The sequence below is a fragment of the Hibiscus syriacus genome, unplaced genomic scaffold (assembly GCF_006381635.1).
Source record: "Hibiscus syriacus cultivar Baekdansim isolate YM2019G1 unplaced genomic scaffold, ASM638163v2 tig00111398_pilon, whole genome shotgun sequence".
NCBI lineage: Eukaryota > Viridiplantae > Streptophyta > Magnoliopsida > Malvales > Malvaceae > Hibiscus > Hibiscus syriacus.
In genome coordinates, this window is record NW_024063081.1 from 146,676 (window position 1) to 218,764 (window position 72,089).

The 72,089-nt window shown below is 34.4% G+C and overlaps 5 protein-coding genes and 2 pseudogenes across 7 annotated transcripts; 3 read left to right on the top strand and 4 right to left on the bottom strand.

Annotated features, from left to right (window-relative positions):
• Positions 1 to 8,598: 8,598 nt before the first annotated feature.
• LOC120161359 (probable helicase CHR10) lies at positions 8,599 to 19,250 on the bottom strand. 3 transcript variants are annotated; one of them, XM_039171635.1, is made up of 17 exons: positions 19,002 to 19,250; positions 18,890 to 18,897; positions 18,707 to 18,785; positions 18,445 to 18,602; positions 18,179 to 18,310; positions 17,899 to 18,079; positions 17,445 to 17,577; positions 17,247 to 17,364; positions 12,992 to 13,081; positions 11,628 to 11,735; positions 11,369 to 11,551; positions 10,920 to 11,045; positions 10,195 to 10,847; positions 9,506 to 9,651; positions 9,265 to 9,417; positions 8,798 to 8,912; positions 8,599 to 8,722 (listed from the first exon to the last, which is right to left on the bottom strand). In XM_039171635.1, the coding sequence occupies exons 1-17, from the start codon at positions 19,180 to 19,182 to the stop codon at positions 8,704 to 8,706; spliced, it is 2,583 nt and encodes an 860-aa protein (XP_039027566.1). In that variant the 5' UTR covers positions 19,183 to 19,250; the 3' UTR covers positions 8,599 to 8,703. The 3 variants fall into 3 exon arrangements, with proteins under 3 accessions (XP_039027566.1, XP_039027567.1, XP_039027568.1); XM_039171636.1 differs by lacking the exon at positions 18,890 to 18,897 and having other exon boundaries at positions 19,002 to 19,175; XM_039171637.1 differs by lacking the exons at positions 8,599 to 8,722; positions 8,798 to 8,912; positions 9,265 to 9,417; positions 9,506 to 9,651 and adding an exon at positions 9,802 to 9,946.
• An 876-nt stretch (positions 19,251 to 20,126) lies between these two features.
• On the top strand, positions 20,127 to 21,862 carry LOC120161360 (malate dehydrogenase, cytoplasmic-like). Its single transcript, XM_039171638.1, has 7 exons — positions 20,127 to 20,300; positions 20,455 to 20,613; positions 20,698 to 20,873; positions 20,956 to 21,233; positions 21,303 to 21,438; positions 21,511 to 21,622; positions 21,699 to 21,862. Exons 1-7 carry the CDS (start codon positions 20,150 to 20,152, stop codon positions 21,791 to 21,793), a joined length of 1,107 nt encoding a protein of 368 aa, XP_039027569.1. The 5' UTR covers positions 20,127 to 20,149; the 3' UTR covers positions 21,794 to 21,862.
• Positions 21,863 to 25,586: 3,724 nt separating this feature from the next.
• On the bottom strand, positions 25,587 to 47,398 carry LOC120161361. The gene is made up of 4 exons (XM_039171639.1): positions 47,395 to 47,398; positions 38,852 to 38,858; positions 26,238 to 26,344; positions 25,587 to 25,932 (listed from the first exon to the last, which is right to left on the bottom strand). Exons 3-4 carry the CDS (start codon positions 26,333 to 26,335, stop codon positions 25,671 to 25,673), a joined length of 360 nt encoding a protein of 119 aa, XP_039027570.1. The 5' UTR covers positions 26,336 to 26,344; positions 38,852 to 38,858; positions 47,395 to 47,398; the 3' UTR covers positions 25,587 to 25,670.
• On the top strand, positions 36,996 to 37,517 carry LOC120161058. Its single transcript, XM_039171357.1, has 2 exons — positions 36,996 to 37,294; positions 37,337 to 37,517. Exons 1-2 carry the CDS (start codon positions 36,996 to 36,998, stop codon positions 37,515 to 37,517), a joined length of 480 nt encoding a protein of 159 aa, XP_039027288.1.
• Positions 47,399 to 48,457: 1,059 nt separating the features above from the next.
• On the bottom strand, positions 48,458 to 51,587 carry LOC120161048 (protein PAM68, chloroplastic-like). The gene is made up of 4 exons (XM_039171352.1): positions 51,508 to 51,587; positions 50,780 to 50,840; positions 50,057 to 50,609; positions 48,458 to 48,991 (listed from the first exon to the last, which is right to left on the bottom strand). The coding sequence occupies exons 2-4, from the start codon at positions 50,819 to 50,821 to the stop codon at positions 48,738 to 48,740; spliced, it is 849 nt and encodes a 282-aa protein (XP_039027283.1). The 5' UTR covers positions 50,822 to 50,840; positions 51,508 to 51,587; the 3' UTR covers positions 48,458 to 48,737.
• Positions 51,588 to 51,905: 318 nt separating this feature from the next.
• On the bottom strand, positions 51,906 to 54,392 carry LOC120161198 (annotated as a pseudogene).
• A 13,761-nt stretch (positions 54,393 to 68,153) lies between these two features.
• Positions 68,154 to 69,483, top strand: LOC120161141 (annotated as a pseudogene).
• Positions 69,484 to 72,089: the final 2,606 nt, after the last annotated feature.

Here is a 72,089-nt window from a genome sequence, read left to right on the forward strand (position 1 = left end):
TGGGCTGGGTGTATGGTTCTGGGGAACCTACACATTCTGTTGTGATGGGCTCGGGGTAGTGTTCATATTTTTTTTACGACATGATTGCATAAACCGACTTTACTGGAATATTTTATCAGTATGTTTTATATACACTGTATGGAACACACTGGGCTTTTTAGCTCATTCTGTAGTTTTTACCATTTTTCAGATAACAGCAGACCATAAGCTAGCAGATTTGGCATCAGGAGAAATCAACTATTTTATTTTGTACGAACATATATTTCTATATGTTTTTCGGTTATGTTTGGTGACATGTATTTTATTATCGTTTTGGACATATCTGTATTATTAATATTATGTTCTATATTATTAACGTACTATAAGTGGAAAAAAAAAACCTGAATGGGATATGTGACCACTTAGGTTTGGGTCTAACTCACAGACCGGGTCTAGGGGGTTACATTTGGTGGTATCAGAGCTTTCGGTTTTAAACACTCGGACTGTATATGGGTCCTAAACTTTGAATTTTTAAGAAATAAAAAAATGTCACCTTATGTTATGATTTAAAGTTTTATCGAGATCCCTGATGCTAATCTGACATATGTTTCAAATTCTTCTGTAGAGCCTTATAGATCCAACGATGAATACTGCTAGAGGTCGTAGGACAGGACGTGGTAGAGGGCGAGTCACTCGACCTTCTGTTACGATAGACGATCCGATGTCAGCACGTGATCCTCCTGTTCCGCAAGTAGATCCGACTCTTTCTCATGATGATCAGTTTACTCCTATGAGAGACCCTCCCGTCACTGAAGATGAGGATTCTGAGATGAATGAAGACGCCATTAAATAGAGCTATCTTCCGCATGTTTCAGAGAGCTGCTAGAGCCCCTAGTAACATGACTGCAGTGGAGATTTCAAATTCTCTGGTTGCTGCTGGTGTAGTACCATTCGAGGGTATTACTGGTGGACCTCCGACAGACGCTGAGTATTGGCTGGAGGACACAGAAAGGATTATGGATGAGATGGACCTCAGACCTGAGCAAAAGTTAAAGGGGGCCCTAACTATGTTGAAAAAAGAAAGCTTCAGATGGTGGCAATCCATTTCTGGTAGTATTTCGAGGAACCAATTAACATGGGATCTTTTCAAGACGCGCTTCCGAAGTCGCTACATCGGAGAGAGATATCTGCAGGAGCGCGACGCCAGGAGTTTCAGAATCTGGAGCAGGGTAATATGTATGTTATGGATTATGAGGTTGAATTCATCCGATTGAGCCGATATGCTCCTGGACTTGTGGATACTGAGATAAATCGATGCTTGAGGTTCGAGAATGGACTCAGGTATGAAATCAGGAGTCGAGTCGCTACTCACCGAGAGAGGAATTTTGATGCTTTGGTTGAGATAGCCAAGACTGCTGAGGAAATAGAGCGACTGGGTATGGAGCATCGGAGAGATAGTGATCGAGCTCAAACCCGATTCAGGAGGCCTTCTGGTTCTGTTAATTCTTCTGCACATCCTAGCAAGAGGGGCAGGGGTGAATCTTTTCAGAGAGGTAGTGCAAGTGCCAGGCCTGTAGCATCCAGTTCTTCAGCTATTCAATCTTATAGACCTGTTGATTCTGGTTCGCAGCCATGTAATTATTGTGGAAAACCTCATCCTGGGGAATGCAGGAGAAAATTTGGTACCTGTTTTAAATGTGGTTCTGGTGACCATTTTATAAGGGATTGTCCATTATCAGTTACTACAGTTCAGACGCCAGCTCGTACTCTCGCTCGTACTCAGAGTACTGTTCAGACTCCTGTAGGTGGTCGTACTCAGGAGAGAGCACCTGGATCGGCTAATAGAGGCCGAGCATCTCAGAGTAGGGGTCCAATCAGATCTGAAGCCAGACAACCTGCATTGGTTTACACTGCTAGACTTCGACAAGATCGAGATGGGCCTAATGTGACTGCAGGTACTGTTACTATTCATTCAGTTCCATACTTTGCATTGTTTGATAGTGGCTCTACAAATTCCTATGTATCACATTCCGTTTCTGAGGGTCTAAATATTCCTGTTGAGAATACTGAGCGTTCAGTGATAGTTCAAAGTCCCTTAGGTCAATCTATCGTGTTGGATCGTATTTTTAGAGAGTGCCCTATAGAGATCAATGGGGAGATTTTTCTGGCTGACCTGATGGAGTTACCCTTTGAAGAGTTCGATTTGATTCTTGGCGTAGATTGGTTGGACAAACATCGAGTAAATATTGATTTTGAGACTAAGAGAGCTGTTCTGAAGACCCCAGATAATCGAAAGATTGTAATGATTGGGGAACGACGTGGATTTCTGACGAATGTTGTGTCTGCCTTGGTAGCGGAGAAGATGATCAGGAAGGGTTCCGAGGCGTTTCTTGCTTATATTTTGGACACTAGGAGATCGCAATCCGATATTGAAAGCATCCGAATTGTCAAGGAATTTTCCGATGTTTTTCCCGAGGAGTTGCCTGGATTACCTCCTGATAGAGAAGTTGAGTTTGTGATTGAAGTCTATTCTGGTTCCACCCCGGTTTCAATGGCTCCTTATCGTATGGCCCCAAAGGAGCTTAAAGAACTGAAAATCCAACTCCAGGAGTTGTAGGACAGGGGATTTATCCTACCCAGCGTATCACCGTGGGGAGCTCCAGTTCTCTTTGTCAAGAAGAAAGATGGGACATTGAGACTATGTATTGATTATAGAAAACTACACAAGCTCACTGTTAAAAATAAATATCCTCTGCCTAGAATCGACGATCTATTTGATCAATTTCGAGGGGCTTCTATCTTTTCAAAGATAGACTTAAGATCTGGTTATTATCAACTTAAAGTGAAAGATTCGGATATTCCGAAGACTGCTTTCCGTACTCGATATGGGCATTATGAGTTTTTAGTGATGTCATTCGGGTTAACTAATGCCCCTGCTTTTTGGATCTGATGCATAGAGTGTTTCGACCTTATTTGGACCAGTTTGTAGTGGTATTCATTGATGATATACTGGTGTATTCTAGAAGTGAAGTAGAACATGAGGAGCATTTAAGAATTGTTCTTCAGACTCTAAGGGAGAATAAGCTATACGCTAAGTTGAGCAAGTGTGAGTTCTGGCTCAGCGAAGTGACTTTTCTTGGACATATCGTCTCCGCTGATGGCATTCAGGTGGATCCAAGCAAAGTGGAGGCTATTCTGAACTGGAAGCAACCCAGAAACGTCTCTGAGATCCGTAGTTTCTTGGGCTTAGCTGGTTACTATCGTCGTTTCGTTGAGGGGTTCTCCCTTATTGCAGCTCTTCTGACGAAACTATTAAGGAAAGATGTTCCATTTGTCTGGTCTGAGGACCAACAAGCTAGCTTTGAGAAATTGAATACTGTTCTAACTCAAGCCCCAGTGTTGATTCAGCCTGAATCTGGGAAGGATTTTTCTGTCTACAGTGATGCTTCTCATTCTGGATTAGGATGTGTTTTGATGCAAGATAGGAAAGTTGTCGCTTATGCGTCACGTCAGTTAAGGCCGCATGAGCGTAACTATCCTACTCACGATCTGGAATTAGCTGCTGTGGTTTTTGCTTTAAAGATCTGGAGACACTACCTCTACGGAGAAAAGTGTTATATCTATACTGATCATAAGAGTCTGAAGTATCTGCTTACTCAGAAAGAATTAAATTTGAGACAGCGTCGCTGGTTGGAGCTTTTAAAGGACTATGATTTTGAGATAGAATATCATCCAGGGAAGGCTAATGTAGTGGCAGACGCCTTGAGCCGTAAGGCGATATCAGACCTCAGAGCCTTATTTGCCAACTTGAGCTTATTTGATGATAATAGTTTGTTAGCAGAGTTACAGGTTAAACCTACTTTGGCCGAGGAGATTAAGGCTAAACAACTCCTTGATAACTCGTTGCTTCCCATTATTGAACAAGTTAAGCAAGGATCGAGTTCGGAGTATACTGTGGATCAGGATGGTATTTTGTGTTTTCACGGTCGTTACTGCGTCCCTAAAGATGATGAGTTGAGACGGGTTATTCTTCAGGAAGCTCATAGTAGTCCTTATGCTATGCATCCTGGCGGGGACAAAATGTACAATAATCTCAAAGAGCGCTACTTTTGGACTGGTATGAAGAAAAGTATTTCAGATTTTGTGGCGAGGTGTTTGACTTGTCAGCAGGTTAAGGCAGAGCACCAACATCCATCTGGATTATTACAGTCAATTAAGATTCCTGAGTGGAAATGGGAGCGTATTACGATGGACTTCGTTACTGGTCTTCCTCTAACTCCTTCCAAAAAGGATTCTATCTGGGTGATTGTTGATCGACTCACCAAGTCAGTGCACTTTATCCCTATTCGAGTTAATTATTCTCTGGATAAACTGGCTAAATTGTACATTTCTGAGATCGTTAGACTTCATGGTGTTCCGTTGTCTATCATATCTGATCGAGATCCGAGATTCACTTACAGGTTCTGGAAAGCTTTGCATGAGGCTATGGGTACTCGTTTGAATTTCAGTACAGCTTTTCATCCTCAAACTGATGGACAGTCTGAGCGAGTGATTCAGGTGTTGGAGGATATGTTACGGGGCTGTGTGATTGATTTCCGTGGTAGTTGGGAAGATTTCTTGCCATTAGCTGAGTTTGCTTACAATAATGGTTATCAGGCGAGTATTCGCATGGCACCGTACGAGGCTCTGTATGGACGTAGATGTCGTACTCCTATATGTTGGACAGAGTTACATGATAGAAAAACTTTGGGTCCAGATTTGGTTCGAGAAACTGAAGATACTGTCAGACTGATCCGTGATCGCTTAAGAGAGGCATTTGATAGGCAGAAGTCATACGCAGATAAGCGACGTAAGGATATCGAGTTTGAGGTTGAAGATCAGGTTTTTCTCAAGGTATCTCCATGGAAGAAGGTATTGAGATTTGGACGTAAAGGTAAACTGAGTCCGCGATTTATTGGGCCGTATCGTATTCTGAAGAAAGTGGACCTGTTGCTTATCAGCTTGAGTTGCCTTCCCAGCTCAGTCGTATTCATGATGTTTTTCATGTTTCTATGTTGAGGCGATACCGTCCAGATCCAGATCACATCATTCAGGTTGATGAGGTAGAGCTGAGACCTGATTTGTCATATGAGGAGGAGCCTGTTCAGGTTTAGAGAGGGATGAGCGAGTTCTTCGGAATAGGCGTATTCCAATGGTCAAAGTGCAGTGGAGTAATCGTAGACCCTCAGAAGCTACTTGGGAGACGTTGGAGTCAATGGAGCTTCAATTTCCGCATCTATTTTCATAAGTTAAATTTCGAGGACGAAATTTCTTGTAGAGGGGGAGAATTGTAACAACCCGGAAAATGGAAAAAAATATATAATTGTAATTTGAGGTTTTAATTAAGTTAATTGGTGAAATTTGAGGATTTAATTGGAAGTTTTAAAACTTGTAGCCTATTTTAAAAAAAGTGGAGGAAATTCAATGACCAATCACTTAATATTTCCAAGGAGTGTCGGCAGATTTTTTTCTTCTTATATGCGTGCAAATTGATTCTGGTTTCATAACAGAACAATTTGTTAAGTTTTTACCCCACGCACCTCAACTTCCGACGACGATTCTGACACCGTCCGAATTCCGATCGTCGTTTTGAAAGTACCATCGTGTTCGTTATCGAGTCAGGAACAATCCCCTCAATTTAATTGAAGCGAAACGCTGCCAAACGTCGTGAATTTCAAGTCAAAGCATCGACGTTTTTTTAAGCTCAATCGCCTAGAAAATCCTAAATTCATCGCCGATCGTTGCTCCTTTTACGACACCTCCCGCACCATCGTGTTCCTTGTGTCGTTCTGAGTCCGCCGGTGTCATCCTCGATCTCCGTTGACGGCGGCGCGTGGGGAGGTGGATCAGTCAAAGATTCGGCCGAGTCGAAATCGAGCTCTCCGCCGTTCAAAAATTTGAACCGATCTTTGTAAGTATCTCGAAATCGCTCAAAATAATTTTTAGAAATTTTTCCGTGATTTTTAGAGCCCCGGAGGATGTCGCACGCGCCCACACGCGCCGCTGCAGGCGAGTGAACGCTGGAAACCGGTTTTGACCGGTTTAACCGGTTTTGAACCGGTTTTGACCGGTTTGACCGGTCACGACCCGTTTACCCGTTTACCCGACCCGTTGACCCAACCCGACCCGTTGACCCGACCGGTGCTATTCTGGGAATTAATTCAGTTTTGGTGCTATTCTGGGAATTAATTCGAAATGGGTGCTATTTTGGTAATTTTTTAAAAAGGGTGCTATTTGTGTAAAATGTTTGACAGTTTGTTGACCTCCTTTGACCAGAACTTTGACCGGCTTTGACCAGCTATTAGACGACCTTTGTTTTCGACCAAGAATACCTATCCTGATAGTTTTCGACGTTCCGAATCCGTTTTTGGGGTCCGTTTTGCTAAATTCAAACCCGAAAGTCTCCAAATCGTCAGTCAACCCCGTTGACTTTAATTTTGACCAAGAATTCGAAAATTCGAAAGGTTATACTTTATATTTTTCGACGTCCTGAATTTGATTCCGAAGTCCGTTTTGCCAAATTCTGACACGAAATTCCCGAATCGAGCTTGTAAACCCAAAAGGCTTAATATTTTAATATTTTGATTATTTAAATGAGATTTGGTCAATGATTTATTCAATAAAATATTTTATGAAGGTACTCGTGTTTCACCTGAACAAGGATCAATTAGGTCCGGTATTATCCGTTCGTTAGATCAGCCTGAACCGCGTACTACGAGAATTACCCGTAGGTTTCTGTATATTATTTAAATAATATTTAGATTATTTATATTAGGATTCCAATATGGATTTTTTCAATTCGTAGGATCTAGCGCTGCAGCAGAACGTGATCGACAGACCCAGTAATAGGCTTCCCTATCTGATTTCTCAGACTGTTACAGGTGTGTTTCCCGACAGTGTTAATTATTTCTGTTTTAAAATATACATCTGAACATTATGTATATGACATCTGATTTGCCACATATTTCTGATATGAATTCTGGTTACGGTATTTTATACCGATCTTCTGAATATTGAATATTCGATATCTGAAATTCTGTATACTACTGACTTGTCTTCTGATTTCCGTATTTCTGTATATTATTGTTAAGCATGAACACTTTTATGTTTTAAAAATTTAATCATTGTTTTCATTCAAATACATTCATGAACATCTCCATCATTGGGGGGTATCGTTGAAGGAAGTATATCTGTAGGTTCCTCGGCTTTGTGCTCAGGGCCTTATTTGTTGTGTGGGCTGGGTGTATGGTTCTGGGGAACCTACACATTCTGTTGTGATGGGCTGGGGGTAGTGTTCATATTTTTTTTACGACATGATTGCATAAACCGACTTTACTGGAATATTTTTATCAGTATGTTTTTATATACACTGTATGGAACACACTGGGCTTTTTAGCTCATTCTGTAGTTTTTACCATTTTTCAGATAACAGCAGACCATAAGCTAGCAGATTTGGCATCAGGAGAAATCAACTATTTTATTTTGTACGAACATATATTTCTATATGTTTTTCGGTTATGTTTGGTGACATGTATTTTATTATCGTTTTGGACATATCTGTATTATTAATATTATGTTCTATATTATATTTAACGTACTATAAGTGGAAAAAAAAAACCTGAATGGGATATGTGACCACTTAGGTTTGGGTCTAACTCACAGACCGGGTCTAGGGGGTTACATGTTCAACTAAATCTTCATACCTACGTAATTAACGAGACAAAATCTCAACAATACTCGTATAAATCTTGTAGACCTTATTACATGTCAATTGTATCTGAAAATTGACAAAGTACCCAATAACATATCATAATTATGCTTAAGCTCATAATTCTCAATACTCGTATACATGGCCTCATAAGCTCGGTTTAATTCTAGAATAACTCTCAAACATCTTCATAATTAGAGCACTCACTTAGCTTTCTTAAGCTGACCTTTATTTTTCAATATCATTTGCAAAAATTTAACATTTGGAGGATTGGTGAGAAGTAAATACGAATGATCTTTAACAAGACATTTATCCAATTATATAATAAAATGGACTTTTGGACTTATTTAAAAGGTAGCGTAGGACTGATCGAGATTAGGTTTGATGTGTTTCATTTTGGACTTGTTTTCTATGAACTTTGATCTCTTTAATAAAGTTTTGTTATGATTTGGTGTGCTTGAGATGCATGAGATGTTTGATTTGTTTGCCAACATGAAGGTATTCTTTTTTATGTCGAGGTTCAAGCATTGAAATATAACACCCAAAAATTTCTGATTGACATGATTATAGTAAAGAAATATCAAAATTAAGGCAATGACTATTTGAAGAGATCTTAAAGTATTGAGGGGCAAAGTAGATACTTTTGCCAAATTTGGTTTACAATAGAATTTCCCCAAATTAAGCTTATGTGGTTATTGGGTATGATTCTCATAAATTTTCTAAAGTGCTAACAAGTTTTAAGGACTAAATTGTAAGGAAAAAAGATTAGGATCTCAAGTATACAATTTCAAAAAAGTCAATTTTTGGAATATGGAAATTTAGTTTGTTTCAAATTATAATTTATAAGTTCAAGAAATGCACTTTATACTACACATTCAGTCTTCCCCTAACGTCATGGAAGGAGATAAGTACACATCTTGTAACTTAAATTATGGCACACACGACTATGAAGGTCACAGTAATACTCATTCAGCAAGTTACCGACGGTAGTAATACCTGCAGAAGGTAAATGAAATTAGTTTACCATATGTCTGCAAAGGGGGAAATACATAGCAAGAGGGGGATGCATACACATATATCTTAACACCGTAAATGGAAGCATATTTTCTCATAAGTCGTTCCACGGTATACCACTGAGAACGATCCGATCTATCTTGATATCCGATACGTGGAATGTGTATAGATGCTGTTAAAAAGAAGGGAGAATACATTTAGATGGCTCCAAATGGTTGAAGCAAAAAAAAAACGTGGGTACTTCATAGCTGTAAATGAAAATCAAAATGATGCTTCGTCCCATAAGGTATTGGTTTGTTTTCAGACATTTCGGGCAGATGAAAGAAGTCATAGGTGCATGAAGGCAAAAGACTAGACAACTTAATCGCATCGTACAGGTAGTTTTACATGATGCAATAATCAAGTATATAAGACCAATAGAACAAAAGAGAGAAGAACATAATCTAACTTGAATTCTTTTAAGATGTAATATCAATCAATGATGACGAGGGGGATGTAAGATACATTAACTAAAAAGTCTCTACCAGAATTTTCAGCTGCTGAGAATGATGCCTTCGATAAACAGCGTTCCAAATCAGGCATTGAGATGTCACTACGGGGAACTTTATGTCTTGGATTATAAGATTGTACAACAGCCAAACCAACCCACAGTGGAGCATTATTTTCCTTGACATCCTCTGCATGGAAGAAAATGGATGAAGATTGAGAAAATCATAAACATGTACAATAACCAAAAAGGAGAATTCCCCAAGTTAGTTAGCTGACCATTGATTCTTATAAGATGGAGATCACCGAGATGAAGATCCTGAAACTCAGAAGCTTGTTCATATGCAACAGGAATACTAGCAGAAAGCTTTGCTAGAGCATCAAACATTCCACCACAACCCCAATTTCCAGAATTATCAATACAACTGTCGAATAGCATTAAACCAAAGATAAAAAGAACGATTTTAACTTCCTAGGCATTTAAATGGAAAAATATTGACAAGAGGCAGAAATTTAACTTTCTACGGACCTGCGCAAAAAAGAAATCCATAATTTGAAATATTAACATTAATATAATATGAGCACACTTCTAAGCTACCATGGTACATAAAAAAGGAGGGGGTGCACAATCACTTAAAATATTAAGGGAACAAGCTCACTTTCAAATGCTATGTAAAGTATTGAAGGTGCTCAAAAGAAAGAAGATGCAGATGATTTATTCTGCATTCAATGTTCAGAAATGCTTCAAAAAGGGTATTTGTAAATGAATTCCAACCATCACATATCGTGGCCATTTTAGCAACCAACAGTGCAGTGGTGGCTCACAATCTAACAGTATGTTTGATCATGGAGGAAATTACCCACCATCATTAGTCCTATAATGAGTATAATAATGAGAAGGCTAAGATGGATGACTAGTTGCCTACAAGAAACTAGCCTGAATTTTATAAAAAAAAAAAGAAACTAACCTGAATATTATAGCAGGCTCAGATGGACAAACTTTTGAGGGATCAGTACAATCACCATAGACAAAAAGAACAGAACCAGAATCTGACAGCATATCACCGTCCATTGGGCAAGGATCTTGGACAGAAAGTGAATGGTATCCATGAGCTTCCCACTTAGCCTTCTTCTTTTCCTCTTCCTTCTTCTTTGCAGCCTCCACTTTTAGATGCCTGTCGTCACCTTTCCTTCTACTTTCCAGCTCCATGATTTGATTATCACCTGACTGTGAGGCTACCTTGAATTTTTCAACCCAAGAGAGATATGAAGCCTCATCAAGAACAGGATCAGTACTGGAGGAACTCTCTCTCATAATAACATCATGGCCGTCCATCAAATCCCCTGCATTAATCTCAAACTTGCTATCATTCTTGCCTAATGTTTTTTCATAACGCATTGCAAGTACTTTCTCAGCCATAGCACTTAGCTCTGACGTCTTTAACTCATATGCTTCTTCATTATTGACCTCAGTCGGATCAAACATATGCAACCCAAATATGATGGATCGCAGATCACCCATTTCAGCTCCTGCCATTTCTTTCCCCTCCAGGTTCATGATATGATCTCCTACAACATTATGACTAAGCTGCAGCTTTCTTTCTGCTCTTCGCATAATGACCTGCATTTAGGCAGCCAAGTGCCAGAGGTTAGTATGCGGCCTTTACTTTAACTGGTATATATAAGATCTCACCTGTTCCACACTATGTTCTGTAACAAGGTTTATGGATAACACATGATTCATTTGGCCTATTCTATGTGCTCGCTGCAGAGCTTGCTTGTCTACCTGAGGATTCCAATCTTGCTCGTAGAATATAACCTGTGCTATCAATTGAAATTAGTTGTGTCAAGAACGTATGAATATAGCATTGGAAAAATAATGGTAAAATCTAGGATGTGCTTTAGAACAGCTTTAAGAGAATTTTAGATCCAGTTCCTCATCATTAATAGTTCCTTAATTGAAACACCAGTTTATACAATCAAATCTCCCATTATGGTTGCAAACACCCACATCACTTTACATAGTCAAATATGGCTTCAGAAATGAATTGAAGAAATATCCTAGCTCAAAATAATTGTAACAATTCCATACCACGAAAGTTGAGAAAGAATTCATCCAGGAATGGAAATGAGAAAACTCACAGTATCAGCAGTTACAAGATTCAAGCCAACACCCCCAGCTCTTGTAGAGATCAAGAAAAGAAAAGCAGCATTTTGGTCGGATTCTGATCGTTTGCTGAAATTTCTTATAGCAGCAAAGCGCTCTTCAGCTCGAATGGATCCATCAAGCCGCTCGTAGGAATATTTTCGCAACTCTAAAAAATCCTACATTGCAATTTAAATATACTATTCACAAAACACTAGCAATCAAGCAGAAGCATTACTGTTATGGATGACAAACCTGTAAAATGTCGAGCGTATGGGTCATCTGAGCAAAGAGAAGGACACGGTGCCCAGAATCATATAGTTTCTGAAGTAGTTGATCTAAAATCATAAGCTTCCCACTGGCCTGATCAGGAAATTTTAAGAGAGTAATGGGTGTACTCTAAACTGTAAGTCAACTCTTTCACCCATAGCAATAGGAGTTGTGAAGGTAAAAGAAGAATTTTTTCACATATTCTGTTTTATATTATTTTTTTCTCTTACAAGTATTATAGTCTTGACCAATGTTATTAAAACCGGACCGGACCGGCCGGTTCGACTGGTTGAACCGTGAACCGGTGGACTGTCCGGTCCGGTTAACTCTCAAAACCGGATTAGCACAGAACCGGTAAAGAACCGGCTGAAAACCGGGAAAACCGGGGTGAACCGGCTGAAAACCGGCAAAACCGGTTTGAACCACAGGTTCACTTTTTTTCTTTAAAAAAAATTAAACCAAACAACGTCGTTTGTTCAACGAGCCGAGTCAAATTCGAGTATTGCTGAGCTCGACTCGAACTCGAAAACTTTAAAAGTAAGCTCAACTCGACTCAAAAACTCACGAGCTAAAAATTATCAACTCGAAATATAATATTAAAACTTGAAATCGAAAAGGCTCGAACTCAAAAAAAAATTTAGAAATTCGATTGAAGCCTAAAATTTGAGCTCAATTGAAGCCTAAAATTTGAGCTCAATTGAAGCGAAAGAATAGTTCGCTTTGTGCTCACCAAAAGGCTCCATGATTTTGAATGTCAAATTACCTCTATTATTTATAGAAGTAAGTTGGGATGCTCTTCTATGTTTCTTAGCCATGTGAGATTGTTTTATTCTCATATTTTTACTCTTTAAACTTTTGGGATACTCTTCTATGTTTCTTAGCCATGTGGGATTGTTTTTTTTAAAACAATTAAACCAAATGACATCATTTGTTATGATTTTTTTAAACCCTAATTTTATTTTTTTGATTATAGTTATATAATTATATTTATTATTTAATATGTTTTACCTTAAATATTATGTTGTAGTTGATTTGAATCATTTTGTTTCACTTGATTTTATGGTTTTTCATTTATACATGTTATGACTTGTGATATTTTTATACCTTTTAATATTGTAAACTTAAAAAAAGTGTTACATATATATTAATATTGCTTTGAATATTATGTAAAATTAAAAAAATATATTATTTTATATAAAATCCGGTTCAACCGCGGTTGAACCCGGTTGAACCAGTGAACCAATACCCTCACCGATTCAATGTCCGGTCCGATTTTGAAAACATTGGTCTTGACACAAAAAAAAAACTTATTTAAACTCTTTGCAAAGCTATATGCAACAATGCAATACCTGAACTAGGTGTTCACCCTCTTCATATGGCTCAGGCTCAATGCCAGGGAAGAGGTACGGGTGGCTACATGCTTTTCTTAGCTGAATTACCTATCCAATAAAAGTGTAAACATTATAAAATAGAGCAGAAGAAAAACAAAAATCGTCGGAAAGCATTTAGGATGCAAAATAACTTTTGATGAGCGATAATGAACAAGACATCTGAGCATCAAATTAATCAACTACTTTTTTAAAGATGAAAGTGTAGAAAACATACAAGTCTGTTATTTTTATTCTTGTGTACATTCAATAGAACATATTACATATTTATATACAAATTATGCCTTTAAACTAGGAAACTCTAAGAAAGGAAACTAATCCTAGGAGATGTAATCCCTTGAAATAAGGGATTGAAAAACAAAAAATAATTACAGAATCTCTTAACTTAAGGGATTGACAACTCATTTCTATAATTCCTACACTCCCCCTCAAACTGGTGTATATATATATTTGAATGACATCTCATCAAAAGTCACTCGTGGAAGGGTTTTGGTGAAGATATCTGCCAGTTGTTTCTTCGTCGGAATGTACTGCAGTTTTGCAACTCCATTGTTGACCTTCTCGTAAATAAAATGTCTGTCTATCTCAATGTGTTTCGTTCTATCATGCTGCACTGGGTTTTTTGCTATACTCATAGTTGATTGGCTGTCACTAAAAATCTCAAAATTCTTCTTGTCATCTAAGTCCAGTTCTGTGAGCAGTCTTTTAATCCACATTCCTTCACATATTCCGAGAGCCATTGCTCTAAACTCTGACTCAGCACTACTTCGAGAGACAACAATTTTGTTTCTTACTTCTCCAAGTCACCAAATTACCCCAAACGTAGGTACAGTAGCCACTAACTGACCTTCTATCAGTTAATTCACCTCCCCAGCTTGCATCCGTATAAACCTTCACTATTCTGTCTTGATTTTTTCTAAATATAAGTCCAGCTCCTGGGGTAAATTTCAAGAACCTTAAAATTCTGTTTAACAACTTCCAAATGTTCTTCTCGAGGATCACTCATATGTTGGCTGACAATGCTCACTGAGTATGCAATATCAGGCCTGGTCAGTGAAAGGTAGATTAACTTCCCAACTAACCTTTGGTAGGTTTCCTTGTTTACTGGATTTCCAGTCATTTCCTTGCAAAATTTCAAGCCTGACTCCATTGGAGTTTCAACTGGTTTGAAGTCGAGCATCCCAGTTTCTGTAAGAAGATCCAAAACATACTTACGCTGGTTTATGACCAGCCCTTCCTCAGACCTTGCAACTTCCATACCCAGGAAATACCTCATACTCCCTAAATCCTTGGTTTCAAACTCCTTTGCAAGATTCATCTTTAGCTTTTCTATTTCTTCTATATCACTACCAGTTATAATCATATCATCTACATAGACAATTAGGAGGGTTATCTTACCACTCGGTGTAATTTTTCTGAATAATGTGTGATCCGCTTGGCTTTGTTTGAAACCATTATGTGTCATAGCCTTAGCAAATCGATCAAACCAAACCCTGGGAGACTGTTTTAAGCCATATAAGGATTTATTGAGCTTGCACACAGTTTTCTTAGTGACCTTTCCTTCTAATCCGGGGGGACCTCCATGTATACCTCTTCTTCAAGGTTCCCATTCAGAAAAGCATTTTTTATGTCCAGCTGATGCAATTTCCAGTCCATGTTAACAGCTACTGATAACAATATTCTGATGGTATTCAATTTTGCAACCGGTGCAAAAGTCTCCTGGTAGTCGATGCCATAGGACTGAGAAAAACCTTTAGCAACCAGCCTTGCCTTGTATCTTTCCACACTCCCATCCGAATGATATTTGACTGTGAATATCCACCTGCATCCAACAACTCTCTTCCCTTTTGGCAAATCTGTCAAACTCCATGTCTTATTCTTTTGCAACGCTTTTATCTCTTCTTCCATAGCCTTTTTCCACTCAGGAGATTAAAATGCTTCTGTCACATTTCTTGGGATTTTTACAGTGTTAATGCTGGCAATGAAGACCCTAAAATTAGACTGTAATTTCTTATATGCAACATACTTATTTATGGGATGAGCAATGCATTTTCTTACCCCCTTCCTAATAGCAATAGGAAAGTCATCAAGATCAACAGTAGTAGCCTCTTGGTAACCATCATTACCTTCTGTTTCAGTTGCAACAGGATCCGAATCTGGTTCTTGGCAAATGCTAGGCTGACTGATTTCTTCAGCATCTTTCCTTCTTCTTGAGTAAACACTGAGTTGTTTTGGTTGGGGAGTTATGGTTTCAGGGTCATTGTTAGGTGCATTTTTTGTAGTGGTGGAAGGTGTTTTGCACGGACTAGAGTGCTGAGATAAGGAGGAAGGTAATTCATCAGAGTTATTTAGGTTATTCCCATCACCCTCCCTAAGAACTGGGACAGTGCTAGCCGGCTTCAGTAATAGGTAAGAAAATGATAGGCTGTAAAGAAATATCGGTTTGAACAGGCTGAAATTCCTTGTAACTCTCTCCCTGAATTTCCGTTCCTGAAAAATAAGGTTGGTTTTCAAAAAATGTAACATCAAAGGAGACATAGGTCTTTTTTGTGGAAGGTGAGTAACACTTGTAACCCTTCTGACTCGAAGAATAGCCCAAGAACACACACTTTATGGACCTAGGATCTAATTTCCCTCTGTTGTGGATATGAACAAAGGCTGTACACCCAAACACCCGAGGAGAAAGACTTGAGTTTAAATGTTTAAAATAGGGATACAGCTGAAACAGAACCTTAGTAGGAATTTTGAAATCTAAGGTCTTACTTGGCATTCTATTGATGAGGTAAGTGGCTGTAAGAAAAACTTCCCCCCAAAGATACTTAGGAGCATTAGCAGCAAACATAAGAGACCTAGTAACCTCTAGAAGATGTCTATTTTTCCTTTCTGCAACCCCGTTTTGTTGAGGTGTGTTGACACAAGAAGTAAGGAACAAGCTGTTGTCTCTCGAAGCAGTGTTGAGTCACATTTGTAGGCTTGGTTGTCATACTGCTCAAAATCTGCTGCAGTTCTTCTATCTGTTTCTTGTTAAAACTGCTTGAGGAATCATCTTGAGAGACAATATGAGACTCCTTTTGAAACCTGGACCGTGTGGGCTGCCAATCAGCTGGTTTTCCGTGCAGCTTCCAACATTGATCTATCATATGGCCTGGCTTCTTACAATGTTCACACCAAAGGCGATTTTTCCTCTGTTGCTTTGAAAATTTGAAATCTGAAGTCTGAAAATCAGATTGAGAGGGGCTGGTCTGGGAAGTGATTTCGAATGCTGAGGGATCCGGATTAGCCATAAAAAAATAGAGTTGAATAGGAATTGATTTAAAGAGAAGCGGAAATCGGATTGATCGCTCTAACCTGATACCATGTAGAAAACAGACTGTGTAGAAAACAGACTGTAGAAAACAGACAAATCTGTTATTTTTATTCTTGTGTACATTCAGTAGAACATATTACATATTTATATACAAATTATGCCTCTAAACTAGGAAACTCTAAGAAAGGAAACTAATCCTAGGAGATGTAATCCCTTGAAATAAGGGAAAAAAAAAAAATTACATAATCTCTTAACTTAAGGGATTGACAACTCATTTCTATAATTCCTACAGAAAGAAATAGGGGCGTGGCAAGAAATAAAGGAATGCCTTGAGAATTTGATGCCCTAAAATGGGCTATTATATCCAACAGATAGAAGATCCTAGAACTATAATTTGAGCAGCATCTCTAGGACTTGAGGCAGACGTATATATAACAACTGTTACATGAGAAAAAGCACCAGTTAATAGGGGTAGAAATAGGAGTAGAATTGGTATTACATTAGAAAAGAAATTATTTAGAACGGTTAACAGTAAGAGCAGAACAGAGAAAAAATTATTTAGAAGAGTTAACAATCTGTAACTACATTAATGATTAACATTAAATCACCATGTAATAAGTTTGTTGGATCTATCAACACAATAGCTACCACTCTCCAATACCTCGGGAGGCAGCTTCTTCCGGTAGTTGAATAATATTGGTCATTAATAAGATTTCAATAACGCAAAAGGAAGCATAGTATATTGACAACTGAAATATGAACTTCCAGAAAGAGACACGAGGTGACTTATAAAATGATTAAGAAATGCAGGAACAGTAGCCTGGGATTAACTAATATTTCATATTACAACATAAATGTAAAAGTTTATAAGAGAACATCAAAGCTAAAAAGTTAGAAAATCTAACATACAATATTTTGTAATGATTGATGGCTAGACGATCCAGAAGACAAAGCAAGAAGTTTTGGAAGCTCCTTTCTTAGTATTGAAGTATACACCTTCTTTTGCAGGCTAATTAATGGAGCCAACCTAAAATAACAAATAAGTAAATAAGCACATTAGCATTTGTAACTTATAAGTTTCTCAAAAATTCAATAGAGAGAACTTACACAGTAATCTCAGTAAGAGAAGGGAGTACTAGATTTCCTGACTCAATAAGTTTGGATTTTGTCCGTCGAAGCATAAAGGCTTGCAATATATATTTTAAACTCTTAAATAGCTCCTTGGACTTGGATGTACTATCTGGTAAAAGGAGGTCAGAGAAGGTGTAAGACATGTGCCATAAATCTCCTTATATCCTTGTAGAAGCCAACAATAAGGTAAGTATGCCGTAATAGGCATTATGTGATTTGCAGGTCCTCAAAAGTCATAAATGCTTGATTTCAAAAAAGAAGCGGATATAAGAATAGGTTTCAGTCCATGAAAACCCAAAGCTTAAAAATGAGGGAAACAAGAGTATCAAACACTAGATTCGAAGGCATATGCCATGCTCTGAAAGGACAAAACACCGATTCAGATGAGGTCTAAAGTTAGATAACCTATAGAGTAAATAACAAACACAACCTGATGAAATATCTCCAGCTTCTTTGAATAAAGAAAGAAACTGGTTTAGGGTCCCAAACACTGAGGGCATACAAAAATGCATCAGAGCCCAGAGTTCAGTGAGATTGTTCTGAACAGGTGTACCGGTCATCAACAGCCGTCTTGGCATAAGAAACCTATCGTTAAGGACATTATACAGAACCTGTCAAGATCTACAAATTAGAATGTCTTGTTTAACCAACTAGATCAGACATGATATGTAGAAGAACGTGAAAGATATATCTTTCTATCTTGACCATACACTGGAAGGATTTTTAAGCCTTTGAGCTTCATCTATTACAGCATAATGCCAGGGTATTTGAGAGAGAAAATTTTGATCCTTCAACGCTATGTCATATGTTGTCAAGAGCACATCAAAGGGTAAGGACAAATCCTACAAATAAAGGGGAAAATTCCTCAAACATGTTGGTAAAGATGTTTCAAACTTTCAATATACTGAGTAACATAATATAACCACTAGTTGGCCAGATTTCAAACATAATGTAAATCACATAGCAAGAAACTCACAGTTGTTGATGGCTTATCTTTCACATGCTTATATATAGTCTTGCGTAGACTTCGCCGGATCTCTTTCTCTCCAACATACCTAAGAACTTCTAATTTAGGAGCGAATTTAACAATCTCTGACACCCAGCCATCTGTTACACTTAATGGGCAAAGCACCACTACAAAATAATTCGACAATAATGAGAAATCAACTTACAAATTAGAACAAAAAGCCCCCAGCCACCCTAAAATTCTTAAAATCAAACCAAAAGCTTGAACTCACAAAATGGACCTGGTGACTTCCGATGGAGCTTCAAATAGCTCAAGAAGGAAATAGCTTGAAGAGTTTTCCCCAATCCCATCTGTCAACCATTTTCAAATTACGGAAATTATTATCTAAGATAGTTTAGCAGGAAAATAACGGTTAAGTTTACACATTTCAATTCAATTTTGAAATAAAGAACACCTCATCTCCTGCAATACAAGTTCAAGAAACAAAAAATGATACATTAGAATCTAAAATTTTGAAAGAAAACGAAAAGAACTAAAAGCACAACAAAGGAGAAAAAAATACTTACCAAGAACGACGTTGACGCCGAGAACATATCTCCTAATAAGCCACGACACTCCCTCGACTTGGTGTGGTTTCAGCGTCGCGGTGACTCCAAAATCTGCACAATCCACCGCCTCGTCCCCGGCGCGTGCATCGCACTCAACAATGATTTTGGCCGCGGCTTTAAGCCTCTGTTCGTAGTTCATGTTCCGCTTTGTAGCAATTTTGTTGCTCTGAAATTATGAGGAGCTTCTGGGTTTAATATTTGGCGGCGGATTTCAAGAATGTTTAAAAGCGTGGGAGGAAAGCGTCGATACACGTGGCAGCGTTCCAGGTTCATTGGGTCTGGAGCATTTTTATATGGGTTAATTATATTAAGGGTAAACTACAGGTTAGTAACCAAACAATCATAGTTGTTTTTTTTGTCACCTAACCTTTTTTTCTTCAAAATCACAACTAACGTTGTCTTTTGATTTTATTTTGATCATCTGTTGTTAAAAAAAATTAACATGATTTTGATATGTCACCATAAGGTAAAGTCATTTCATCATTGAAATTTTCTTAAAAATTGTCACATTAGCATTTTTGTTAATTTCTACAATAGGTGATCAAAATGAAATCAAAACGTAATATTAAGTATGATTTTAAAGAGATAATAGTTAGATGATCAAAACAGAACAAAAGTAATAATTTGATAATAAATATAGCTTAGCCTTATATTAAATGGCTCAAACTTTAAATTGAATTTAAAATTTTAAGATATTTTAATTGATTTTTAAAAATATTGTATCTATAATGTATTCCCTCTTCCTTTAGCAGCAGAGCTGGTTCATGCGAAAGAAGTTATTATATCTCAGTTTGCCAGTATAGAAAGAAAAAAAAAACCATCTTTGCACGTTTAGTTGTTAATGAAAGCAAGCAAGCAATGCTATTTTAATTATGTTCTTTGTCCTTCACCCATATTCTTCACAATCATTTGGAAGGTAGATTCTTTTCTTCACAGTAGAGAGCTTGTCGTGCTGGTTTTTTGCATTCCTTGTACACTTCCTTTAGCATCTGGTTTCCTCGTTGTGATTATCACTGTGGATTCTCATGCCAATGATACCATATATACGTTGTCTTGAATTCAACATAGGCCTTTGTAATTGTAGTAGTGTTTGGTTTTCTGGAAACATGGAGATGGAGCAAGAGCATGTTATTTTGCTTCAGAAAATCTTGGTTGTTCTATTTTCTGTGGCTTTGTTCTGGAAGATAATTAAGCATATGTGTGGCCTGTTGAACATAGAAAAGGAGCCTGTAACGGTACTCGTTACCGGCGCTGCAGGCAAGCTTGAACCAGTTCTTATCTTTTTTTTTCTTTTATCAAATGACTGCATTGCATACAGATACTTACGTCGAATATGCATGGTAGATGATTTTGCAGATAATCATAAATATTAAATTTGTATGTAGCTCAATCGGTAGATTTTCTGCAACAGGGCAAATTGGCTATGCTCTTGTTCCTATGATTGCCAGAGGGTTGATGTTAGGCCCTGAGCAGCCTGTAATTATTCACATGCTTGATATCGAACTAGCAGCTGAAGCCTTGAATGGAGTCAAAATGGAACTGATTGATGCTGCCTTTCCTCTTCTCAAGGGTACATGTCTCATGACTCTCATTTGTTGTTGCGCTTTCTTCGTCTATGTTTTCTTCTGATTTATATTCGAATTGTCTTGAAAAGGTGTTGTTGCGACGACAGACGTTACTGAAGCCTGTCAAGGCGTCAATATAGCCGTCATGCTTGGCGGATTCCCGCGGAAGGAAGGCATGGAAAGGAAGGACGTAATGTCTAAAAACGTAGCGATTTATAAGGCTCAAGCTTCAGCCTTAGATCAGCATGCTGCCCCTGACTGCAAGGCGAGAAAAGAAGTTTAATTACCAATGCAAATTGTCTTGAGATTTATATCAGATTGATGTATGAGTAGTTCTTATCATGCAGGTGTTAGTTGTTGCCAATCCAGCAAACACCAATGCACTTATTTTGAAAGAATTTGCGCCTTCGATCCCGGATAAAAACATCACTTGCCTTACCCGTCTCGATCATAACAGAGCATTAGGCCAAATCTCCGAGAAGCTAAATGTTCATGTTAGTGAGGTGAAGAACGTTATCATATGGGGCAATCACTCATCAACTCAATATCCGGATGTTAATCATGCAACCGTAAAAACCGCCAATGGAGAGAGGCCTGTTAGAGTTGCAATAGCTAATGATAACTGGTATTCTCTTCGTATTAACAATTTTCTGCAATATGTTTATGATTCATTAACGTAAATATTCTTCTCTAGGTTGAACACCGAGTTCATTACCACGGTGCAGCAGCGGGGAGCGGCCATTATCAAAGCTCGCAAGCTATCGAGTGCATTATCTGCTGCAAGTGCTGCTTGTGATCATATACGTGATTGGGTGCTTGGAACTCCCAAGGTGGTTAATCTTTCATTTGCATTGTTGTTGCATCGAGAGCTTCATTATTTACTTTTTGGGTCATTTGTTCAGGGAACATGGGTGTCCATGGGAGTGTGTTCTGAAGGGTCATATGGAATTAAGGCTGGCATTATTTACTCCTTCCCAGTTACATGTGAGAAAGGAGAATGGTCCATTGTTAAGGGTAAGTTCCATTTGCTTTACTTGAGATTCAAGCATGCATTTGCTTTATTTTGAGAATATTTCATTGGAAATGGAAGGGCTGAAGATAGACCAGTTGTCGAGGGAAAAGATGGATGCAACGGCCAGAGAGCTTATGGAGGAGAAAACACTTGCCTATTCTTGCCTTCATTGATTACTCATGTCGAATAACTAAACTCGTGAAAATAATATTTGTAATAATAATAAAGCCACAACTCCTTCAAAAATCTTTATCCAGCCCAACTTCTCTGTGATTATTTGCTTTGGACTTTTTTCTTTATATATTAAACAAAATTTTCATTAAGTTCATATAAGCATTATAATCTATGTCTCATTAAATCTATTCATTATTAATTTTTTTGTTAAATCTTTTAATTTTAACTTATTATTATTTAAAATTTACAATTGATAAAAATATAAAAAAATATATTTTAAAAATCTTAAATCAAGTAGTTTTTAATTATATATTTTATGAAATTTAATTTATAAATTAAATTATAAAATATCATGTTAAGGGAATAAATTTATAAAATTTTAAAGGACGAAAATATATTTTCAATAGAAAATATAAAAACATATCTAAAATATATAAGAATTTAAAATTTTTAAAAGACAAATCCCTCTACCCAATTCTTTAATTTCATCCCTTCTTATAACCACAGTAATTTGTAAAAGACGATCTATATGGGTGAACATTATGTCTAGGATTCTACCATGGAGGGTTATTATTATTCCTAACTCAAGTTTCATAACTTAATAATGTATACTCACTCATTTCGATATATTTGTTTTAATTTTAATATTTTAAAGAACATAATATTTTTATGGTAAAATATACAAATGGTTTTTAGACTATAAAATATTGCTTTTTTGAATCCCAACTATCAAAAGTAACAAAATGGTCATCCGACTATAGGAAGTTGTTTTTATTGAATATCTCAACTATTAAAAGTTACAAAATGGTCACTCGACTATTCATTATGTTTCAAACTAGTCCTTTTCCGTTAAAAGTTTTGATCTGCTTCGTCCTAACTAATCCGAGTCGACCCACTTCGCACACTTAGTTTTGGAGGGTAAGTTTTCCAGTGGAAATTTTTAGCATACACAAGAAGTCGACCTTGAGACTTACTTAAGCGATATCAAGATGCTTACCACTTGAACCAATCCTATTGATTGTAAAATTTAAAATTTTCAATCATATATTTTACTACTAATACCATAAAAATAAATTCAAGGACATTTAATGGTTATACAAATATGGTTATTTTATGTAACCACTATTAACTGCGAAAATGTTTGAATAGTTATGGGAGAAAATTTTATTAAATATCGTCCCTTAATAATTATTCTTGGAGAAGACACATGAAACACTGAACGTCTTCTAAATAGCTCGGAAAGACGCACGATATACTGGCGTCTTCTTCTTCTTCCTCTTGAAGTTAACACTCTGTACATGGCCCTTGTGTCAGCAAGCTGAGCTGTCCTTGCTCCCAAAAACGTCGTGTACTCTCGTCATCTTTCCCAAAGACGTCGTGTAATCTCACCGTCTTCCACAAACACTATAGATATCACCCTAGTTGAAAAAATAAAGTCTTGGATACAATATATGGGAAAAATCTTTTTTTCAGTTGCATTATTTGCGCAATTTTACACACATCAATATAAAATGTCAATACAAAATTTATATATATTTTATTTAATTATTGATATATAATTTATTAATCAACTAATATGAATCGGATATTATAAAGAATTATCTATAGAAACAGTAGTCCTCTCAATCCAATTTTCTTTATTTACAATACCAAAATTGCAACTTAACCTTACCAAAAATCCGTGTGACACAAATCTTAAACTGGTATTGGTTTTTTTTTTTTACTTAACAACCTTTTCCTTCATACCGTATTGGTTTTTGAAACTAAAAGAATGAATGAAAACAAATTATGAAACATGTTTTGAGATAAGCTACATAGCTATAAATATTCGACAGTTGCATGTTAATGTTCAATTCAAAGATCTTAGAATGCAAACGACTTGCAGGGCAATGGAAGGTGGATGAGATAGAGAGAAAGGTAGTGAAAAGCAGCGACCATTTCATGATTGTTTCATTAATGGCGACTTTTCCTTGTTCAAAACACATGAACATAGTCAAACCGAGCTGTGGAAGAGAAAGCAAAAAAAGAAAGAAAATATGGGGGGTTTGGTTTCTCATAACACAGTGGAAGAAACCTTACGTGGCGTTTGGTTGGATGGAATCCATTGGAATTGAAGAGAATTGAAATCCAATTCTACCACTTTTCCATGTTTGGTTCAAGTTTTCCAAGGGAATTGAAATCTCTTATGGCTTCAACTTTCCATCAAATGAGGGAAATGGAATTCAATTCTCTTGTTGGAGGGAATTGAAATTTGACCATACTACCCTCATAAATCTTTTGGTAACTTATTCATATATTGAATAAAAATATTTTTTTTATTATTTCAGGTCGGGAGAAACTTTATTTTGGTTGGATCAGATCGGGTTTTTTAAGTGTGATGTTCGGGTCGGGTCGAGTTCGGGTTTAGGGTGAAAAATACCCTACCCGAAAATATATATAATTTTACCTTATATATTTATGAATAATTACAATAATACCCTCTCTATATATATTTTGTCAATTAAATCATTGTTTTTATTGAATAAAAATAATTTTTTATTATTTCGGGTCGGGTCAGATTTCTAATTCATATATTCGGGTCGGGTGAAACTTTATTTTGTTCGGGTCGGGTTTTTTAAGTGTGATATTCGGGTCGGGTCGGGTTCAGGTTTATGGTAAAAAAACCGGACCGTCCCGAAAAAAAATATAATTTTACCTTATATATTTAGGAATAATTACAATAATACCCCTCTATATATAATTTTTTTCAATCAAGTCAATGTTTTTATTGAATAAAAATATTTTTTTTATTATTTTGTGTCGTGTCGGGTCAAGTTTCTAATTCATATATTGAATAAAAATAGTTTTTGGTATATTTTTTGATAACTAATTAACATACTCCGATTGGAATGTATCGAAATATTGCTCTATCTTTTGGTAACTTATTAACATATTTTAATTGCGATGATTTTAACTTATGATGTTTATTAGCATTATTTTTATAATTTATTAGAATGAATAATCAATCAATAAAATGAAATTTTAATATTTTTTAGTTTTTTATAATATATTACTACATATAAGTTGTAAAACAAACTAAAATAAAGCAAACAAATAAGAAGGGCAATTATATCATTTTACATTACTGAAATCAAATTCATCTGATATGTCTGCGAACCAAACAGAATATGAAATTGGATTCCAATTCAATTTTCTGCCAACCAAACAAAATTAAATTTCAATTCCTGATATATTCTAATTCCTTCACATATTCCAATTATCTCATAAATATTTCCACCAACCAAACCCACCATAGTTTGTTTTGTACTTTGAAATATTTCATGGAACTACGGAATGCAGTACAATACAAATAGTAAGAAATATGAAGAGCAACAAATTGGTAAAATAAACCCACCCTGTCCTTTTCCTGTCACTGCTAGCTAGTCTAGTTGAAGGCCATTTACCATGTGTTTCTCTTCTTCACGGAAGGGAGTTTTCACACTTGTTTTCCTTTTAGACAATAATAATGGAGGGCCTAGCAATTAAAGGCTTTCAATGAATCTGTACAACTCTTGCAGCTTTAGGTACTATGAACTCTTTGGCCAAGAGCCAACCATTTAAGTGCATTCAATTCGACTCAACAAGTTAGTGAAAGGTTCTGCAACTCATCCCTTATTGCCATTAAAACAAACCCTATCTAGAAAAACTCAAGGGATCCAAGAGAAAAGCTTTAAACCCGTGCCAATGATCCAGTAGGGTACATTATTTTATTAACAAAACTTACAGAGAAAAGTGAAAATCCATACTGTCAACTAATAAAACAGGTTCTGCTACTATAAAACACACAAGGGTTTCTTGAGATACACACGTTCTGCTACTATAAAACACACAAGGATTTTAACACATCACGTCCTTGAGAAGCTTGTACCTGCGTGTACTAGGCCTTGGAGAAGGCGTCCCACTGCTCTTTCCTTTGCGATCACCGCCGTCTTGCTTGATTTTCTGATCAGAATACTCGGATCGGTTCAGGATTCCGGCTTCGTTACCCGTTGATGATTTCTTTGAAGTGCTTCCTTGTCTTGAATTTCTTTCTTCACTTCGGCACCAATCACACACTTCAACCGGTTCCGCGAACTCGCTGTAGTAGTTGCTGCAATACCTTCCGGAATCAAGAAATCGTTAAAGTTTCAACCCATAAAATAACAAAAGCAAAAGATGATGTTCAATTCGTGTAATATGAAATCATTTGTGTTTGGTGGTTGTTGTGGTTGGGTGTTGCTTGGTGGAGATGGGTTTTATCTACCTGTTATGATGATGATAAGATGGAGCAAGGGTATCTATCAATCCCCATGATGATGATGATCATGTGAATGATGATGAGATATATGCATACTGATACACACACATTCCTATATATATGGAGATGGATTAGGATGATGATGGTGAAACGAGAAAGATCCATACGAGTGTTGAAAGCGGTGGCGGCATTTGTTGCAGCGGAAGATTTTGTCGGGGAAACCAACGTCGCCGCACATGCAGCATACAGTTTGAAGATCCACCATTATTGAATTCTGCTGAAAACTAAGAGAATGAAGAAGATTTGGTTGAAGAAAGAAAGAGAGGGATAACTAGGAGAGAAGCATATGTATATATATAAAGAAATGAATGATGGATTTATACAATTATTTTATCTTGTATTATATAGAGAAATTAAATTAATATATTCACAGGTAGACCACAAGTTGCTTGCAGTCGTTTTCAGTTGGACAGAGATGTTAACCTTTATGTCTTAAAATCACACTCATGTCCTGGCCTGGCCGTTCACCTTTTCTCTTTCTCCTCACAAAAACATGTGTTATAGAATTACATTCATCCAAATTTTATTTAATCTTAAAAACTTTTATATATTTTGTACAGACTATATATAGAATTATAACCTCTCGACTCAACAAAGACATATCTTTTGTTAATAAATCGAGTTTTATTTCATTAAAATCCTTCCTAAATGGCTCGGGTTTTAGATACAATGTGTAATTGATAAAATTTAAAAAGGTTGTTTCTATTTTATATACTGAGAATATATATAATTATATTATGATATATTATAAAAAAATAAAATTAATTAAATGATTTTATAAGAAATAATGTTATTTTTCTTAAAAGATTCAAATTCAAGTAATTGTATCTGCAAAGTGTGTTGTTAATATATTAAAAATAGTTTGAATAATATTAGTCCTCCAATTTCATCCTCAAACTACGATTCTCATTCTAAATTAATCTTTAAACTTTTGAATATTCCAATTTCATCCCCAATCATCCAAATATGTAACTAGTTTCAACCATTATTTAACCTATTTTTTTAAAAAAACATACAATAATATAACTTGGTCTAACGATTCATTAGCAAAGAGATGTGATTAGTATATATGTATAGTTTGGGATGAAATTGGAATGTACAAAATGTTTGGGGATCAATTTAGAATGAGGGACATAGTTTGGGTATGAAATTGAATTTTTCAAACGTTTAATGACTAATTTAAAATGATAGTCATAGTTTATGAATGAAATTAGAACATTTAAAAGTTTAAGGACCAATTTAAAATGAGAGTCATAGTCTGAGGATATGTAATGCAAATGCAATTAACTCTTTTTTCTTGCATCACGTTAGTTTCATTTTTTTGAATTAATTACTGGTGTCTGATCTATTGACCAACTAATCCAAATCGGAGACTGCGGAAGTAAGGACGACCCTCCTAACCCGGTTTGCTCCATTCACATACGCTAGGATTTGAACATCTGATCTGACTTAAGAAATCTAGTGTCTCATTCCATTAGCCCAATTAATTTCATTTTTTTCTCTTTATCTTTGTTGATTAACTATAACATGCTAGTCACCAAGTGTTGATATTCATTATTTTTTCATTATTTTTATATTATATATTTATTTTTTAAAAATTTTAATAATTATGTCTTTAGGTATGTTTTTCTCTATTTGTATGACACATTTTTTTATCTTTCGGTACGGTTTCAATGTTTTTCTCAGTCTTTTTGGTCGTTATCTTTGTTTAATTTTCTCAAGGTTGGATTTGACGTCATCTCGACTGATCAAGATGACTCTTATTTGTTATCATGGTGATCTTCCCTACTTTAGACCCTTGGATTGTATTTGGATACCCGACTTGTTTTCAGAGTTTGTTTTCTCACGACGCTCGATTCTGATTTGTAATTGTCGGTGGTATTTTACTAGTTTGATCCCCTATTGAGGTTTATTTTGCGATGCAGTTAGATTTCTTCGTATCTATAGTTTTTTTAAAGAATTTTAACATTTTTCCTTATATGGTCCAAGCATTTTCACAAGTGACTAATTTTTTATATTAATGGTTATAAAAAATCCTAATTATGTGTTTAGTTTACACTTATTTGTAAACATTTATTATAATTTGGATATATATTTTTAATAAAACTGAGTCTTTTATTTGGAAAAAAATATAAAAAGATTTAAATCTTTGAAAATAATAAAATTATTTAATAACATTTAAAATAAAAATATATATATTTTTAGTAACTTAATTTATTAATATTTAGTCCGAAATATTATATGGTTGGAAGTCATTATTGAAATGAATTTCAGGGCCTAAAATAATAATGACATACCAAAACTCAAGTTCCATTACAACTTGGGGACTTAGCTTTTAATATTTATTTATATAAATATGAGTTTGAGAAAATGTAGGTTTTATTCTCTATATAAATAGTAAGAACGAAACACATGTATTATAAAATTAATAAAGATTGATAAATATATGTTCACATGGTGACAATTATAGCGTCAGGTCGTAAGTTCTAAGCTTAGCCCTTTAACTACTCATGATTGATGGAGAGTCCAACAAATATTATGGACATCATTAACCGTAGGAGATCATGATTTACTTATTTTTTTGTGACTTAATCATGATCGATCACTATTTGATTTTATTTATTATTTTTGAGTCTTTAATTTCATTTGTAGTTTAGTTATAATAAAACATAACTCATCAAGCGCCTCAATGTTAAAAATACGATAATTCTTTTTAGATATTCTGAGTTCGAGTAGTTGCGTCAGAATGAACCATGATGTGTGTTGTCAATAGTTTAAAAAATTAAGAATAATTGTCAGCATATAAAATTAAGAATGATTGTCAGCATATAAATAATATTATTAATATTTATTTATTTGAATATTTGTTATGATTAGAACATCATGTATTAAATATGAATTTGATGTACTTTATTATTAGGACTTTAATATCTATTAGGATTAGAGTTCCAAATGACATCTACTCTATGTATATACAAATATGAAGGTTGGAGAATATATTATACATAATCTATATTGAGATAATAATACAAATCTCTCTCCTTATCATATATCTATTCTTTTTGTTGCTTTTTTTTATTGATTCGTTCCCTTTATTTCATATCATTTTATCAACACAACTTGCTCACAAGCAATAACTTACTTAAATCAAAGATCAGATTCATCATCCACAACTCTTCGTTCAAAATAATTTGGTGCATTCTATATCTTTGTTTAGATACCAAATTTATATTTAGTTGTGGGATGAGAAACGGTGGAAAAGTTATCTAGGATGGCTCCCGGTAATTTCTCTGGTCTTGTTCCTCGGTTCACCCATGGCTGGTCTCCGGTCAAGGAATCTGCAGGTTACTCTCTGGTCTACATTTCATTGTAACTGGTCTCAACTGGCCCGCCGGTTGCCGTCACCTTTCAAACCCACTTTCTATTGGAAACAAATGCGAACACTTTCTGTTGGTCAGACGAACCCTCGGGTAAGGCAAAGTTTCTCCTGTCGGTGCTTGTCTATAATATATCTTTGATCGCACAGGATCTGGAACAAGCTCTTTTTCTTCGCAAGAAAGACTGGGCCGGAAAGAAGTCAGTGGAGAAATGGTCTCGTGTTTCATTAGAAGGGGAACAGAAACCCCTGAACTCAAGCAACGCTGATAAGGGATCTAAACTGGCAAAGAAGAGGAAGCCCGTCTTTTCACAGAAGGAAGAGACCGTGGTTTTCATCATGGTGGGGGTCGGACACCCTCCGGCACCGGTATAGGAAACGGTGTTTTAACAATGACCTCAGTTGGAGACCCACTTCCCTAAGCCGATCCTGTCAATGGGGGAACCAAGAAACTGTTCAAGGAACAGGCATAATCCATGTTTGATCTGCAGGGTTTTGCATGGATTTAGCTCAAAAGGGAAAATTCTCTTCTGGGTACGAGTTTGGTGGCTCCCATGAAACGGCCAGATGGGATGTTTATAAAAGGAAGAGTCAAACTCTTTCCTCTTTGTCATCGGACAAGGGAACTATACCGCTATCATATAAGTTGCACAAGACTCCAGCTTCGGTAGCAATTAATGGTTTCCTTTCTCTTCACCCGAGGAGCAGGTTTGTAAAAAGCTAAGCGAGTGTGCCAATACGCGCCGGAAGAGACAAATAGAATTTAATGCTTGGATTAAGGTTTGTATGACTACATGCTGCCAGGCTAGATCGATTGACGTGCTAAGGGTTTTTGCATGGGTATCTACAGCTTATGACAGATTTATTATGCAAAAGACTCCCTACAATATTTGTAAGCTCCTAGCCAGCATAGACGCCTCCCAGAAACATGTTTGGAACTGCTTTCCTCCTCAGAACGGTCACTTCTCTCACTCTGTTACCTTATTGCTAACTATGGCGGACGAGCTCCTTCATCTGCTAGGTGACCTTCACTTCACGGAGGATGAGGGAACCCTTGTTGAAAACCTGATCGTGCAGAAGAATGGAAATGAAACGGATCCAAACTCTTGCATAGTATCCAAAATGTTCTCGGCTTCTCCTATTGAGGGTGAGACAGTCATCAAAGTCTTCAAATCCATATGGGGAGCCATGAAACTGGTGGAAGGTCGTGTGCTGCACAAAAAACTGTTCCTTTTCAAGTTTTCTTCTAAAGAGGCAAAGCAGGAGATCATTGAAAGAGCCCCTTGGACTTTTGATGGTGATTAGCTAGCACTACAGGATTATAACGAAGAGTGGAGCTTGGAGGAATATATTTTAACACTATCGATAAATGGGTAAGAGTGTATGGAGTCCCGCTAGGATGCATGAACGAAGATGCAGGGGAAAGAATGTGAAATGCTATTGGCAAAGTGCTTGCTGTTGACCTCAGAGATAAGAATGGAAATATGGGAGCTTACCTCCGAATCCGGGTTGAGCTTAACGCCACAGTTTCGATAAAACGAATCATCAATCTTGGACAGAAGACTGATGAATCACCTCGTGTGGGGCTATTGAAGTACGAAAGGCTCCCAAAAATCTGCTTTCGCTGCGGTCTGATTGGTCATGGGAAAGAGACATGCAATATGAAGTTTAAAGATGAACCCACCACACTACAATATGGAGACTGGCTAAGGGTAAGCCAAAACCAAAACAGGAATCCTGATTCTACTTGCCAAAAACAAGAGATTATCCACTTTAGCCAACCTGATTCAGGAAAGGAAGTTGCTGGTTCGACAAGGAAAGAAGAGAGGATGCCTAATAAAGGGCATGTGGCTCTACTCACAGACTCTGACCACGAAAAGGATGTTCAGGAGAATGAGAAGGAAGGGCCAAGTAAAGTAAAGGAAAACACAGGACAATCTACTCCCACCTCAAATTATGAAGAAACGATGACGGGGAAAGGGAAGATGGCCAAGCGATCTTTGCAGAGGAAGCAAGTAACTGCAAACCAAATTACCATTAAATGGTTTAGGGCAGCGGATAATGGAACAGAGGAAGGTGGATCAAAACAAGTGTTGACAACTACCACTAATAATGTTATAACGGCGGAGGCTGAGCTTCAGCCTCGCCGAGAACCATGATCATCCTAGCATGGAACTGTCGGGGACTGGGGAACCCCTCGATAGTTCATGAACTGAAGCGGCTCGTGATGTCGCATGTTCCCAAACGTAGTGTTCTTAGTAAAACAAGGTTACGAAATAATAAAGCTGATGATATCTGCAGGAAGACAAGTGTGGAAGGAAATTTGATCGTTGAATGGGGTGACAATGTTGGGAAATAAAACGAGTAACAAGTAATTTCCCTATAACCAGATTAGTGAGAATGCGAAATAAAAGCGGAAAAATAATACCCGAAATTGATAACGGAGTTCAACCAATTTTTGCCTACGTCTCTGGACTGCTGCAGATCTTTTACTAAAAAGAGAAAATTTACAGGTGTTTACAAAACACTCACTACTCACAAGAAAGTTCTCTAGTATTGGGAGAAAGAAAATGATTTTGGGATTTGGGATGATTTTGAAGCTAAATGAGCTAGGGTATTTATAGTTGAAACTTAGGGACTAATCTTTGAAAATACCCTAAAGTGCAATGACTAAACTGAATTTACTCATTCATATTTTCAACAAACATCTACCAAACTTTGTAAAACATTTTTCAAAGAAACATTTACTAAACTTTGAAAAATATTTTTCAAAAAAAAAAACATTTACCAAACTTTGAAAAACATTTTTCAAAGTTGGTTGCCAAACTTTGAAACTAACTTTTAACAATCTCCCACTTGAAGACTGATTTTAATCTGTCTTCACACCTCGATCAATGAAGTAGTATTTCTGGTCTTGTTATTCTAGCATGCCAACTGAAGCTGAACACAACTTCAGTTTGTCCGTAGTCACCATCTTTGTCAACATGTCTGCCGGATTTTAAGCTCCACTAATCTTTTCAGGTTTTAAAATCCCATCTTTCAGAAGAGATCAGATAAAATGATATCTCAATTGTATATGCTTCGTCCTGGAATGAAAAGACGGATTCTTTGCTAGATGGATAACACTTTGACTGTCGCAATACAAGACATTGTTTTCTTGTTTCTAGCCTAACTCTTCCAAGAAACTTTAGAGCCAAACCATCTCCTTGCTAGCTTCCGTAACAGCGACATATTCTGCTTCAGTTGTGGATAGAGCAACTATCTTCTGTAGTTGAGAAACCCAACTCACTACAGTTCCTCCTAGAGTATAGACATACCCTGTAGTGCTCCTTCTGATGTCAATATTTCCGGCTAAGTCAGCATCTACATAGCCTGTCAGTATCGTATCTCCACCTTTGAAACAAAGTGTTTTGTTTGTAGTACCCCGCAAATATCTGAGGATCCATTTGACTGCTTCCCAGTGTAATTTGCCCGGATTATTCATGTACCTGCTAACAGCTCCCACTTCTTGAGCAATATCTGGTCTGGTACAAACCATGGCATACATTAAACATCCAATTGTTGAGGCATACGGCACCTTCACCATGTGTGCACGTTCTTCCTCCGTCTTTGGTGACTGTTCTTTGGAGAGTCTAAAATGAACACCTAAAGGTGTACTTACTGGTTTAGCATCTTGCATGTTGAACCTGGAGAGTACTTTGTTGATGTACTCAGCCTGTGATAACATCAAAGTCCCTGACTTTTTGTCTCTCTTGATCCTCATCCCAAGAATCTGCTTTGCAGTGCCCAGATCCTTCATAACAAACTGCTTCGACAATTTTTGCTTAAAGTGTATAATCTCTTGCATGTTTGAGCCTGCAATGAGCATGTCATCAACGTACAACAATAAAATAATGAAGCTATTGTCGAACCTCTTGATGTAGCAACAATGATCTGATTGGCATCTGGTAAAACCACTGCTACTCATGAAGCTATCGAACTTCTTGTACCACTGTCTAGGAGCTTGTTTTAAACCATACAAGCTCTTCTTCAACCTGTATACCAAGTTTTTCTTGCCTGCCTATATGAAGCCTTATGGCTGCCTCATATAGATTTCTTCCTCTAAATCACCATGAAGGAAAGCTGTCTTTACATCTAACTGCTCAAGATGTAAATTCTATGCACCTACAATTTTCAATACCAGTCTGATTGTAGACAGCTTCACGACTGGAGAGAAAATTTCATTGTAGTCAATACCTTCTTTTTGTTGAAAACCTTTGACAACCAATCTCGCTTTGTAGCGTTTGCTCCCATCGTGCTCTTCCTTGATCTTGTAAATCCACTTGTTATAGGGCGCTTTCTTGCCTGGTGGTAATTCAGCTAATTCCCACGTCTGATTTGACATAAGCGAGTCCATCTCATCTTTCATGGAAGACTCCCACTTGACTGAATCCTCCACTTGCATTGCTTCATCATAACACTCTGGTTCACCATTGTCAGTCAACAATAAGTAGTGCAAAGAAAGAGAATATCGTTGGATTGGTTTAGGAATTCTGGATGAGCATCACAGTTCTGGTGTGTCTGTTTCTTCTTGAACTGCTTCAGGATTGATCTGAACATCATTTCTAAAAATCTCCTCGAACTCAGTAAATTCCTTTTTTTCAGCTTCGGTATTGGAGCTACTTGATTCTACAGTTGACATGTCTTTGTACATCACATTCTCATTGAAAATGACATCTCTGTTTCTGATGATCTTTTGATTTTCATAGTCCCAAAACCGGTAACCAAACTCATCACCGCCATAACCAACAAAGGCACAGTTGTTGGACTTAGCATCAAGTTTACTTCTTTCAGTAGAGTCTATGTATACATAAGAAATACAACCAAACACTCTTAAGTGTGAAAGATTTATTTCTTTCTTGCTCCAAACTTCCTCTGGTATTATGCCATCCAAAGGAACTGAGGGCCCACGATTGATCAGGTAAGCTGCAGTGTTGATAGCTTCAGCCCATAGAAATTTGAGCAATCCGACATGTATCCTCATGCTTCTGGCACGTTCATTCAGAGTTCTGTTCATGCGCTCTGCTACGCCATTCTGTTGCGGTGTCATGGGAACTGTTGTCTCCATCTTGATCCCATTATTTGCGCAAAATTCTCTGAATCTATGATTTCTGTACTCTCCTCCATTATCAGACCTCAACCGCTTGACTTTCAGACCAGCCTCATTTTCCACCATGACCTTCCATTTTCTGAAGGTATCAAAGACTTCTGATTATTTCTTCAGAAAATAAACCCACACCTTCCTTGTAGAATCATCGATGAAGGTGACATAATATAATGAGCCTGCAAGAGATGGAACTGGAGATGGTCCCCATACATCAGTATGAACCAACTCTAACTTTTCAGCCTTGGGTGTCTTACCAATCTTTGAAAAACTGACTTTCTTTTGTTTGCCAAAGATGCAATCCAAGCATAGTCCGACATCTATATTCTTTAGATCCGGCAGCTTCCCTTTTGACAAAAGTGGCTTCATCTCTTTCTCGCTCATATGGCTAAGCCTTTGGTGCCATATGTTTGATTTTCCATCAGCATCTGCTACTATAATGATATTCTCTAAGTTTGAGGTTACATAGAGAGTACCAGTATTCTTACCACGAGCAATGATGAGTGATCCTTTTGTAATCTTCCATTCACAGTCTGAAAAGGTTGTACTATAACCTTCTCCATCAAGCTGTCCTACGGAAATCAAATTTCTTTTTAGGCCAGGAATATGTCTCACACCTTTCAGCGTCCAGGTGGTCTGGTTTGGCAGCTTTAGTCGGATGTCTCCTCTTCCGACTATCTTCAAGGTTTCATCATCAGCTAGATGAACCTTCCCAAAATCACCACTGACATAGTTCTCCATGATTTCTTGGCATGGGGTGGAGTGGAAAGATGCCCCTGAATCAAAGATCCATGATTCAATCGGACTGTTGACGCTTAGAATCGTGGCATCACATGTCTCCTCTATCATGTTGGTAGATTCATGTACGCCGGTATTTTTCTTCGGTGCTCGGTAATCTCTTTTAAAGTGACCCTTCTTGCCGCAGTTATAACAGGTAAAATCTTTCTTCCCCATTCTTAATTTTTCCCTTATGTATTTAGATCTGCCACGATTTGAATTTCTTTATGAAGTTCTCCCTCTGGACTCCGTGTGCAAGGCTGAGGAGGTTGATGCATCACCCGATTCTCTCCGTCGAATTTCTTTGCTCAATACCAGATCCCGAACATCGTCGAATTTTAATTTGTTGTTTCCCGACGAGCTGCTGATTGCTGTAACAGTAGCATTCCAACTGTCTGATAGAGATGATAAGAGAATTAAAGCTCGAACTTCATCATCGAATTCAATTTCCACGGAACTCAACTGGGTTGTGATTGTGTTGAGTTCATTTAGGTGTTGAGCCACTGATGCCCTTTCCGTCATCCGCAAATTGAATAATCGCCTCATCAAGTGAACTTTGTTTGAGGCTGATGACTTCTCATACATACTGGGGAGAGCCGCCATAAGACACGTCGTGTTCTTTTCCTTTGCTATGTTGAAAGCAACATTGCGGGACAACATCAATCGGATAACTCCGAGGGCTTGTCTGTCGAGAAGAGCCCAGTCTTTATTCTTCATGCCCTCTTGTTGCTTTCCTGAGAGAGGTTGATATAGATTTTTCTGGTACAGAAAATCTTCAATATGCATATTCCAAAAGCCAAAGTCTGCACCATCGAACTTTTCAATTTTCACATTCCCTTCGTCTACAGTCATCGCTCCTACTCGAATCTAGCTTCGTTTGGATCGTTTCTGACAATTCTTGCGAACCACCGTGTATTAGAACACCTCCGTCGATAAATTCGTATCGCCGACAAATTTTTTACTATTCACGAAATTCACTATTCACGTGAATAGTAATGAATAGTAACCTCACAAAAATTGACAAAATTTACAACCAAAAGCTCTGATTACCAGTTGTTGGGAAATAAAACGAGTAACAAGTAATTTCCCTATAACCATATTAGTGAGAATGCGAAATAAAAGCAGAAAAATAATACCTGAAATTGATAACGGAGTTCAGCCAATTTTTGCCTACGTCTCCGGACTGCTGCAGATCTTTTACTAAAAGAGAAAATTTACAGGTGTTTACAAAACTCTCACTACTCACAAGAAAGCTCTCTAGTATTGGGAGAAAGAAAATGATTTTGGGATTTGGGATGATTTTGAAGCTAAATGAGCTAGGGTATTTATAGTTGAAACTTAGGGACTAATCTTTGAAAATACCCTAAAATGCAATGACTAAAGTGAATTTACCTATTCATATTTTCAACAAACATCTACCAAACTTTACCAAACTTTGAAAAACATTTTTCAAATAAACATTTATCAAACTTTGAAAAATATTTTTCAAAGTTAGTTGTCAAACTTTGAAATTAACTTTTAACAGACAATTGTTCAGGGCTCATGCTTTTGAGGTGTGCTGAAGTTAATATGGAGCTCATTGAGTTCTCTTATAGACACATTGATGTAGAGGTCGAAAAGCTTGGGGAGAAGTTTAGGTTCACTGGCTTCTACGGGGAGTGGGATCGAAGAAGAAGGGATAGTTGGGCTCTTCTGGAATGCATCAAGGATAAATCCCGGCTCCCTTGGCTTGCCGGGGGAGATTTCAATGAGATTCTCACCCATAGCGGGAAAGTTGGAGGCAGACGCCGTGCGGAAGACGATATGGCTCAATTTCGGGCCGCTCTAAGCTGCACCGGTTTGCATGATGTTCGTCCAAATAAGGGCTGGTTTACCTAGTTCTTCGGGAACCATACTCACAAACATCTCAGGGAGCGTATGGATAGGTTTACTGCATCTCGGGATTGGCTTCTGAATTCGCCTCAAGCTTTTGTTTCAACCGTGATGACGACTGAATCTGACCATGCTGCTATTCTTTTAAACTCGAAAGGCGATGATTGTATCAAAGGCTCTCGCGGGCGTCATAAACAGTTCCATTTTGAGAACTGTTAGACAATGGAGAATAAATGTGCTAACATTGTGGAATCCACGTGGAACTTAGAGCAGGGGGGCCACTATTGAAAATCTTACTTGCCTTGGCTTTAAGCTTGATTCCTGGCAGAAGAACCGCAGGCCTGAGGTAAAAGGAAAAAGCAGCTCCAGGAGATTATTGCTGGACTGATGGATGAACCTGTTAGTATTGAGAGTGTGGATCGCCTGACTGGTGCTAGACGTGAGCTTAAAGACCTGTTGAACAAGGAAGAAGTGTTATGGATGCTAAAGTCAAGAATAGCGTGGCTGAAGAATGGAGATAGGAACACCAGATACTTCCATGCGAGAGCTTCTTGCCGCAGGAAAAAGAACTGGATCCGGGGAATTATGAATTCGGAAGGGGTTTGGAAAGATAGCTTGGATGACATTTTTGAAGTAGCCACTGACATCTTTACCGGACTGTTCACATCGACAAGAAATGGAAATTCGAATCGAATTTTGAACTCCATCGAGAAGTGTATTACCCCGGAAGTAAATTCAAAACTGTGCAGTGAGTACACCGTCGAAGAGATCCATGCTGCCTTCCAACAAATCAATCCGCAAAAAGCCCCTAGTATCGATGGTCTTAAGAGTAAATAAGATTAAATTTGTCTTAAGATTATTAGACAAAATCGTTAATTCCAAAAATAATATAGAGAATAAAATAATGATAAATAATAATCAAATCTCATTATAAATAATTAATGAAGAAGAACAAGTTTATCATGTCTTAGGATTGTTAGAAGCTGAGATCATAATCACACCTGAAAAGATAAAACAAACAAGATTAAACTTATTAAGAGAAGAAAAGAAAATAAATAGAAAGAAAAATACATGTATTTGTTCAGTATTTATAAGAGATTTTCAAGAGAGATTTACTCTAACGAGATATCTTTTAATATTTAAATTTAATCATATAATAATATCTTTTAATTTGAAAAAGATAAAATTACTTTTTACTATTTAAACTTAAACATTTAATATTTTAATTTGAAATATTTAAAATGATATAATTTTCTTTGATATTTAAAGTTAAATAAGTAACAAATACCTTTTAATTTGACATATTCAAAGAATAATTATCCTACTAATATTCAAATTAAAAATATCTTTTTAATTTATGATATTTAAAAGAAACATAAATTTAATTTAAATATTAAATCCATCAATACAATTTAATTTTCCCCCAACACATATCTCGTAATTCTCCATATTTTTTTTGAAAACTTTTATCATTATTTGCAGATGGCATTGGCATTAACGCAGTCTCGGATTCAATGATACCATCACATATCCCAATATGTTTGAATGAAAACATATATACTCAAAACAAATATAAAACTCAAAAACATTTCAGAAAATAATGAAGAAAAAACCTCAAATCAACACAGTGACATTTGGTAGATGAATTCTCAAAGCTCATTGAAATATGATTCGCCAAACGAAGACTGCTCGTGGTGTGCTACATATCTCAGCCAATGTCACAGTCATGGCACTGAATCCACTTGACTTTTCAAACTTGTCACATACAATGGGTTAACTGGGTTGTATATTCCACAATAGTTTACTTGAGGAGAATTAAATGAATTTTTCGGGAAAAGCTGAGAATAATGGAATTAGTTGAAAAGTCAAAAAAGTCATCTTCATGTCATGTATGTGGACACAAGTTAATGTTATCTGACCAAAGTACAAACTTGGAGAGCACTGCTTTTTGAAATGTGAAGTACGTGTAGGATTTGGAGATTCCCTAAGGATAAGGAAAGTTAAATTAATATAAGGTTAAAAAAATAAATTTGAAAAGAATCTTAATAAAATTGATTTAGTGCGATTGAAAATATTGATTTATATCTAATATATTAATTACAATGACGTAATCAGTAAACTTATCTAATCGGTTTGGAGTGGTGACTGACCTTGCTTGTGGGCTGTGTGGGACTTGTTTTGGAGTCTAGGAACCATTTATTCTTGGAATGCTCTTACTCGAGAGCAGTCTGGGATTCTGTTTTGCACGTTTGTAGGCTGCAGCATCAAGGATTAAGCTGGGATGATCTTATATGCTGGATGACTAGCAATTGGAAGGGTAAGTCCCTGCTAATTCACGTTCTGAAACTAGCATGGACTGGATTTGTCTATTTCATTTGGGAAGAACACAACTATCGTGTTTTTAGGGGATTGTCGCATTCGACAGATGCTATTGTAAATATTATAAAAGGGTTGTTAGAATTAAGTTGTACAGGCATGATATGAATAGATTGGATAGGGTAAATATATAGCTTTGTAGTGATTGGGGACTCATATAACAATTTGTAATATGTACTTTGTAGCAGCTTGCTGCTTTCTTTTGGATGAATAGATTGAATTATCAAAAAAAAAATCTACAAGTATAGATATTTTCGAATTAAAAAAACATAAAAAATGAGAAAACTACAAAGTATCAACACTTTTCCACAAATATAGATGCTTTCAACTTTTAAAAAACATGAAAAATAATAAGGTTGCAAAGTTTTAATATTTTTTTTAACAAATATCAATATTTTCGAATATAAAAAAACATAGAAAATGAGAAGGTTGTAAAATATCAAACTTTTTTTTAAATAAATATCGATACTACGATCTGATATTTGATGAATGTAAAATATCGATATTTTTCTATTATGTTCGATACTTTAACATTTGAGAAAGTTGATGGAAATTAAAATATCGATTTATTTGAAAAAATTGTTCAAGTAAAGATTTGAAAGTTACTTATTTGAAAATTTTCATTAAAATATCGTTGTAAAAATATCGATAGTGTAATAATAATTATAACTTAACCGATTAAAATAAAATAGACACAACATATTACGTTAAAGTAACTATCAATTTGTTTAAAAGTATAATAATAATGTAAACGGTAAAATAATTACAACTTAACCAATTAAAATAAAATAGGTGCAACCTATTACGTTAAACTAGTTACCGATTTGTTTAAATGTATATTAATAATGTAAACGGTAAAATATTTACAACTTAACCGATTAAAATAAAATAGATGTTACCTATTACGTTAAAATAGCAATCAATTTGTTTAAAAGTCATAATAATAATGTAAACGGTAAAATATTTATAACTTAATGGGTTAAAATAAAATATGTGCATCCTATTAAGTTTAACTAGTTACCGGTTTGTTTAAAGGTATATTAATATTGTAAACGGTAAAATATTTACAACTTAACCGGTTAAAATAAAATAGGCGCTTCCTATTTCGTTAAATTAGCTACGTGTTTGTTTAAAGGTAAAATAATAATTTAAACGGTAAAATATTTACAACTTAAACGATTAAAATAAAATAGGCGCAACTTATTACGTTAAACTAGCCACTGGTTTGTTTAAAAGTATAATAATAATGTAAATGGTAAAATATTTACAACTTAACCAGTTAAAATAAAATAGGTGCAACCTATTACGTTACACTAGCTACCGGTTTATTTAAAGGTATAATAATAATGTAAACGAGTAAAATAATTACAACTTAACCGGTTAAAATAGAATATGTGCAACCTATTATTTTAAACTAGCTACCAGTTTGTTTAAATATTTTTTTATCCATTCACATAATACATTATTTTCAATTTTAATGTATTCAAACATATCTCTATACTATTATAACTGACAAAATTAATGCATCAATTATACTCAAACATTCGATACTTAAATTTCAATTCCAATTTCAATTTCAGACCCACTATTCATCTTTTATTTTCAATTTTAATGTACTCAAACATATCTCCATACTATTACAACCGACCGACAAAATGAATGCATTAGTAGTAATCAAACATTTAATACTTAAATTTTAATTTTAATTTTAATTTGAGTTCCACTATAAATAACAAATTTTGTGTTAAATGGTGAAGAATGTGTCTCCTGCTAAATGGTAACAACACCATTCACCTTCTATCAAATGATACGGAGCAATCAACCAACAACTCATCAAAAAATCTTGATTAATCAACTAACAATTCATCGAAAAAATTCTAGCAATCAACTAACCAATGTTCATCGGTATATTCCTTCAAAGTTACATAATTATTTCTGATTTTCTCTTACTAATTGTGCTTCATTATTATTTTTTAGTTCAAATGTTGTGATATATGCAGAGATGTTGGTTAGAAGGAACTAGTTAATACATTTTGTGTTTGAAACATCAAATGCAATTTGTAAGATTATTTTCTTATAAACTTTTCACAATTATCATGTTAGCCTTGATTAATTCTAACTTCCGTTATTTCTTTCATATATGAAACTAGGTATAGCATGCCCATCATAATTTTGAGGCACAAGCTAGAAGACTGAATATATGGAGAATGCCTTTCTTATAGAATTCATTTCATCCAACTCATAAAAATAGGATAATCGTAAACCGAAATCATTCAAGAGACACACATCTGATATAGACTGGTTATTTGCTTGTTTACCTCTCTAATATTCATTCTCCATCAGGTGTGTGTCTCCTACACAACGGATTATGTAAATGTAATCTATAGTTGTAATAAGCAAGCAAACAATAAATGTATATCAAACATTTTAATGTAAATGTAATCTATATATCGATATGTGTTCGACAGTATACTATGTCACAAATTTTCCCACACAAGTATCGATACCCCTACTTTAAGTATCAATATTTTAAATTTGAGGATTGTTGAAATATCGATCTAGTTATTAAAGTATTGATACACTTACTCCAAGTATTGATATTATTAATTTTGAAGCATAAATTGCATAGTTTCGGTATACATACTTCCTCTAAAAGTATCAATATTGTTTCGGCAATATGATATGTCCAAAGATTGTCCTAAAAATATTCATAATAGATACCGGTTTGTTTAAATGTATAATATTAAAGTAAACGGTAAAATATTTAAAACTTAACCGGTTAAAATAAAATAGGTGATACCTATTACGTTAAACTAGCTACCAGTTTGTTTAAAGGTATAATATCAATGTAAGCGGTAAAATATTTACAACTTAACTGGTTAAAATAAAACATGCGCTACTTATTACGTTAAACTACCTGCCGGTTTGTTTAAATGTATAATATTAATGTAAACAGTAAAATTTTTATAACTTAACTGCTTGAAATATTTTTTTTAATTCGAAAGTATCGATACTTGTAGGTTGATTTAGGGGTGGAATTCATCAACATTTTCAAAAATATTGATACATCATATATCAATTATCGATATTTTAACATTCGTTAACTTTTTCAAATGCTAAATTTCGATAACAGTCATAAAAATCTAAAATTCTAAAGTATCGATATCATGTATTAATAATTTTCCTGAATACGTATCGATACATATACACAAAGTATTGATATTAATAATTTCTATACATCTACACTAAGTATCGATACGGAGTATAAGAGTTTCGATACATCTACACAAAGTATCAATATTTTTACAAATATATTTAAATGAATTTTGTAAATAAGTAACTTTCGATCTTAACATTTCAGTTTTTTTCAAATTAACAAGTTTCTAAAATGCTAAAATATCGAACATCATAGAAAACAATATCGAAATTTGTTAAAGTATCGACCATTAGATCATAGCAGTATCGATATTTATTTTAAAAATAGTTTCCATCCAAAGATACATAATATATTAAATCGCTACCGATTTTATTAAACACAACTTTAATATTTCAGGTCGCAACCTACTTATTTATTCACAATAACATTATTGGGCACAACTTAGTATGCTAATATTTATTTATAACAAAATAAGTATTTAACATATTTTGTTTTCGTGGGATTTCGAAGGCCCCATCAGCTTAAATATTTGTAACATATTAGGGGCAACCAAATATGTTGATAATATTTATAATAAAATAAGTAATTAAACTATTTTGTTATCGTCGGATTTCTAAGATACCATCAGCTTAAACTTTGATAATGTAACATCCTCAATATCGGGTTAGTGACCAAAGCGTGATATTTTAAATTTTAGTGACCAATTTAGATAAATTGAAAAGTTCAATGGCTTAATTGAAATATCTGGTGTATGATGATTTAGTAAATGAAGAAGAAGAAAGGGATAAATGAGTCATTGAACAAGGAAAATAATTAAATAATAATTGTGGGTATTTTAATACCCATGTGGAGCATGTTGGGAAACAAAGTTTCCAGATATTTCTCTCATCTTCTTTTTCTCCACTGTGAAGCACACCATGCCAAGGTGAGTTTGATTTGTTTTGGTTAATCCTTAAGATTCAAGTATGATTTTGGTTAATAAAGACTTAGGAAACATGATGGAGATGAAAAAGGTAATAGAAACTCAAAGATTTGTAAGTTATGGAAGATTAAAGGGAAGAAGTGGATAAGTGAAATTTTGAATAAGAGTATATAAATGGATTTAAAAGCTAAATTTGACTTGTCATAAGTGTAAACAAGAAGTTATAAGTGTTAGAATTGAGTTTGGATTACATTGAAAATTTGGTAAGATTCTTGGTTTTAAGAATTTGGATGAATTATGAGAGATAATAAGGTGTTGGAATGATAGAAGTTAATTAAAATGGTTGTAGATGAGTTTGGTGGTATGATAGGAGATTTTATGATGAAATTTAGTGAAGAGTTGATGAATTTTCGGATAAAAAAAATCTGTTGTGGGTAGAGTGTATCGGTACACTATGAATAAGTATCGATACACTAAGACCAATGTTGAAGGTGTATCGATACATTAAGGGGTGTACCAATACCTGTGAATTTCGAATTGAATTTGGGTACCGATACACCAGGAGTGTGTCGGTTCACACCAGGAGTGTGTCGGTTTACTCCTGAAGGAAAATAGGAATTTTAGCTGATTAAATTAGTTCAAGTTATTAGCATTGAATTATAAGGTTTAAACTTCTGTTAATCGTCTCAAAAATTATGTTTATGTAGATATTGAGCCTAAACAAGTTCTGGAACAATTGACGAGTAGGATTGATCGAGGAAAAGACAAGGAAATATAGGTGAGTGTATATGCATAGCATGATTAGAGTAGTATATTCAGTTCTAGACTTGTGATAAGTCTAGATTTAATACATTGATACATGATTCATTTCATATTATGAAACATGATATGAGTTCATACCATATGCATTATGTGACACGTTGTAAATAAATATGCATGAAAAGTTACATGAGCTATGTGATAAAGGTAATAAATTACATGTCTATGAGATATACTATATGAATTGTGATAAGCCCATGTTATGTAGATGAGAACTATATGTATAGTTGACATGCCAAGAGTAGAGGGTCTACGCGATTCTTCGGGACATATATGTATTCTTTGGAACATGTGTGTGATCTTTTGAGACACATACTTAATCCTTGGCATATGTATATGATTCTTAAGGAATTTCTACGTGGTCCTTATAGACATCTTATATGGAACTTCAGTGCATTTCTACACGGTCATTCAGGACAAATTCTACATACCCCTAGTGGAAATTTATACGAGCTGTGGTGATAGCATAGTGTACAACCTCACAGTACTCACATATCTCAGGTTCTCAGTATTGTATCATGGGCTAGTGAACTTATTATATGGATTCATGATGGTTAATTTGATCAGATTATGGGTAAGATACATGGTTATGCAAGTTGCATGGATTAAATATGTGATTTCATTACATTTCATATCATTATGACATTATCATTATGCCTCACTATGTCTATGACTTAGCATGTAAGCGTTTTACACGTAGGTACCGAAAAACAGAAAGATCCAATATAAGCTCAGCAGAACAACATATCTCCACTTGAAGATCATATCAGAAGTAAATTACACAATATGTCTTGTTATGTGATAAATAGGTTGGCATGTAAACAAAGTCGTTAAATTAAGTATGTACGCTCTGATTGAGTTTTGTAATGTTTTAAACGTATTTATGTAAATGATAACTTTATATTGATGAAAGTTAAATTTTTTATGAGTTTTATATATGTTGGGCTGAAATTACTGTAGCAGTGTATCGATACACTGTAGCAGTATCGATACACATTTTACATTCGATGTTTTTGTTCATCGGTATTATTCATTACTGTTTACACGGTATCGGTACTATTTACACAGTATATGTACTATTCATACAGTATAGTACCTATTCATAAAAACATTTTTATCTTAAATTTGTTATAACGAAACATAATTCAACAGTATATTATCATATTTTCTTAATATAAGTCCAAATGTTCTATTATTTTGTAAGAATATTGTTTTAAAAAGTCAATGTGACATCTCGGACTCGTATCTAGGCCGGGTACGGGTTGAGGTGTTACAGATAACATTTTAGACGCTACCTAATATGCTGATAATAATAATAACAAAATAAGTAATTAACTTATTTTGTTATCGTCGAATTTTTAAGGCCCCGTAAGCTTTAACTTTAGTAACATTTTAGGTGCTACACAATATGTTGATAATATTAATAACAAAATAAGTAATTAACATATTTTGTTATCGTCAAATTTCTAAGCTCATATCGCTTAAACTTTGGTAACATTTTAAGTGCTAAATAATATGTTGATAATATTAATAACAAAATAAGTAATTAACATATTTTGTTATCGTCAGATTTTTAAGGTCTCATCAGCTTGAACTCTCATAATATATTAGGCGCTACCTAATCTGTTGATAATATTAATAACAAAATAAGTAATTTACTTATTTTCTTACAATTTATAATATTTTAGGTGCAACATGTTATGTTATTATGGTTGATATTATCTCTAGTAATTAACCTAAATTATTAAAGTCAATGTTTTTTTGGCCCATTTTACATACAACAATAACATTTCTGGTTATTACCATTATTATTATCAACACAAATAACATTTTCGGTGAAAACATGTAACATTTTTGGTAGCGATTTTAATCGGTCACCTATTTAATCAGTAACGCCATTTTTTAGCCGTATTTTAACCGCCTCACAACAGAACCTCCCTTAAGATTTGGTTACTTAGCCTGTTTCAATTTGTAATCAGCTAATTTTGAGTGCCATTTTTATTGATCCATGTTACTCAATATCATATCTTAGTCACCAGGTTAACATTTAGCTCAGACTGTCGTCAATTTATTAACAAAAAAAGACGAGTTTGGAACATTCTAAATAGTAGACTGACCATTTTGTAACTTTTAATAGTTGGGGGACTCAACCAAATAACACTCTATAGTTGAAAGACCATTTTGTAAATTTTAATAGTCGAGGGACTCAATAAAGTATCACCCTATAATCGGAGGACCATTTGTATACTTTACCCATATATTTACTGAAACAAATGGTGGGTGTGCATCAGTGTCAAGTCGAAGTTGACACCAACACCGTAAGGCTGAGAAGAAAAGAAGTTGACACCAACACCGTAAGGCTGAGAAGAAAAGCAACCCCACACAAAATCCGCCCTCTAATTTGGCACATTCCTTTCTTTTCACACATCAAGATGTGCCCACAACCCCAACACCCACCACTCTTGCTCTATGCATTTCAGGCGATTTACATCCGTACTTGCAACCCCTTTAGGTAAAGAACAAAACACCATTATGGAGGTACCCTTCTGCAATAAAAATTGGGTCTCTGCCCTACCCACCATCTAAATTCACTTGTACCATACCATCTACATCGGGTACCATTACATGTGACTCACAATCATCTGTGAGCCTCATTAGATATGACTTGGTCGTTACTGATTTTTTTTTTTTGAATAATCTGTGATAATTATAAGATAACATCTCTTTAGAATATTTTTAATTTATTGACAACACACGCATATCCTATATGCAGACTCCACATACACTCGCCAAATTGGTACTCTCTATATATAAGCCTACACTGTGCTGAAATGGTTGCATTTTTCTTGTGGGTTTGAAGTTTGAACCGTAAGATTTTAGCGTGGTAGTGATTTGCTCGCCTAAGCAAGCAAAAACGGGGCTTAGAATGAAGTTGGGCAACGGCCCAAACGATGAAAACTATTGATCATAGATCTTGCACTCACCAATCACCATGTGTGCTTCCAAGTGTTTCTGCTAATTTCGGCCTGGATCTATTTACCATTAGGATATCATATATGATTTGTTCAAGTTTAATCTATTCAGAACTCATTAATGGGTTTCAGTAGTAAAAAGTAATATCTTTAAGTTCAAGTAGTTACGTTTACATCGTTTGCGTTGTCACTAGGTTAATAAAAAAATTCTAACATGTGTATATACTTTGACTTGGTAGGAATGAGAGTGGCTTTGTGGCATATGGGGTTATGTGTGAGGTGGTTGCTACACGAGGTTATAGTCGTCGCTAGCTGCGCGGAGAAGGGGGAACCAAGGGGAAGAAATACTAAAGGTTTTTTAACCATAAAATTGTAACTGGAAGTTTTAGGGGTTGGGTTATTTTTAAACGCTTGTTTGAATAAAATAATATTAGATTTGAAAAATAAATTTTGACAGAAAAAAAAATTAAACCCATTTAAAATATGAATCAGACTAAGATCGACATCCAGTTCGATATGTCTTTTTAGGTTTCTAATATATTATAATTTATATCATGAAAAAATTAAATTTATAATAATATAGAGTATTACAATAGAAATATTAAAATATATTAAATTGTTTATATATAAAAAATAATTTCCATTATATAAAAATATATTGAATTATTAAATTTAAAAATAGAATAAATATTTTTTAAAAATTAAAAATTATATAAACGAATGAAAATAATTTTGGGTTAACCATTTACTGAACAAATAAATATTCATAAATGCTTAAACAATATCATAATCAAATAAATATCTCTCAACATAAACCATAAAGATCCAAATATCAATTGAATATAAGTTCAAACCATCCAACATGAAAATCCAAATAAAAAACATCCAAAATACAAATAACCAAATCCAAAGATATCAAAGTATGTGAAAACATCAAGACTAAAATCCATAAATCCATAAAATATAAGCAAAAAAATCCAAATATGCAATCAACAAGGCACAAAGGCGATCAAGCATTCGACAGTGGAGGAGGAGGATCGATGTCCTAAGACGAAGCACGAATGAAGAGAAGTCACGAGAAAGAGTGCCATCGTATCGAAACGAGCGTGAAAATCACATCGAGGGTCGACGTACATCGTATATAGTGCCAACTGGTGGGAAGCCATTTTGGAGACCCGTGTTTATAGCACCGGCTACTGGGAGGAAAGCGTAACAAATTGCATATTGATCGTCTCCATCATCATCGGAAGATGAGGGAGAATCATCTTATCGACATCCTCACCACCATCACGAGAAGGCTCATCAAGAGGAAAACGATTCACTGGATCATAAACTTCTTGCATCATGTCTTCATGTGATGGTGGTGGAGCTGGAGCTGCTTCGAATGTGTTGACACCTTGCCTTTCTTTATCCTTCCGTTGCCAAGTATTTCCGACTTGCTCCCATCCTGATTTACGAAGAGATTTAAGATCTATGAAAGATGTCAAAGGGATAACAAGATAGTAAGACACATCGATATTGACTTTAACAAAGAAGCAACTCCAAAGGCAACCATAGACTAAGGACTCTACTCTCTTTGAGGAATGTTGTTTACAGTCTACTAGCTCACCGAAAACAATCTGAGATTTTATCCTCTTATTGATTTGGAAGCAGTGAAGCCACCAAATATCAACGATACGGAGAGAGGAATATTTACCTCCTGATGGTTGAAACAACCACAAGATAATGAGGTGAAGCAACTGCTCATGATAATCAAGAACATTGACACTTGGGACTTCTAAAATGGTTTCTACATAGTCTTTTTCATTATCAATACCTATAAGGCCGAGACCAAGGTCCTTATCAATGGTGGAAGCGTCTATAGTGATATTTCGTCCCATGAGATAGGAGCAAATACACTCGGTATAGGTTCGGGTTTCGTTTTGGACACACACCGCATTAGAATAGAAAATGCGGACCAATTGGTGATAGACAACTTGATTGATGTTGAAAGTTTAGTCTAGTTTCCAAGTTCTAAGAAGAGGAAGATATTTGAATTTAAGTATGGCCATGGATGAAATAGAGGGCATACACTCACTCCGAAGAGGATAAGCTTCAAAGTCTTCGATGTAACGAGATTAAAGATTTCGACGATCCAGTTCATTATAACAAGAGTTTCAGAAAGTAAGGTCAATGGCTTTTGGATTAGGATTAAGGTCAGGGACCGAATCAGGAGGGGTTGGCTCGGGAAGAAGAGGTACGAGCACGTTTGTTATGAGCCATTTTAGGAAAAGAAATCGGAATAAGAAACCTACAAAAGATACAATTTACATGTATGCCTACAATCAATTTCCAATACCCAAAGATCATCAACCAGTCAAGACAGTAAATTATATATGCATATACATTTGAAAAACTAAGCTCACCATCTAAGAGAGAATGTGTCAACTGAAAGTTTTTAACCACTTACAGTAGAGATTGTTGACATGGAAAATAGCAGTATGTAAGTGTATAGAAACGTCCTACTTCTTACGTGATCCACCCCAAATGGATTGCCAAAACGCAGGCCAGTTCTTCTGAGCCTCATTCCATCCCAGGAGTGACCCTTCTCTCATGGGATCCCAACTAGATGACACAATGCCATAACTTATTCCTAACAGAGCCGTCCCAAAGAAGAAGAAGGAAACAATTAACGGCACCCACGTTGGAACATCAATTTTCAACCCAATCTTAAGATAATAAAAGAATGGGAAAAACAACAGCCCTATAAACAATGGAATCCCAACCGACAATCCCATTCGGCTTATCATCCGGTTCGTTACCACCTCAGGTATCACGCCTGCCTCTGCCTCAGATTCTTCTTCCTCTTCATCTTCCTCATCGCCACTCTTTGTCTTTTTGTTATTCTTGGGTGGCGGTCCAAACCCTTTTGGGCTATTCAAGGTGGCATGTACCAGCAGCAATGACCCAATTTGATTTTTGAGGTTAACTGGGAATTGCCAAGTTTTTATGCCTAAGGATGATGATGGCTTTTTTAAGGCTTGGGTCGATGTCAATGAAGAGGATTTTTCATTGCCACCGTCAATCTGCAAAACCATATGCCAATTGTGTTATCTAAACAAAAACTTGGAATTCACACAACATAAAGATATTTATGAATTCAGTGAAAATGCAATCCAAATATAAACTGAAATAGAGATAAATAAAAGGTAAACGAAAGCTTTTTCATGATAAGAGCAACAGAAAACATGCATACCTTGTAAGGGCAGGATAAAGATAACAGTGCCAAAGCTGCCATTCACTTGAGGTGTAACCACCTGAAAATCGAATTTCTTTATATTAGATGTATATTTTACTGATGGTGCTCATCCTGAAACTTTATTTGTGTTCACCCCATATGAAAATTTTCTATTATTAATATATATATATATATGTTCACCCTAAAAAAAAATATTTTTAGATCCGCCACTGTTTGTTTAAATGAAAATATTCATGAACACTAAACAAACATGATATGATCACGAACGACCACGAACTCAAATAATAATTAAATAAACGAACATAAACACAACTCTAAAATTCTTAACTAACATAAACCAAATAAACGAACATATAACTAAAATATACGAATACGAATATATACGTTCATTTAAGCTTGGTTCATTTACTGTCCTACAAAGAACAAAACAAAAGGTTTCAAAGAACGCTAGATGGGATCAATAAAGAAGGGTTTTTAAGAAGTGACTAAGATACCCAAAGTTCACAATGCTCCATTACAGTCAATAAAATTAAAATTAGCATAAACCGTGTTCATATGAAATCGTATAGGAGATATACAATATATAATCACTTCAAAACAACCAAAATTTGTTCCCTAATCTAATTTAGTTATGCCTAATTGAATCTCCATAAAGGAAAAATCATAGACTTCAACCCACCAAATTTAAGATACGGTCAAAGAAAGAGAGGAGAAGGGAAACTCGCCTGAGTTGACTCGGGATTCGGATGCGCAAGTTCGGAAGCTTTAGGACCGACTGTTTAACATTTCTAAGATTAAAGCTTAGAGGACGGAACAGCTGGGTATTTCCACGCAGCACTGTCTAATCAATTTAAGCCACGCGTCCTCATAATGGAACGTGCCAGATGCGTTAGGCCCAAACAATATGGGCTAAGTTAACCCAAATTTATATACTTAGAAAGACACCAAATTTACAACGAACAAAGAGGGTAGAAACTATGAAACGGACATAAAATTCTAGGAAGTAAATTGATAAAATTTTATGAAGCTAAAGTTATAAAACAAATTAACAATAGAAAATACAAAAAAATAACTAAATTATATGAGAATTTAAAATTTTCAAGAGCACTGCAGTCAACTTCTCTTCGTCCATCCCTAGTGAACTACATTATGAACCCCTATGTTTACATCAACTAACTTGTTACTCAAACTACAAAAATCTAACCTCAATGATACGTAAAATACATTTAACAAAGTAATTCTTGATTGCTGTCGGCGTCCAGGGTTTATACACACAAACTCTGATAAGCTTGGCTTGATGAATCCTCCCCTGTTATCACCAACATGCATGAACATATAAAGTTATGGAATGTATATTGTGATCCGTACAATCCAAGCATTAACTACTTCAGACCCAGAGGCATGGAATTAGGCGGCAAGGTTAATCCTTCCATCTCTTGAAGAATCTATCACCTTTCTTTCCCATTCCGGTCCCGGCAAGATTCAATGATAGCAGAGATCGGGAATCCGGTCTCCATATCAGCTCTTTCAACATGGAAAATAAGGTTGCCAGTTCAGGTGTGATTTCAGTATCCTTGATATTATTACATGACATTACTCTCAATCGCTGAAGCTCTTTCCATGAAAGCACTACCGACTCCAAACCTTTGATAGTTAGCAATGAGCATCCTTCCAGAGAAAGAAGCTTCACTCTCCTAAAAGTGGTGAAATAAAAAAAATATAAATCCACGGTCAGATTTCGAACAGGGGCGAGAGCGAAACGGTTGCAAACTGAAAATCAGTAAAAGAAACTAGACAATTGTGATCACATCATGATTATCTACAAAAATTCCTTTTAAACGTTCGAACGTGGCTATTATATAAGAAAAATGCAGAACTGGGATTTCAAACGGCACCACTAACAGGTCACTGAGACATTTCAACATATTAAGCATCAAGAGGAAGGGAATGCCCACTTGGTCATTTGAAATCAAATTCAAAACTTTCCAGAAATTTATTGCTATATGAGTGCAGATAATGTTAAAGATTAGATCAACTATCAAAGGCCTAAAGTTTCCTCTAGTCACATTCTCTAATAAGATCATCAGTTTACTACAAAAATAAAAATGCATTGAAAGACATACAAAAGTAGTCTCTAGGAATCAAAAGTTGCCAATAATCTAACATGGAATTGGTACCATATAAAAGCTATGGCAGATAGCTTTAGCTAAGTTTAACTCCACGCTCCTATTGATACATATGTAATTTGAACCAAAATATACAGGAAACCCAACAATCCCAAGTAAAAGAAATAATGCTATTGAAGATGGGGTAAAAGAGTCTCGTACCTACAAATGCTTGCAAGACCAAACACATCATCCTCCAAGCCAAAACAATTCTGCAAAACAATGTCCCTAACATTCTCACAAACCAAAAACAAAGCTTTAACACTTTGCGTCTCTCGAATTTGACAGCCCTGCAAATGCAACTCTTCGAGAGTGAAACAACACCCCAAATGCTCATCCGCCCCAGGGAACTCATCAATACTTCTACAAGACTTAAGACTCAGGTCTTCAAGTTCCCGCAAAACGAAAGGCCGGCTAACCACCCACCATCCATTCTATGTTCGGAAAGGGTCAATTCTTCAAGCATTTGGCAACATTGCCCTATGGCCTTAACCCCGTCATAGCTCCCTTCACACCCACAAAGCTCCAGCTTAACTAACCTTCTACACCCTTGAGCCAATAAAGTTAACCCAATGTCCGAAATCGCCGAATTGTAGAACACATCAATGAACCCAATCAGTTTCACTACCTGTAAATTTTTAATCCCGAAAATTGCCTTTAGAGCCAAATCACCGCAACAATGCAGTTCCAATTCTTGCAATGTAGGACACTCCTCGGCTATTTTTAATAACCCTTCTTCGCCGGTCCCAATTGCCACTAATCTCTGTAAATTCGGGTACTTCTCGGCTACCATTGTAAGCCCTTTGTCAACTTCATTCGACGGCAACAACGCCGTTTCTTCCAGAAATCCGTCGAGAATCGAATTAGTATCGACATGAACCGACACAGTTTTGTGGTTCGCTACAATGCCAGAGAACTTGGACATCCCAATACACGAACGGACCAAGTCTAAATCCGTGAGATTGGGGAACCGGTTAAATACCCGACCCGAAGTAACAAACGACCAGTCCGTAACTTTAAGGGACTGCACCAACAGGCCATGGAGGTACAACCAGCGTCTACAGACCAAGGAATCGGAGACATGTTGAGAGATGGGAAGCTTGGAGAATATGTTGAGGAGGAGCTCGTCGGAGAGGAGGGACGCGTAATCCGGTACGGTAGGGTCCAAGGGAAGTGACTGAAAGGAAGTTAAATCAGGCTCCGACGGTGGAGAAGTTGATGGTGTGCTGCTGAGAGGAAGGGGAACATGGTGCTGCATCTTGTCTTGTAAATAGCATGCTTTAGAGATTGGTGTCTGAAACTAAATGTCTTGTAATAACCCTTTTCTGAGCAACTTATTAAGCAACTCAGTGTCCTCTAGGCTTTAAGTTGAAGCTTTTATGGTAATGATAGTGGGAATTAGGGACGAATCTAGGGTTAGGGTTTGTCTTGTTTGGTGAATCTGACATTTTTTGTTTGGTTTGGTTTGGTTTGGTGAATTTTGAAAAACCTAATATACAAACTTTAGGAAAACACCTTGACTTCAACTTTTTATTATTATTTTTTGTGGATTTGCCTTGCCAAACAATTGGCCGTGTACTTTAAAAGCTTTTGTCCCTCGTAACTTGTGATTCATCACTAAATCTGCTTTATTTTGTGGATAAGATTTTGCGTCAATCTCCTCTCTTTGCCACAAGTTTACTCCCAAATATTTGAAAGTTTATAACTTAAATTATTATCAATTATATAACCTTTTAAACTGATAAGTAATAACCAACATTTAATTAGATTAGTAGGATAAGATATTAAATTCTTTAAGTAAGATTAGAGGTTTGAATATTTACAAGTACGAATGAAATAAAGTGGGTTAGAAGAGTCACCCTCAACCTCTGCAAAATCCGATATAGATTCGTCAATTAATAGATTGAATATCAGTAGTTAATTCAAAAAGTAGACAAGTAATATTTTAAAATAAAACTCGTCGTAATTTAACATCCTCAATTATAATCGAAATTTCTATCAATTGTATAACTTTTTAGATTGAACAGAATATATCTTAAATTAAAATATGTCGTAAATTAATCTTAGATTAAACCTTCACACAATAAAACTACTTTAAAATTTTAAATTATAAAAACAAAAAAAAATTATTTATATAGAAAGAAAAAGACTGATATGGCAATGTTGAAAGAAAGAAAAAACATGGATTTAAAAAAAGAAGACTTATGTTAAATTTAACATTTTTCATTAAAATGAAAAATTGGGTCTTTGACCGTTACAAATAGTAATGAAATGATTGCCATATGTGGATTGTGCTTTGAAAGTATTTGTTTACTGAAGTTAGCGTGCGGTTCCATGATAAACTTCTGCATTCAAGTCAATGGCGAGCCAGCAATTGATGGTTGGAATTTCCTTGTCCAATTTATGGGCACAAGTTCATTAAAACCGAAGCAAGCAAATTTAACATCACTGCTTATGCTTTAAACGTAAGTTATATTGTGGCCAAAACCAAATCCATGCAATTACGTTAATGGCTTACCAAAAGGTTGCAGCTTTTACACGTGCCATTAACGTGTCAATCTTTGAGGTGAAAACATAAAAACAAAAACTATTTTGATAGTCACCTAAATATTATAAATGAGCTTCTGATTGAATTATTCAAACTTAAAATGTAACAAATTTATCATTTCCAAAAGTTATAAAATAATCATTAATTATTAAGTTTTAGATGAATAATTAATCTAGCGTTAATGAAATTAGCATAATAAAAATTTAATCTCCAAAGTTAGGTATCATTTTAATTTAATTATAGTTCTAAAAAAATCAACCATCAATAATTAAATATTGTATCAATTAATCTCAAAGTTTAAATATATTGTAACGCTATAAAATTATGAGTCAACACATGTGGGCTGATCCAACAGTTTTACATACCGATACAAGTATGTAATTAAAATCATTGCACAAAAAGTGGGCCTAATCGGATGAGAATTAGGTCGGAATGATCATAGAAAAGGAATTTTTGAATTGAGATCCATATGGATAATTAGAATATTAGAAGAGAAAAATGATGAAAACATATTAATTTGGTTTTTTTCACCGGGCAAAATATTAGGGGAAAAGTTGAAACCTCTTTTTTCTTCTTCTTCCTTAGTTTGAACCCATATTTCTCTCTTTTTCAACCTAACTAGAAGCACCAAAGGAGATAACTTTCCTAAGCTAGTAATCCATCCGAATTTGGTGAAGATAATGGTGTTAATCAACATCTCCTAAGCTTGGAGATAAGCTCATCATCTTCCAGGGAAGATGAAGATAGCAACTTGAGATTTTATAGGGATTTTGGCCCCACGAGTTACTTCAAGCTAATTTAATCTCATTTTGAATCAAAAGTTAATTTTCATACTCCTAAATTCTAGTTCATGTTGGTAATTCATTTTACACTTGTTTGATTAGTTAAGAAGTTGGATAATCATCTAATACAAAAGGGAAAGAGAAGCTTGGTGATGACTGAGTAAAGGAGATTTAATTCGGGTTTTTGACATTAAGGTAGTAAACTTCTAACTTTAAAATGTTTATTGTGCTTCATAACCGTAATGTTTTGCTTGTTGGTGTATGCATGTGGGGGTATCAATGAGATGATTAATTATTATTACCTTGTTAGCTATTGATGTTGAGAGTTCATGGCTAGACTCTTAGTTACGGATTAGGGAGAGCATGAGACTTATATTGCTGAGGTAATGAGCATGTCATGACTTAGATGTACATATAATGTATATACTCACTTCCAATTGTATATTCTACTAGTATACTTATGTTTATAAAATTCATGATGTGTACATTAGATTAGTGATATACTATTGAGCTTGCTCATCGTTCGAATATTTCCGTTAATAGGTTAGTGGATTTGAGTAGTTCGTGGAGCATAATTGTCGCAACATTTCTATCATTCAATTTCATGATACAATATTCTATTACTATAGTGGGCATATGTATCCATAGGATGCTTACCTTGTACTTGGTATATAAGCCTTATTATATTTTAGGATTTATTTTACGAGATATTAGTAAATGGAGCCCCCAATTTATAAACATGTTCAAAATATTTTTGTAAACTTTATAGTTGAAATTTATTATGATTTTGTATTATGATGGAAAATAAAAAAATTAAGTAGTGGTCGCTCTAGTGATTCAATGTGGCACACTAGGCCTGGTACGTTTTTAGGGTGTTATATTAGAGGCTAAATCCAAAAGAACTTGAGGCTTATTTATGTTATAGATTTGTCCTTAGTATTCATGTTATCATTTAGAGTGATTGGAAATCTCTCTCAATTGTGTTGATTGATAAAAGAGAATAGGGATCCCCCTAGAACTAGAGGCAAGGAGAAAGTTTGAGGGAGTTGATTAAGGGCCTCCATTAGTGATTTTGAGCAAGATAGTATATTACTAATCCTTGGTTATATCACGATATTCATAAATGTGATGATTTGTGTGTGGTCTATATCTTTTAGAGCATGTTTGAGGGATATCCATGTTTGATGACTTGATTGGTGAATTTGTTGCTAATAATAGGTTTAAATGATGCTAAATAAACCTATAGGACCCACTTAAACTTTACAAATGATGTTTGACCTTAATGATAGATTGATAGTGTGTAGATGGAATTTACGGGTGATTTTCAAGCCTTAACCCTAAATTCCACAAAAGAATAGGTCATTCACCTCTATCAAATGGACCCAATGCACTCTACCTAAATCTATTTTTAATTCTATTTATCTCTCATACCAATTCGATAGTCATTGTCAGGTTAGCAGTGAGGAAGAGTATATATGAGAGGAGACATCCCAACGTCTTACTAATTGAATTTAATTAATTTATGTAGTTAATCCTAATTTGATTAACTTTTACTTTTAAAAAGAAAATATTAGCTTCGTATATATATGATACTTACCTTTAAAAACCCTTTCCTTTTGGTCAGTGGTGTATGTCTTGAAATATGAATGATGAAATGAAAGATATGTATGGCATATTAATAGAGTTAGTTACCCGATCAATAGTTGGTGCATTCTATTTTAGTTTGAACAGGAAGAGGTTTTCATCTCACCTGTGTTGAGGTTCATTTGGATCCTTCTGAGCAACAATTTCGATTAATGAGTTGAATATCTTTTAGCATAATATTTAAATATTAAGGATTGTTATTTTAAAGAAATTAAATTATAATATAATATAATATTAAAAAAATAAATTTATCATTATATGAATGTATTGTATATGACTTTAAATTTTATGGATATTTTTAACTCTTGAAATAAATAATTTATAATATTTCAAAAAATTTAAATATAATTGGATGATTTTCTTAATTGTTTAAAAAAAAATCATATATCTGGAAACCAACGGCCATTATTTCCCCTCGTATTTACTAATAAGTGGTCTTTTGGGGCGTAATCAATTCATACAATTGTGTTTACGTTGAAGATTGAAGAATAGGTTCGATCAAAGGCTCAACCCAATATCCATTTTAAGTTGAATATATATATAGAAAATATTTGGTGTTGAATTCAAGTATCTGAGTACAAAATTTATTGCTAAATTATTAAAAATCTTTGAACATATATTATCTTCTATTTACACTAAATTTATTAAAAAATATTAAACTATTACGAAAAATAATAATAAAATTGTTTATAATTTTTAATCAATTGAAGCTTTAATAGTAAAATTTAATCAAATGTATCGTTTGACCGACATTGTACGCTAAATCTACTAATGTAATAATTAATGAATGATGACATCAATAACTATTATACATGTCGTAGTTTATATAATTGATTTTGTTGACGTAGATGATTGTTTTATGGATAAATTATATGTTTAGTACTTAAGTTATTACTTTTGTTTTATGGTATCTCAACCGTCATCTAATTAGAGTTAAAGAACCCCGCTCATTTCCAGGCTCACAACAGTCATTTTTTAACTTTCCCTCACCTGGAGGAGGTAATTGTTACCCCCCGCGAACCCATAGTCTCGTGATCTTTACTGGCGGTTGTAGGACTCAAGCGAACCATCACTACCATGCAAATGATCTTTCACTAACCATACGCCACTCACGTGAACGTACCTCGCGAGCAACCAATGACGACCACATGTTGATACACGCATCATCCTAGCCTAACCTATCACCTCCTGAGGCGACCAATCAAGATCAAATGTATGATAACTGTGAACAATCAGTCAGCGCGTATCACGCCACCTCCCAAAACGGTAAATCAGAGCTTATATTGGATGGTCCGTTAGGAATAATGACGTGAAAACTCCTAACCAAGACACTATAAGTAGCTAAACAGGGGAGAACCAAAGGGGTACCAAAAAAAAAACAATTCCTAACTTTCCCTCCAACCATCTCTCCCATAACTCAAACGATCACCCGTCCACCTTTCATGATTGTTGGCTACTTCATCGGTCAAAATTACCATTTTCGATAAAATATTTTATGAACACTCCTCATTACGTCAGAACTCAACCAATAAAATTAAAACATGTCAGTAATTTTTTAATCATCATTATTCTTAGGCTTAATTATTTCTTTCTTCAATCTTTTAACTACCCTTCCCCCTCTCTTTGTTAACCACAATCAGTACTATAGAAAAAGATAGAATTATGTAGATTTATTTTTCCATTAAAACAAAACAAAACCTCGACTGCAATTCGGTATTCACATGTTCTAATCTCTCAAATTTCTCATGAACATGATCTAACACTCTTTAGCTACACTAGTGGGATAAATTAAAGCAGCATCGATACAAAGACCGCCTTTGGTGTGAGTACAATGGATCTGTGTCAATGAAAACTTGATGTTCATTAACGCATTAGGATTTTCCACAACAAAATCTCCTATTTTGTAAAGGACCCAGTTTCTAGGGTTGTCTAAATAATACTGTGATTCATCCCTTTAACCATCTGAATTATAATTTTGAAATATTAACTTAATATGTACTGAGGATAACATGATTTAGATTGGAAGCATGGAAAGAAAGGAAAGCGACAATGACTATGGTGATTGTGGTTAACGAAGGGAAGGGGAAGAGAGTGTTAAAGGTTGAAGAAGAGATGAAGATTTAATGTTGATATGAAGAAAAAAAATTAAGTCTAAATTTAATGATGATTGAAAATAATTGTTGACATACTTTAATTTAATTAAGTAAATTCATATCAAAGATTCATAAAATATTTTCTCTCATTTTTTTTTTCTTTCATGAACCTAAAAACTTCAAATTCATTTCACTCTCAACCGAAATCAATTCCTCAAAAGAAACCACAATTGTCTTGCTATTTCTGGCTTGCCCTTTCATCCATAATCCTTCACCTGCTAGCTTTATCGTTTTCTCATCAATCATCATCGTTTTGCTTCACCATTTAAAGTAATTGTTAATTACCTTTGAAAGTTGAAACTAATCCTCCCATTGTTTTGTTTTTTACTTAGAATTTTTTAATATTTATATTCTTCAAAAGAAAATTGGGATTTAAAATAATAGCATATTAACGATGCTTAAATATTATTGTACGTGATTTGAAATTTTAAGGTTCATGAAAAAAAATCATGCTTTCATGAAAGGTTTTATATTTTATTTTTTAATTGATGATATCTCAATTCTAATTATATATGTTTCATCCAGACAACAAATAACCAAATTATTTATTTGATTGAACTCATTAAGTGGTCCTAGTGATTAAAGAGAGTGTTATTCTCCCTGGAGATCCTGACTTCAAGCAGTTGCGTTGCATCTGTGGGTGTGGATGTGTTGTTAATGATTAAAAAATATCATAAACATATACTACATTATAATCATCATAGATTATTAAAAAAGTGTTTTGTATTTGGTTTATGGGTTAAATGGTCAAGCACGTTACCCTTTAGGCGATGTTCATATGATTTTCTACTCTCCACCGCTGGAAGTACTTAATTTAATACAACAGGATTCATTTGCTTGTAATTTGGCAGTAGCACATTAGGGTGCTAGCCTACATCTTTATTTCATCAAAAAAAAATGACTAAGAGAATTCTAAAGCATATACTACATTTTAATTATCCCAAACTATTAAAAAAAAGTTGAGTTCCTCAAAGTTAGTTGTAATCAATTAAATAAAAATAATAATTTATAATTATTTTAATAATTATTTTTATTGATGTAATGTATATCACATTATTACTTACTCACACATGGATATGTCACGTTAGTATTTTAGTTTGTTTGGATTTGTCTAATGAGCAATAAACATTAATATTTAATCAACTAACAATTTATATTCGACAAACATCATTTTAACTCAAAATGAAATGTTAAATGCTAAAATATTTTAAAAAAAATATGAGTCAAAAAAATTGTTTGAAAAACTTTAAAGGTGAATTTTAATATTATTTTATATATTGTAAAATTTTTTCTATTACTTATGTCTAATTTACTTCAGAATGAAGGTCAAATACGTAATCAAATCCTGTTTTTGCGATTAATGTAGCATGTAATGCATTTCTATTTTCAACCACGCATGTGCGATTCTTCGATAATCTAAAATTATTCAAATATACTTTTGAAAAGACTAAATGAATTGAAATGAAAGTAATATTGTGTATCACCCGCGAATTCTGCATTAAATTCATATTTAATACAAAACCCTAGACTTTAATCTTCTTATTTTCAGCTCAATTTCTATGGTTGGAATAATTAGACCCAAATTTGTGATCATGAAAGTGATGGCCACGTGTAGTCTCAGTCACCTTTGTTTGTTCGTAATTAAGGACTCGCCATGTGAGCTGTATTGGCTAATTACATTAGAGTAAATTACGTATTTAGTCACTCAACTATTATTTTGGTTCTATTTTAGTGACACAACTTTTTTATTTGATAAATCTAGGGTGAGTACAATGTAATATATATACCAATACTTTAATCATTTGATAATGAGCGCTCATAATGGCATGTGCGATGTTCAAATTCGGGACCTCAAGGGTTAATAAAAAATACCTTAACTACCGAGGTTGTTTGGTTCGTGCCACAACTATTATATATTTTTATTAATCTGGAGTAACTACAAGGTAATATCTGTTCAAAAATAACTCTCAACTAGTTAACATTGAACGCTCATACACTTGACATTCATAGTGCTCGAACCCGAAACCTCAATGAATAGCATTAGTTCCTTTACCACTAAGGTCTCTTTGTTCATGCAACTAATGTATTTTTAAATCATATCTAATGTTATATTTTGATTCCATTTAGTCACTTGGTGTTAAAAAATAGTATTGATTTTGACGTGTCACCATAAAATGATGACACATCATCATTGGAAAAAAATTACTCATCGATAGTTCAGTTAATTATTTAACGGTGGACGATCAAATTGTAACATTAAGTATGATTTTAGAAAAATCATAAATTGAGAGACCAAAATGAGACTAAAATGGTAGATATGTTCCTAAAAACGTAGTTTACCCTTAAATTAAACTCTTTTACCACTATTATTAAATTAAATTCCTCATTGGTTAAACATTTGAAAAGAAAAGAAAATGTCATAAGGATGTGAAATCTTAATTTCCGGGTACGACAAAATATTGGATCAAAATCATTCATCGTCAAATCTTATTTTCTCTGTGTTTTTTTCTTCTTATTTTAATAAAACGTTGCATAAAATTACAGAGGCCCAAAATCCACGCCTGGTATTACGTGCCGTGGTGTTTCAAAGGGTATGTAGGTTTGGATTGGAATGATTCAACGCCTCATAAATTTATTTACGAATGCAAAATTTTATATTAGAATATAAACTTTTAAAATTTTAGAATAAAATATTTATAAAATTTTAAATTTTTAATAAAAATATATATAATTTTAAAATATATTTTAATTTTAAATTTTTAAGAAGACGATTATATACTTTACCGGGTCCATTCCTGCTCATAACCACCATCACGGCAAAGTTAACGACCATGCATTTTGGTTGTAGAAGCCGCAAATGTTGTGTTCGTTGGGGATAGTAATTGGCAGTTAATTAAGCGTATCCCCCTTGAATTGAGGGATGTTATACGCAAAATGATAAATTCTTAATTCCACCTGTGCCTAGATCTATACGCCACGTGGGGCCAATGTTACCCGTCCTAGTGGACCCCGAATATTTGAAACATATAACCGCTGTCTGGTCGATCGGGTGGACATTAACGACCTATAAAATTTGAATTTATAAATTAGTTAAATCCTTGAATTTGTTAATTATGTGAGGTTTCGACCCCAATATTTTAATTTTGAATTTGCTGTCTATAAAATTAAAACTTGAGATAATAAAAATAATGGTTTTTAAATCAATATTTATATTTTAATAATTTTAAATTTTAAAATATTTTATATCACTTTTTAAAATATAGTATGTTTTAAATCAATTTTTAAATTGTAAAATATTTATATAATCTTCAAACTATTAGTAATATTATTTTGTTTTGATATTTTTGTTAACTCTACTAGTTAAACAAATGTAATAATAATTTTTTTTAAATATTTTGAGAATTGAACTTGTAATATTAAAAAAACTCACAGCCTTCAAAATAGATAATAACTTTTAAACGTTATTGGTTCAATTCTCGTAATTCCATAAACATGTTGTTCTTTTAAAAGTCCACGAGTTTTTATCTCACGACCAACAAAATTCAATAGAGTTCACGATAAGTTAAGGGAACGATCGAAAATGGAATGATATGGATAGTTTGAGAACTAGTAAAAATGTTTTAAAGTTTAAGGATTAATTTAGAACGAGAATATAGTTTGATGACTAATATAAAATATTTTAAAGTTTATGGATCAATTTAGAATAAGGACTATAGTTTGAAGACCTCTTGTATAATTAACTATTAAAGTTTATTATATGTATTTGTTATTAGGGTAAATTATCATGTTAATAACTATATTTTAGGTTGTGTATTGATTTTGTTAACAATAACAACAACAACAAAATTCTATTCCCATATGTCATGGGGTAAGGGGGAGGTAGGGTAGTAGGTTGCCCCCAACGCCAGGTTGAGAGCAGCTTCCGTAGAAGACCTCCGACAGTCAGAAAATTAAAAATAAATATAAAATACAATGCATGTGTAAATAAATAAATGAATACATAGTTGAACATTATTCATATGCAATATTCAATATTCATATGCGCGTCTGTAATGGGAAGTAATCCCTGCAAATAAATCACTGTGTAAAAATCTCTGCATATAGACAAAAACGTAAGTCCCTGCTAAATTTTAAAAAGAGGAAACATGAAGAGAATGATACACAGAAGTCAGCGATAGCAAGCTACGAGAAGGAATAAAGTCAAATGGTCATTTCTTCTATGTTCTTTTTAAAAAATTGCCAACTCTTCTTAATTTTATTGTCAGTTAATCATTGTCTGTCATCGATCATCATTCATGACAAAATCGATACCTAAACATTCACATCTCATTCCTCTTTATTCTTCATGGATTGCTTATCTTTTAAAAAAACCACTAAAAATGATAAAGCTTCAATGTTCTAAAGCTTTAATCTCCTTTAATGGTTGTCTGATAAGGTTAATTTCAAGTTAAATTATTCATCATCATAGTGGGCGCCGCATATTGAAAGATAATCGCTTCTGGTCGATCAGTTGAATATTTACGACCAATAAAATTTGATTTTATAAATTAGTTAAATCCTTGAAATTGTTTATCATGATCGGTTTATGCCATTATCTTAATTTTGAATTTGCTATCTATAAAATTAAAATTTGAGATAATGTAAGGAATGTTTTTAGATTATTATCAATATTTTAAAAATAATTTTAATTTTTTATATACTTTTTATCAGTTTTCCAAATTCCATTTTAAAATTGATTCTAAACTTTAAAATATTATATATTAGTACTCAAATATTAATATTATTTATCTCGACCCTTTGTTAACTCTACTAGTTAAAAAATCAATACACTTTTAAAGGTATTGGGATTGAACTCATGGCCTACTAAAAAATTGCAAGGAACTTAAAAATAAATTAAATACTTTAAGAATGTCCGGGCTCATTCTCATAACCTACAAAATCAATGGAATTAATGATAAGTTAACATAAAATCAAAATGAAATGATATTGATAGGTGAGGGACTAGTAAAATATTTTAAAGTTTAAGGATTAATTTAGCATGGAGCTATAAATGATGATTATATAAATATTTTAAAGTTTAGGGAGACCCATTTAAAATAAGAGTTAGTTTAGAGACCTCATAAAAATAAACTCTTAAAGTTTATTAGTATTTATCATTAGGGTTAACTAAATTTGAGATTGTTTATTGATTTTGTTACTAAACTTTAAAATATTTCAATTTTAATATCAAAATTTCACATTATATTTTTGTCATTTAACCATTAACTTGTTAATAACTTGATGGTGTGATAATTTCTTCTTAGTTTTTTTATAGAAAATCATCAACTCTTCATTGTCAGTCAACCATCGCTCGTCATTGATTGTTATTTGTGATAAGATCAATATCTAAACATTCATGTTTCAGTCATCATTATTCTTCATAGATTGGTTTTCTACAAAAACTACCAAAAATGATGAAGCCCCAATGTTCTAATTATTATATGTATTTATCATTAGGGTTAACTAAATTTGAGATTGTTTATTGATTTTGTTACTAAACTTTAAAATATTTCAATTTTAATATCAAAATTTCACATTATATTTTTGTCATTTAACCATTAACTTGTTAATAACTTGATGGTGTGATAATTTCTTCTTAGTTTTTTTTTATAGAAAATCATCAACTCTTCATTGTCAGTCAACCATCGCTCGTCATTGATTGTTATTTGTGATAAGATCAATATCTAAACATTCATGTTTCAGCATCATTATTTTCATAGATTGGTTTTCTACAAAAACTACCAAAAATGATGAAGCCCCAATGTTCTAATTATTATATGTATTTATCATTAGGGTTAACTAAATTTGAGATTGTTTATTGATTTTGTTACTAAACTTTAAAATATTTCAATTTTAATATCAAAATTTCACATTATATTTTTGTCATTTACCATTAACTTGTTAATAACTTGATGGTGTGATAATTTCTTCTTAGTTTTTTTTTATAGAAAACATCACTCTTCATTGTCATCACCATCGCTCGTCATTGATTGTTATTGTGATAAGATCAATCTAAACATTCATGTTTCAGTCATCATTATCTTCATAGATGGTTTTCTACAAAAACTACCAAAATGATGAAGCCCCAATGTTCTAAAGCTTCTTCTAAGCTACGATCTCCTTTGATAGTTGTCCAAAGAGGTTAATTCTAAGATATTGTTCATCATCCTAAAAATGCTTCTCACCTTTCAAATTGTCGAACAAACATCCCAGTTCCCTCATGTCCAGAAAAGTCTCAAACACCTAAAAATGATGGGTATTTTGTTTATGATTTCTTGAGCTTTAATGACGTTTTGTACAAATTTAAAATAATAAAGTGGTAGAGGATAATAATACAAGTTCATTGATGTATATGATAACCGTAACAAATTTCAAAGAACGATGATTTTCGGTTCTATTTAAAATGAATGAAAAACCATAATTTTCTTTTATAAAAAAAGAGATGAGGTGGAATAAAAATATTTTTGGCTTCCACCACATATCAATATCAAACTATTAATTCATTTGGGTGTTAATGATTTAACTATTCAATAATAAAAACTAATGTAAAAATAATACTATAATTAATTATTTTATAATTAGTGGTAAAATCATCATATAAACAGAAATTCAGAATAATATGGTTTACCCTTCCATTATTATCTGTAGGAGTAAATTCAAAACGTTTATATATGCTCTAAATAATTTTTTTTTTAATTAGTTTGGACGTACAATGTAATATATTAATTCGAAAAATTCTCAGTCATATTTAATAATAAATGTCAAATACGTACCCTTGTAATGACATGCTCGAATTTAGGATCTTTATGGATAGCAACAATCCATTCAACCACTAAAATCGTTTAGTTCATGTCTCTAAGTAATAATTTTAAATTTAAATTCAGATATTATTTATATTTTCATATCTAAATTTATAAATGAGACAAATACAAACATCCAAATACGATAACACAATCCATTGTCATTCCAAATATATATGCACACCATAGATCATGCAGACAAATACTGTTATAATCAGGTGGTGTTTCTGTCGGCAATCAAGCATATCTAATTGATGTATCCACGTTGGAGGACTATGTTAAAATGCTATTGTGTAAGGTCTCAGTTAAAAAGTTTGAATATGATTCTTCCTAATAATTTTAAATGAGTAAATATTTTTAAAAATTAATGCATGAATTAAATTTTTGGTATATATTTCTTTGACCAATAGTCCAATACCTAATGAAATTGTCAACTTTTGCCGACTTAACTTTATTCTTTTTCCTGAATTATTATGAAATTGTTTCCTTTTATACCTTAAACTGCAAGTATTAAAGAGATTTTATTTGACTAAAAACTTAAATTGGAAATATTCCCGAAACAAAGGAGCATTGCAGCGTGAATTTGAAATACTTGTACATTTATTTACAACTTGTCAACATCATATGCAATTCTTGTCTTTGATAATATAATTGAGTTTATTACATCATGTCTCCAAACTATGATCCACATTTTAAATTGATCATTCAGCTTTTGAATTTTAATTTCATCCCCAACTATGATTTTTAACAAATTATGTGATTAGTATATACGTATAGTTTGGGATGAAATTGAAATGTTTAAAATTTTGGGGACCAATTTAGAAAATGTCATAGTTGAAGATGAAAATGAATATTCAAAAGTTGAAGACTAATTTAGAATGATAGTCATAGTTTAAAGATGAAATTAAAATGTTTAAAAGTTTAGAGACTACTTTAAATAAGAATCTTAATTTAAGGACATGTGATTCAGTTAACTCTTATTAATTATGTCCATTTTAATCATAGCAAGATATTAGATATTTAACCAAATTCTTCTCTGATTCTTTTTCTTTTTCTAATCAAGGAGTATATTTTATACTTGTTCCGAATCTCAGGGATTTTCATTTTCCGACTTTCTCCGGAAGAAGATAATGGATAAATCCCGCCATAGACGTGGACGTGTCATCTACATTAGAGACCATGCACTAGCCTCTCTCTATAAATACCTAGTCCTTTATCTTCTAAATCCATCCCCAAAACCAAAAGCTCAGCTTAATCTGCTCTTCTACCTACTAGTTTCTTCACTTTCTTATCAAATTAATTCTTCTTCATGGCTATCACAACTCTTCAAAACACCTTCTCCCTTTTAACTTTAGCAGCCACATTTTCAGTTTTTTCAACTGTTGCTACGGATTCTACCCTAAGCTCATTAACACCTCATTGGCAGCATAGTATGGTTGGTCTCCTGCCGGAGCAACATGGTATGGAAGCCCCACAGGCGATGGAAGTGAAGGTAATGACCAGCATGGTGAATTATTCTGACTATTTTACCTCAGACTTGTTCTTGAAAGTACCTTCTTCTTTCTTTTTTTGTAACTAGGTGGAGCTTGTGGCTATGGAGGTAGTGTAGCGCAAGCCCCATTTCGTCACTGGTATCAGCTGGAGGTCCTTCTCTGTACAAATCTGGCAAAGGATGTGGAGCCTGTTATGAGGTGCCCTAAGCACTCGTTTTTGCATTATATTCTAGCTATGAATTCTATGTTAGTTACATAAACATCCGTGTAATTAATTTCAGGTAAAATGCACCAGTAATTCAGCCTGTTCGGAAAGCCTGCAACCGTAGTAATCACTGTGAATGCCCAGGCTGTGTTCGGAGTCGGTTCATTCGATTTAAGTGGTACTTCTTTCGGTGCCATGGCGAATCCAGGCAGGCAGAGAAGCTCCGTGACGCAGGTGTCTTGCAAATTCAATATAGAAAGTAAGTAAATGGGAAAAAAGTCTTTATGGAGTTGACGAAATATGTGCATTTCAATTTTATAATTATTCTGTGTTTTGTTGACGAAATGGTTTTGCACTTTGCAGAGTTGAATGTAACTATCCTGGAACAACCATTGCGTTCCACGTTGATTCGGGTTCAAACCCCAACTATTTCGCCACCCTAATTGAGTACGAAAATGGGATGGAGACCTTGCTTCGGTTGACCTGAAACAGGCGCTTGACTCCGACTCATGGCAACCCATGCAACAATCCTGGGGTGCTGTCTGGAAACTTGACGCCGGTTCCCGGTTGCAGGCTCCGTTCTCGATCAAGCTAACGTCTCGGACTCCGGCAACACCATTGTGGCAGCCGGTGTCATTCCGGCGGGATGGGAGCCCGGAAAGACCTATAGATCAGTTGTTACTTTAAAGCCTAATAGGTGACCATATGTAGTCGATAAATTAGTATATGTATGTTAATGTTCTGTTGGCGAGTTTTAAGTCGATATGGTCATAGTCTTCCAAACTTCAAGTGTAATTACTTGATTACATGTGTTTATGGAGAATTATTACTATAAGAAAATTAATCAAATGATTGCTATCATTAATTTCGAATGACTTCGTCTTTTATGTATCTCTTATATGTAGTTAATAGTTATTATTATATTTGACATTTTGTAAGCGATCAATATTTAAAAGATTCAAAAATAAATTAATTCTTTAAAGAAACATGATCATTTAATTTAATACTAATCAAAATATGTTTTAATATAATTTTATAATTAATATGAGGTCACGTACAACTGTGATAAAATAATTTCCAAGGAATATAATTATATGATGATCCCGCACGAATCGAGTGATCTCAATGGTTAAGAGCTTATTGTTATCCCTTGAATGGGTTTGGGCACCGTATATGCATAATTATAAACTTTTATTTGCAAATGATTTAGAATATTTGAACATAATATCTTATATTCACCTCATATTTATCGAAAGAAAATATTATAATGATAATCCTAAACTTTAGATTTTAGATAACATAACATCACATCATTAACTTTTAAAAACATACAAATATTATTTATACAGTCATTTATTTTCAATATCTTATCCAATTTAATTTAATTTTAATTATATTATATTTTCAAAAAAAAATTTACCTCAAATTTGCATTTAACAACTTGGACCACTATGTTAAAATGCATTTAACGAGTTGGTTCCGTAAACGGGTTTACATAGCCCAATACTCAGCACGCCTGATAACAACTTGGACCAGTATGTTAAAGTTAATGGGTGGTTATAACCAGATTAGTTTCAGCTGATTGAATTAGTTTGGGTCTTTCGAGCATTCTTTCTAAACAAGTGGTAGTATTTGTTCTAAAAACTTTCAACAATTTGATAATAAACGCTCAAGAACATTATCTTCGAAATTCATGAACATTCTTTGTTTGATGTTGTAAGAGGACATAGTTCACTTTGAGTTAGTTATTCATAACTCGTTCATGTGTAACGTGAATGTTTAGTTTTCGTAGTACAGGATTAACAACCATGACAAGAATATTACTATTATCACATTAGATTTTTGGATCGTAGTTAAGTTGCACCCCATAACATTCAGAACGACTTTTATCTAAAGCACCTCAAATATTTTATTCATAAGATTACAATATTCAGCTTCTGTTTTTAACATTGAGGTTGATCGTTTCTCGGGGTTCCAAGACAGCAGGTGACGACCGAGATACACAAAATTCCCGGAAAAAGACTATTAATTATCCACGTCACTCCCCAATCGACATATGAAAATGAAACAAGAGTAACATGATTAGTTTGACAAGTGAACCATAGTCCAAAGTCTAACGTCCCTTTAAGATATCTAAGAATTCTTTAATAGCCACTTAGTGAGTGTCTGAGGTTATTGTATAAATTGGGCTACTTTATTAACTGTAAATCATATATCAAGTCTGGTGTGTCAAATATAAAATAGGACACCAACAACATTTCTATGTTGGCTAGCGTGCTCAATCCATCATCTTTGCTTAGTTGGGGGAGACGACGATTTCAGTATCAACAAGATTTACCCCTTTAAATTTGCTTGGGCAATGAGTTCAATAATAAATTTCCCTTTAACATAAAAAAGAAAACCTTCATCATTCTACTTAGCTCTCATTCCTAACAAGTGTTGAATTTGTCCAAGATCTTTCAAGGAAAACTTGTCATCGAAAGCTTGCATGATTCCATTAGTATGATCTTCAAAGGTTCCAATCATTAGCAACAGAAAAATGAACTTGATCATCTCCTTCCGAAATTCATGTACGATTGATGAATCTATAAAGAGAATGTGGAATATTACCTTATTTCGTCCGGAATATTACCTTATTTCGTCCGGAATAATACGTTAAGAAGATACTCGCAAATTTCAATCCACTTGATGCGATGTCGGTCAAGCTACAACGTGAAATGTCTTATACCCTACATTGTTCACCCAATTAAAACAAACATAAAACATAAGATAATATTGAAACTATTTGAGAAAGTATTTTCTTGATTTTGAATAACCATTTGCATCTTATAGTTTCTTATAAAGAGGTCCCAAGTATTGTTTTCCAGCAAAGCGTCATATTCTGCTTGAACACCAGCACTCCAATGAGGGGGCATTTTGAACTATGGTGAAGAAACCCCTATAAAACCATTACCACAAAACATATCAACCCATCAAACTCACGAAAGTAAATAACGACAATAAATTAATTATATGATGGAGATAATTAATGAAACTTGTCTACTATAATTAACTAATTTGAAGCCTTTTTATTTTTCTTTTTTTGCAGTTATTTTCATGATTGAAAATTGTACAATATGCTAAAATAAAAACCTGCAGGGTCCTTGGTGGTCCTGAAATGCTCAAATATTCAACCACTGTTTACTTTCGCCTACGTTGTTTCATATAAGCCACTGCAAATTGCGAACCACCTGTTTTCTTCTCTGGTAATTTCCTTAAAATACCACATTTTTAATTATTTTTTTCTGTTAACAGTCTTTGCACTTGTAAGAAAAGGCAGTTGGAGCAAAGTTTTCGCAGGTTACATGTCGTTGTTTCTCCCTTCATGCATACGCTTTCATTAAATCATTATTTATTAATATTTTACGTTTGAAGATACGCATATATCCTTGGTGTGGATGAATGCTTCTTTCACTCTCTTGCTATGCTTATTTTAGAC

Excerpts from the sequence above, each read along its gene's own strand:
- LOC120161359 (XM_039171635.1), bottom strand. The coding sequence starts at position 19,182 with ATGAACTACGAACAGAGGCTTAAAGCCGCGGCCAAAATCATTGTTGAG. Across the intron at positions 11,736-12,991 it reads AGGGTGAACACCTAGTTCAG|GCCAGTGGGAAGCTTATGAT; the intron begins GTATTGCATTGT and ends TTTCCTGATCAG. Across the intron at positions 10,848-10,919 it reads CAGAACATAGTGTGGAACAG|GTCATTATGCGAAGAGCAGA; the intron begins GTGAGATCTTAT and ends GCCTAAATGCAG.
- LOC120161360 (XM_039171638.1), top strand. The coding sequence starts at position 20,150 with ATGGAGATGGAGCAAGAGCATGTTATTTTGCTTCAGAAAATCTTGGTT. Across the intron at positions 20,301-20,454 it reads ACTCGTTACCGGCGCTGCAG|GGCAAATTGGCTATGCTCTT; the intron begins GCAAGCTTGAAC and ends TTTCTGCAACAG. Across the intron at positions 21,439-21,510 it reads GGGTGCTTGGAACTCCCAAG|GGAACATGGGTGTCCATGGG; the intron begins GTGGTTAATCTT and ends TCATTTGTTCAG.
- LOC120161361 (XM_039171639.1), bottom strand. The coding sequence starts at position 26,335 with ATGGTGGATCTTCAAACTGTATGCTGCATGTGCGGCGACGTTGGTTTC. Across the intron at positions 25,933-26,237 it reads CGCCACCGCTTTCAACACTC|GTATTGCAGCAACTACTACA; the intron begins GTATGGATCTTT and ends TGATTCCGGAAG.
- LOC120161058 (XM_039171357.1), top strand. The coding sequence starts at position 36,996 with ATGGAGCTCATTGAGTTCTCTTATAGACACATTGATGTAGAGGTCGAA. Across the intron at positions 37,295-37,336 it reads GTTCGTCCAAATAAGGGCTG|GGAGCGTATGGATAGGTTTA; the intron begins GTTTACCTAGTT and ends CAAACATCTCAG.
- LOC120161048 (XM_039171352.1), bottom strand. The coding sequence starts at position 50,821 with ATGGCAGCTTTGGCACTGTTATCTTTATCCTGCCCTTACAAG. Across the intron at positions 50,610-50,779 it reads CTTTATCCTGCCCTTACAAG|ATTGACGGTGGCAATGAAAA; the intron begins GTATGCATGTTT and ends ATGGTTTTGCAG. Across the intron at positions 48,992-50,056 it reads ATCCATTTGGGGTGGATCAC|GATGGGAGCAAGTCGGAAAT; the intron begins GTAAGAAGTAGG and ends TTCGTAAATCAG.